The following is a 72,089-nucleotide window of genomic DNA, read 5'->3' as shown; positions in this document are numbered from 1 at the left end:
CCGTAGGCTGGAAGCCCTGATACTTCACTGGTGTGGATGGCAGGAGGTTATCCCTGTAGTTTTGGGCTCTCACCGCCAGTGATCCTCAGCTCCCCTTTGCTGTGGGTCCTGCAATCGTTCTGGGTCTCTGAATGATCGTTGGCTCAGGCCAAGGTATCCACAACCTTTTGGGTCCCCTGCCAAGTCCAGCCAGGGATACTGGGCTCGAGCCACGCGTCGAGCTCAGCTAGTTTCTCAGGGCCTGAACCGTCTGCCACAGCAGGAGAACTGCGACTGCAGTGAGCAAGCACCTGGTGGAAGTGAGCGCTCTGCCCAGCTTGCGTCACAGCAGGAAAACCAAGGCTGTGCTGAGCAAGCACCCAGGGTATAACTGAGCACTCCGCCCAGCCTGCGTCACAGCAGGAAAACTGCGGCAGCGCTGAGCAAGCACCTAGGGTAGAAGTGAGCGCTTCGCCAGGCTTGTGTCACAGCAGGGAAACTGAGACCGCGCTGAGCAAGCACCCAGGGTAGAAGCGAGCGCTCCGCCCAACTTGCGTCGCAGCAGGAAAACCAAGGCTGTGCTGGGCAAGCACCCAGAGTATAACTGAGCACTCCGCCCCGCTCGCATCACAGCAGGAAAACTGCGTCTGCGCTGAGCCGGAGCCCAGAGTGGAAGCGGGCACTCCGCCCTGCCTGCATCACAGCAGGGGAGCTGCGCCTCAGGCAGAATTGCCCGCCCAGCCAAGCCAGCCTCTCCACAGCACAGCTCACTGAACAAACCCAGGACTCCGGGCCGAACCGTCCGCTGAGTCCAGCCTGGGTCTCAAGGTACCACGCGACCCAAATCCTGTCCAGAGTCCCCTCTCCCGCAGCAACTCCCACCGTCCACCACACTAATCGCCTCCACTGGAAGGCTCTGAGCTGCAAACCTCAGCCACTGCCGCTGGCACCACTGGAGCCGCTGGTGCTGCCGGAGCCGCTGATGGCACTGCTGTCCCTACCGCCGCCGCTCTGATCCGAGAAAGTCCTCGCTCCTCCCGTGTGCAGGGGCAGGCAGGTCCTCCTCCCCCTGGTCCCTCCGAACCGTGGAGCACTTCTGCTGCCGTGGTGTGGGGACCTTGGTGTTCCTGGCTCAGAAATCTGTGCAATTCCCTGAATTGTTCGCTGGAGCTTTCAAACACGGTCCACACTGCTCGCCGCCATCTTGGATCCTCCCAATTTAGTTTTAAAAGAGCCTTGCCTGCTTCACACTAACATTTCCCAAGATGCCCTGTGGTTGTTGAGATCCTCTGCTCAGAGAGGTTGTTTTCATAGCTCACTGCACTGAGAGCCTGCACATCTGTGCCTTGAACCATTTGCCTTCCAGAACAAACCCTGACTTAGCTGCACATCACTATCATGTTTTCCAGTTATGAGGAAGGGCATCCTGAAGCCTGTGTTCTAAAAGGGTTAGGATTTCCCAGATGACACTCCAAGTGCTCTTAGAGAAAGATGATCATATTGGCTACATTTAGGTTCTGGGAGTTAGAGTTAGACCACTGTATTATTGCTCTCTCCATATTTATGAAAATCTTAGTATTTTTGTTTCACAGTGCTGTTATTGCCACCTGGTTCTGTTCTGACCTCCCACTCTCATGTTTAAAATCTTATTATTTATTTATTTATTTATTTATTCACTTTACATCCCAGTCATAGCCCCCTCTCTCCTCTTCTCCCAGTCCCACCCTCAGCCTCTCTTCTCCCTACCCCTCTTCTATCCCCTTCCCCATCAACACACCCAATCTCATCAAGTTGCATAAAGATTGTGCTCATTCTTGTCCCCTGTGGCCTGGCAAGGCAGACCCACAAGGGTGAAGTGATCAAATAGCAGGCAAAGGTGTCCATGTCAGAGACAGCCTCTCTGTTCCCCTTACTTAGGGACCCACATGAAGCCTGAGCTGCCCATCTGCTACATCTATGTAGGGGGACTAGGTGAAGTCCCTTCATTGTCCTAGGTTGGTGTTTCAGTCTCATATTTATTTTGAAATCACTCAAGGATGGGACATTCTTGAAAGCTGTCAGTGCCTCTGTTGTTTTGGTAAGGCTCAAAGATGCCTGAAATGCCTCCTCTTCCACACTTTCCTGTGGGAGGGTTTTAGTGCACACATACTCTACATACTCTCTCTGGGTATTCTTGGCTTATATTTGATTCTAGCAGCAGTGTCTGGGTTTTAGGAATTGTTGTCTGGTACAAGCATCGCTCTCATCGTCTATTTTAACATACTCTCTAAGAAGTAGATCTATCTGTTCTGAGTGTCAGAACCCTCATTTTCATGGGGATAAATAGCATAGGGCTTGGGTAGAGATTTAAGTTGATAATTCCCCACATTTGTTAATTGCATTATTTTGAACTCTTGGAACTGCAATTTAGAGATGAGAGAATACAAAGAGAGAGTGAGTACTGATGCAACCTGTGTTTGCCAGAATGTCTGCTTACTTATCAGAGTCCAGGCGTGACAGCATGACCCTGATGGATCCCACACCGCTAACTACTTGAGGACACTGTAAAAATCACAAGGACTAGACACATCTAGCTTTCCAAGTACAACAGCCGATTGCACTCACACCCCTCACTCCCACATATCACTAAATTCAGTAAGAAAGTATCCAAGCCTTCTAGCTTATGTCAGATAGGGTCTCTTTCTGTGGCCCTATCATCTCAGAAAAGAACCAAAGCTAAAAACTCAAAACAAACACAGCACAGAGAACACATTCATCTTACATCTAGGGGACTGTTCCTTTTTGGCTTTAACTTTATAATCAGTTATTTTATCTTAACTACAAGAGGAGTACTTCTTAACATGCTTTGCCCTGTAGACAAAATGTGGTGTAATCTCAGAACTTGGCCACAAGAGAGCATAATTGTATCACCAATTTGAAAGACTTCTAAGACCATGTTGAATAAGAGCAGAGCAAGTGGGAACCCTTGTCCCCTTCCTGACTGTAATGGGAATGCAAAGAGTTCTCCCCCTCAATGTAATCTGGCCTGTAGATTTATAGGCTGTAGCTTTTTTACTATACTGGGACAGTTTTCTTCTATTCCTATTTTCTTCAGGGCATTTACCAAGAAGGACTGCTGGAAATTGTCAAAAGCTTGTCTGTATACATTGAGATAATAATGTGAATTCTGTCTTTGATTAAGTGATCTTAACAATTAGCTCAGTACTCCCAGTTTCACATTATTTGTTTAAAAATGCAATGAAGCTGGGCTTGGTAGCACATACCTTTAATCTCAGCACTCCAGGAGGCTGGGGCAGGCAGATCTTTGTGAGTTCAAGGCCAGCCTTGTCTACACAGAGTCCAGGACTGACAAGGATACATAGAGAAACCCTGTCTTGAAAAAGACTAAAGAGATGGCTCAGTGGTTAATAGCACTGTCTGCTCGTCTAAGGGACCTGGATTCAATTCCCAGCATCCACATAGCCGCTTACAACTGCCTGTAACTCCAGTTCCAGGTGATCTGACACCCTTATACAAATGCATATAAAATTAAATAAATTATTTTTAAAAACACAGCCAACAAAAATAAAACAAAAAAGCAAGGAAGAAAGATGGGTTATTATAAGAATAAAACTATCACATATAGTACCTGGCATCAAGACTCCTCACGTAAAGAAATTTTGCTGGGCTCTGTGCTAGGATCCAAAATGATGAAATAACCTCCTTGAGATCATCACAACAAACCTTTGAAAGAAGACTTTCATATGAGCATGCATGGTGTCAGAACAAACCCACTGGAAAGGAACCAAGAAGTCTCAAAGAATAAAAATTTTAAAAATGAGTTTATATTTTCTGATTATTTACCAACAGATAAGGAAATGACTGTTTGGTATCTGGTACAGGAGCATGGCATGACATAGAGCTAAGAACTCACAGCAGTGGTGAGTGCATAGAGAGAGAGAGATGAGTAGGTAAAATGTAGCCAAGATCTCTAATTGCAAGATAAAGTAAATGAATTAATGACTGACTAATTAGAATTGTCTTCTTTTTTAAAAAATTTGGTTCTTTAAAAACAGGGTTTCTCTGTGTAGCCTTGACTGTGCTGAACAGTCATCTGCCTATCTCTGCCTCCTTGAGTGCTGGGATTAAAGGCTTGTGCCATCATGCCTGACTTAATTTGAACACTTTCAATGGGCTCTGGGCCTACTTGCTATGAGGTGTCCTTAGTCAGCTAGTACTTGGCTGTATAGAGACCAAACCAATGCCAATTTGTGCTCAGGGTCTGAGAACTTGACCATCCTGGAGTTTCCAGGGAGATCCACAAATGTACTGCTAACAACCTTACCTAAGAGCTTGTACCCTGGCCAACCAATCAGAGCTACAGGTCACAGTGACCAGAATAAAAAAAATTCCTCCGTGGAGTCTGGCCCTGGTCCCCCAGGCAATCAGCTTAAAGGACAACTTTCCTGTACCCTTCTAACCTATCACGTGACAGTAAAGCTTAAAAATGGCTTTAAATCTCCTCCTTGCAATTATTTTTTCTTCTATGATTTGCTTGAAGACATTTTCTGGTCTTCAGGACTTTGTATCTTCCTTTTCATCTACTCCTATAATCCGGAGGTTACACCTTTTCATGGTGTCCTTGATTTCTTGGATGTTTTGTCACCAATTTTTCTGTTTTAATGTTTTCTTTGAGAGATGTATAAATTTCTTCTATTGTATCTTCCGCACCTGGGATTCTCTCTTCCATGTGCTGGATTCTGTTGGTTATACTTGTCTGTTGGATTCCTGATTCCTTTTTGAATTGTTCCATTTAATGATTTTTCTTAATTTGTGATTTTTAATAATGTCTAATTCTGTTTTCATGTCTTGAACTGTTTTATTTAATTCCTTCAGCTGTTTGTTTGTGATTTCTTGTTTCTTCTGGATGCCTTCTATTCATTTGTTTGTATTTTCCTCGAATTCTTGGAAGAATCTATTCATTTTCTCTTCATAGTTCTCAAATGACTGTATAAGCATGGTTTTGAGGTCACTCTCCTGTGATTCCACTGTAATGGGGTATCTGTTGGTACAGGAAAGTTGTCCTTTAAGCTGATTGGCTGGGGGACCAGGGCCAGACTCCATGGAGGAATTTTTATTTATTCTGGTCACTGTGACCTGTAGCTCTGATTGGTTGGCCAGGGTACAAGCTCTTAGGAAGGGTTGTTAGCTGTACGTTTGTGTATCTCCTTCAGAAGCCACTGCTGCTGCTGCAGATGCAGCTGCTACCTCTGTGTTGGTCTGCTCCTCAGGGGTCTGTGCTCTTCCCATGTTCAGGGGTGCACAGGTTTTCCATAGTTTGTTACTATCAAAATGTGGAGCTCTTTCATTGTCATGGGGTGGGGAGCTTGGTGTTCTTGGTTAAGAGATCAGTTCAATTCCCTGACTGGATTACTCTGGCTTATAGACAAGCTCCATACCACTTGCTGCCATCTTGGAATCCCCCCCTAGAATGTTTTCGACCTGTGAGACTTACTGTTAAATAAGCCCACACTTTATAGTTCTTTGTGAACTCTGATTGGCTGGTTCAACTCAGCTGTTCTGGTCTTCAAGATGACTGATCTATCTGACTTCTCATAGTTGCTCTAAATATAATTCTAGCAATCTGTTCTGATTTCTTTTTGGCTCCTCATTCTTTGGTTCATTCTGCCTTCTGCTGTGTCTTGTTCTCTCTCTCTCTCTCTCTCTCTCTCTCTCTCTCTCTCTCTCTCTCTCTCTCTCTCTCTCTCTCCTTCTCTCTCCTGTTCCTTTTTCTTGTCTCTTCTGCTGTGAATTGGGCATATCCCTATTCTGACTCATTCTGTCAAATCTTTATCTGGTTCATGTCTTTGTCAGACTCTCATTTAGATGCCATTTTCAAACATGGTCATGGGTTCTCTCACTCTCATTACCCTGGAGACAGCTCTCCTGCTTGCCATAGATGGTGAGAGATAAGGAAGGGAAGAAGGGCATCTCTTCCTTGTCTGTGCTTACTAACCACCCAACACACAGGAGTCAGGGACAGCTCTCCCATACTAACTCTCTGGGGCAGTTCACCTGTGCCTCTGCCATTAGTTTCAGCTATACTGTACTACCCAGGTAAGGTGAAGGGCCCACTCTCCTGCAGCTGGTGAGGGGCAAGGATAGCTCTCCTGTTCTCATGATCCCAGGCCCAGGTCTCCTGCCTGCAGTAGATGGTGAGGTGAGGAGAGCATATCTTTCCCATGCCACTGCATTCCAGGAGATATGTTACTGCTCAGATCAGATTTCCCACTTGTAGCCTCTCAGGCTGGTTCACTAGCAACTCTCTCAACATGCTGCAGTACTCTCCCAAGTACTGCAGCTGGCTAGTGGTGAGATCAGGTGCCCTGATATCAAGCCCCCATGGACAACTTTCCCAAGAAGCCCAGGTAAGGAATAGGGCCAGTTCTGTACAGCCCTCAGACATCAACATGTCTCCAGGCAGTAGACCAGACTGGGAACATCTGCCTGGCCTTTGGTGTTAACAGACCCTTGTTACTGCAGAACCATGGACCCAAGTGTGGCTCTAGTAACAGCACAGACCAGGACCCTGGCAAGTCCCAGGTGGCATCACAGGCTACTCACATCAGGTTTTTGCTCACTACCCTCAAGTCTCCAGTTCTGTCTTTCTTTATTGTGCCCACTTCTTCTGCTTCTCTTTCTCTTCTATTTCACCACCATTTGCCTCTTCATCTTAGTAGCACCTGGGGTCTCTAAATGTCTGGGGTTGTATCAGGAGAGGTCTGTTGAGTATATCTTTATGCATCTATCAACTACCAAAATTTAAATATCCATGACAAAATTAGAACTAGAAAAACCAATTGCTTCAGATCCTCCTTCTTAAATTATGTCTATTACATGCATATACTTCCTCATTCCCTAATATTTAGTATTTTCTTCTCTTTTTACATGTTATTCTGTACCCATGTATATATTTGTTTACATATGTTCATATATTATTCTGTAGGCTCTATATGCAAGGGAAAATATGTACATTTTTTAGCTTTCTGAGATTGTTTGACCTCACTTAATATTGCACATCTCTAACCTACCCATTTTCCTACAAATTTTGTAACTTCATTTTACTTTAGAGCTTAACAATACTTATATTTCATTCATATATATATCATATTTCTATTACCGATTCATCTCTTGATCAGCAACTAGGCTGATTTCAATTATTTACTATCATAAATAAAGCAATCATAAATGCAAAGAGCAAATATCTCTATGGTGGGGTATGGAGTTCCCTGTGTGTATGTCTAGGAATGGGTCATATAATAGTATCATAGGGTTTCTATGGCTGTGATGAAAAACCATGACCAGAATGCAACTTGGGGATGAAAAGGTTTATCTGGCTTACACTTCCATATCATTGTTCATCTTTCCAGGAAGTCAGGGCAGAAACTCAAACAGAGCAGGAACCTGGAGGCAGGAGCTAATGCAGAGGCCATGGAAGGGTGCTGCTTACTGGCTGGCTGCACATGGCTTGCTTTGTCTGTTTCCTTATAAAACCAACAGCCCAAGGATGGCACCACCCACAATAGGCTGAGCTTTCTCCCACTAATCACTAATTAAGGAAATGTTCCCAAGCATGTCTACCACTAGATCTAATGGAGGCATTTTTCTGTGTAGCCTTGGTTGTCCTGGACTCACTTTGTAGACGATGCTTGACTTGAATTCATAGAGATTGCCTGCCTATGCCTCTGATTGCTGGGATTAAAGGTGTGAGCCATGCCCAGCCACAATTAATTTTCTTAATAGTAGTTTATAGGATATATATGTATGTATATCCACTCACCTAGAAGTATAATTTTTCAGGTACAAAACAAACAAGCCAGACTCCAATCACTTTCCCTGGGGGAGAGCTCTATCAGTCAAGACACTCAAAGTCTTTTTCCCTTGTCTTCAATCACTGTAGCTGTAATATGCAAGTTGTGAAACCCCCAAAGACCTGCATCAGCAGGATGCAAATCACATACGGTCATGTTTATTAGTTAAGCACAGAGACTGGACCATCAGCCCCTTCATGAGGAGGGAAGATGGTGTGTGTGTGTGTGTGTGTGTGTGTGTGTGTGTGTGTGTGTGTGTGTTCAGGATCCATTCACTCTATTCACTTCCTGGCAGAGAATATTTACACATTTGCTGTAGTATAATCAAGAGGACAATATCACACACTGGACAACAATATTCAAGACAATCCCCTGAGGTTTTTTATGTGCTCCTACCTAGAAATGTTTGTTGGTCATGTCCGCACCACAGTAATTAAGTACAGGCTTTTGACTACTCTGCCCAGAAACCACACAGCCGGTTGTTTGTTGTGTAGAGAAGAACCCTGCAGTGTCTCAGCCCTGATGATGTAATGGCCAACATGTGCTTTGCAGACTGTCATCCTATAAAGATAGTTCTTTTGTTTGTTTTTCCCACCCATATCAATCATGAAACCGGCTGTTGAGAGGCTTAGAACTCCCAGTACATTGTAAAAAGACTGCAAGCCCAGTTCTGTGTGGAGGACGACCCACAGCTCAAAACCCCCCTTGTGACTACGCTGATCTTCACACTTAGAGCTCAGCTTTCACAGACTTTTGTAGCAACATTTTTGAGAATGCTGGAATTTTGGTTTCTTTAAGAAACACACAGGTGCCCATGTAAGACAGAGGGTGTTGGCTTCTCCTGGAACAGGAGTTACAGGTAGGTGTTAGCTTCCTAATATGAGTCCTGAGAACCAAACCTGGGTCAACTCCAAGAACAGCACATGCATCCTACTGCAAAGAGAAGCTCCTTTGATGTGTGTATAAGGATAGAAATTGAGAACTCAGGTAGGAATTACACTGGTTTAAGAAACTGGTTGTTTTAGCTGAACCCCTGGGCCCAAATCTGCCTATCATAATGTTCTAATTGTAGGACAATACAGGCGGTAAACTTTAAACCCCTACCCAGATCTAGCCAATGGTCAGAACATTCTCCACAGTTGAGTGGAGAGTGGGCTATGACTTTCACACGTACTCTGGTGCCTCATATTTGACCATGTCCCCTGGAAGGGGAGACCTGGTGGCACTCAGAGGAAGGATAGCAGGCTACCAAGAAGAGACTTGATACCCTATGAACATATACAGGTGGAGGTAATCCCCCTCAGGAACAGTCATAGGGGAGGGGAATAAGGGGGAAATGGGAGGGAGGGAAGAATGGGAGGATACAAGGGATGGGATAACCATTGAGATGTAACAAGAATAAATTAATAAAAAAATTTTAAAAAAGAAAAAAAAAAGAAACACAGAAATATTATAAGAATGCTCTTTCTTTTTAATCTCAGGTATAGGGCTGTGGGGCTGCTTCAGAGTGTCTGCAGCAGCTGACTATGTTTTGCCTTGTGCTCTAGCAGAAGCATGGTTTTGCCAGCTTCAGATAGTTTCTGCAACTGTGTGATGTTTGGAATTCTGGGAACTTTTCAGAGGGTACATAAGTGCTGAGCTCTGGCACCCATTGAAGCACTGGGGGAGAATTGTTGGTTCTTAGGGAGGTTGGTTTGATTTGCTAGTAGCAATGGGTCAAATAAGAAAAAGGAAAGAAATTAGATTTAGGGATTTTTTTTTCTAATTCCTCTCTCCCCTCTATCACTTTTTCTCTCCTATCTAGTGTTATGGGTAAAACTGGGTGTGTAGGGGATAAAAAGTGTGAAAAAGAAGAAGCCATAAAGTAGCAAAGACCAGCTATAGACTTTCCCCAAAAATCCTAGAACCAGGCAACAAGGATTAAGTTCATATACACACGCACACACACACATGTACATGCATACATACATACACATGTATACACACATGCCCACATACACTCAAACATACTATATCACACATATAGAAACATACATACATGTACATACATATGTATACACACATATGCACACACTCACATGTGTCTATATCATCTAGTTCTCATCTGTCTATGTGTCATTGGTCTGTCTATGTTTGCTTCAGTAAGGTTACTTCTTGGTGCATACAGAAAGCTCACGTGCATCTGTCTGCAGCAGCTGATGGAAACACCAGGGACTGATCTTACCAAACAGGGCAGCGATACTTCAGCCAAACCCAGACTGCAATTCCTTCTTAACTTGCAATTTACTTGCATCCTGATAAAACCATAGGGAATAAAGAACACACTCAGCATATTTAACCCTCAGAAGCTTCACTATGAGCCTAGCCTGCTCCATACATGTCTACAGTATGTCTATTAGTCTAAGTTGCGTGATATCAGCTTGCGCTGTGCCTGTTTTATTATGGAGTGTTATGTTTGTATATTATATACAACAAGCAGTGTTGGCATGCACAGTCAGTCCCAGCACTTGGGAGTCAGAGGTAGGCGCATCTCTGTGAGTTCGAGGCCAGCCTGGTCTACAAAGTGAGTCCAGGATTGCCAAGGCTACATAGAAAAACCCTGTCATAAAAAGAAAAAAACAAACAAACAAGCAAGCAAGCAAATAAACAAAAACAAAAACCTCTTATAAATATAATTTATACTCTTCATTATATATATATATATATATATATATATATATATATACACACACACACACACACACACACACACACACACACACACACACACACACACACACACATTCTGAGTTATGTAATTTAAAAAAAAGAAAAGAAAAGAATGGCTTGATGCGAATGCTTTGGTACTATCATAAGATTGTTAAATGAGCAAGTCAAATAATTTTATATGGGCCATGTCTAAAAAGAAAATAAGTAGCCTAAATTTCTTAACAAACTTTACTATTAACTACAAAATAAAATGAAAAATTTAGCTTTCTCATATGTCTGTATGCTTCGGAATATTGAAATAAGACTGTGAAATGGTACCTATTTCATGAACTGTCATGGCAAATAAATAGGATATTGCCTGTAAATTTTATTATGACAAACACCATCTTAAACTTAGTAAATGGCTACTGCTGCTGGTACTGGGACTGCCATGTTAAATTTGGGGTCAGTATCCTGCCTTTTTTCTTCTTGTGGGTATAGTCTTTTTCTATTGTAAATTTAATTTACACACATCTCCTGAAACCTTTTAGCCTAATTTTTCCTAAAGGCTCAAGATATTAGTGATGGAATTGACTGTGTCAGATACAAAGCAATTGTGAGTACCTCTCATTCAGTCTTTTCAGTGTAGAGCCCCTGCCTCTCCTTCTAGGTGCCCTGTTTCCTACCCAGTCTTGAATCCTCTCCAGCAATGATTAACTAAATTCTCAGCAGGAAGAGAAGGAAGCATTCCAATTGTGAAATACAAATGCTTATGGAAAGAAAGGAATTTATGTGACATCTAGGCGACAATGAATTCAATAGCTAAAGATTACAATGTATAACTAGGGGCAAAGATCAGCTACCAGGTTGCTACATTTTAAATAAGGAAACATAGGAGGGGCAGTGAGCAAGTACAGCTTGCTGGGTAAATGGAAGTAACTGCAAACAGTTGTGGGACCTTTGTGGCCCGATCACTTCTGAATTCTTGTACTACCCTGCCCCCTCCGCACCTTGTTCTTTCTCACATCCTTAGTGCACAGTGTGTGTTTCCAAGCTCTACCTGGCTTTGCTCTACTATGAGCATTTCCAAAGGAGGCCCTGACATCACTTCACCTGTACTATATAAAATTAATCTCTTTAGTCTCGTTGTCAATTGTCCTTTTCCTGAAGGTTCCTTCTTTCCTTGAAAGCATCATCCTTACCTGCTGGTATCACCTTTGCCCTTCAGGCCTTGCAAGGACGTTATGCACCCAACCATTGCTTTCCAAATATACATTTTGTCTACACCCTACCTCTTCCTTTTCTATCCCTCTGCCCTACTCCACGATGATCCCTGCAAGGCAGTTAGGGTATGTGGTATGTGACAGCTGGGGTTCTAATGGCCCAGGGAGACGGAGGACCTTAGTGTATGTCCTGCTCCTGCTAATCATTGTCCCATCTCTTTCTCTCCAAGCTCTCCTTTGTGCAATGACCACGTTACCAACCCAGAATGAACCAATTTCCCAGATATTGACCAGTTATGTTCTTCCTGGCAATTCCCTAGTTCAGGCCACTACTAATTGACCTACATTTTCCCATTTAAAGTGCATGTTTTGCTTCAAAATAGCTTTAAGTTTACAGAAAAATTAAAAAAAATACACACTCGGGAGGAATTGATGGTGGATATGGTGTGAGCCTCTGTGAGTTCTCTGATGGACAGCAACCTGGGATTTTCAGCTGAACAAAACCTTTCCTTCCTAAGTTTCTTGTTGTCAGGATATTTTGTCACAACAATAGAAATGAAACTAGGATACCTACCAACACACATATTCTCTACGGTGCCATAAATAAGGCCAGGGTTTTACTAGGCTCCAGCTTCTCTAACTCTATGTACTGGTTAAATTCTCACCTCATATCTTCTTATGAAATTTAAAGATGGCTTGCCTGCCCCTACCTTAGGATGTGTCCCTCTCATTGATGAAGTGCCTTTCTTCCCCAACCCACTACTATTCCCATCTCCCCTCCTCTTTTGCCCAGTTGTTTATGCCCAACTTTTTAGCTGCACTGTTATTCTATGCCAGCTATACTATTACTTACTTTCCTTACATTGTATGCCATAAATTAAGCAAACGCTGCACGTCTAGCACTTTGTGCCTGTATCCAACTTAACTTACTCTTGTCAGCAAGTCAGTAAAGTAGAATTAATTACAGGTGATAAAAACGGTCATCTAGAGAGGCCAATAAGTTACAGAATGTCAGATAGGAATGGATTTTGAGTTTAGTTCCAGTGTTGTAAAATTCACTTTCATCACCTGCTATTGGGTTCCCTCTGCATATTCCTCTCTGTATGTCATGACAGAAATTCATATTTATATTCCCCAACTGAGTTTTAAAAGAGCTTTCCTGTGCTTCAAACTAACATTTCTCAAGATCTCATGTTACCATTGAGATCCTCTGCTCAGAGAGGTTGTTTTCAAAGCTCACTTCACCAAGAGCCTGCACATCTGTGCCTTGAACCAGTGCCTTCCAGGACAAGCCCTGACTTATCTGCACATCACTATCATGTTTTCCTGTTATGAGGAAGGGCATCCTGAAGCCTGTATTCCAAAATGGCTAGGCTTTCCCAGATGACACTCCAAGCCCTCTTAGAGAAAGATGATCACATTGGCTGCATTTAAGTTCTGGGAGTAAGAGTTAGACCAGCTTATCATCGCTTTCTCTGTTACTATGGCAATTTTAGCCATTTTTGTTTCACAATGCTGGCATTGCCACCCGGTTTTGTTGTGTCCCATTCTGAGATTTAGAATTTTATTATTTATTTAGTTAGTTACTTTAATCCTAGTTATAGCCCCCTCTCTCTTCTTCTCCCAGTCCCACCTTCAGGCCCCCTTCTCCGTACCCTTTCTAGATCCCTTTCCCCCACCATCACTCCCCATACCTTCAATTTGCATGAAAATTGTGCTCATTCTCTTACCCTATGACCTGGCAAGACAGACCCACAAGGGTGAAGTGATCAAATAGCAGGCACATGTTTCCATGTCAGAGACAGCATCCCTGTTCCCCTTCCTAGAGGACCCACATGATGTCTGAGCTGCCCATCTGTTACATCTGTGTTGGGGGCCTAGGTTTAGTCCATGCATTGTCCTTGGCTGGTGCTTCAGTCTCATTTTGATTTTTAAATCTCTTCAAGATGGGACAGTTTTCAAGCTATCTATGCCTCCATTGTGTTGGGAAGGGTCAGATTGCCTGAAATGCCTTCCCGTCCACACTTTGCTGTGAGGGATTTTAGCACACACATACTCTGCATGGGTGCTCAGAGCTTAAACTTGACTCTAGCAGCAATGTCTGGGTTTTAGGAATCATTGTCTTGGTGTCTGTGAGAGGCATCACTTTCATCATCTATTTTAACACAACTTCTAAGTAAATCCCTCATTTCTACAGGGATAAATAACACAGAGCTGGGTTAGAGATTTAAGGAAAAAATTCTGGGAACTGTTTAGAAGTAGATCTACTAAATTGAACAGTCAGTGAGCTAGTCTTTACCATTTTTATTAGTTTTTTAAAATTACTGTTACATATCATACAATTGAACTATACTAACTATTCAAAACAGGGTTTTTGGTTTTTTAAATTTCATAGTGCTCATAAAGAATATGAGTTCAGTGAGAGGATACACACAACCAAGACCAGCTGAAGGAAGTGCCAGGCTGTCTGAAGTCCTAACTTTGGAACACTCACTGCCAGATGACAGGTGGTGGCCGCATTTGTTCACAGGAAAGTGAATGTGACCTGTGTCGTTCTCTCACTACTGCTACTTTCTAAATTCCTGTCCAAGACTTATATAGAGCTGCGTTCTTTCAGAATATTCCCCATAATTATTAATTGCAGTATCTTGAGGTCTTGGAACTGCAATTTAGAGATGAGAGAATCCAAAGAGAGACTGAGTACTGTTCCAGCCTGTGTTCGCCAGAATGTCTGCTTACTTACCAGGGTTCTGACGTGACAGAATGACCCTATGGACCCCACACTGCTAACTACTTGAAGACACTGTAAAAATCACAAGGGCTTGAAAGATCTAGCTTTCTAGGTACAATAGCTGGTTGCACACACACCCCTCACTCATACATATCACTAAATTCATAAAGAAAGCATCCAAGCTTTCTAATTTAAGTCAGATAGGGTCTCTTTCTGTGGGTATATCATCTCAGAAATAGAGCAAAATCTAAAAACCCAAACCAAACACAGCACAGAGAATGCATCCGTCTTACATCTAGAACTGTTCCTTTTTCGCTTTAACGTTTATAATCAGTTATTTTCTGTGAACTACAAGAGGAACTTTTTTTTATTGTTTTGTAAATTTACTTTATATCTCTGCGGAAGCTGTAGATACAGAAATAACACTGTGGAAGCCACTTTTCTATGACCACTTCAAAAATAAGGCACCTATTGACCATTTCTGATCCTACCTTCTAATCTCTCTCTCTCTCTCTCTCTCTCTCTCTCTCTCTCTCTCTCTCGTTCTTTCTTTTGTTTTTGTTGTTTTTTGTTTTTTGTTTTTTGTTTTTTTGAGACAAGGTTTCTCTATGTAACCTTGGCTGGCTGTCTTGGCCTTGCTTTGTATACCAAGCTGTCTTCAAACTTATAGGAACACTTCTGATCTTTGTTTGTTTGTCTTAATTTGTTCACTTTACATCTTGATTGTAGCCACCTCCCTTGTCACCTCCTGATCCCACCCCTCCTCTCTCATGTCCTCTTCCACCCTCCCCTAGTCCTCAGAGAGGGGCGCCCTTCTACCCTAACATCTGTCCGCAGCCTATCAAGTGTCATCTGGACTGCCTGTAGCCTCTTCCTCTGTGGCCTGTCAAGGCCGCCCCATCAGGGAGAAGTGATCACCATGGGGGTGCCAGAGTCCATTTCAGAAGTAGTTCCTACTCCCCATGTTATAGGACCCACAACAAGACTACGCTGCCTATTTACTACATCTAAGCAGAGGGTCTATGTCCTCACCACGCATGGTCCTTGGTTGGTGCATCAGTCTCTGCAGTATCCCCATCCTCTACCCAAATTTTTTGGCTCTATTGGTCTACTTGTGGAGCTCCTGACCCTTTCAGGTCCCTCTATTCCCCCACTCTTCCATAAGAATCCCTGCACTACACACTGGAATTTGGCTGTGTGTCTCAGCATCTGCTTGGATCTCCTGCTGGGTCAAGCCTTTCAGAGGACCTCTATGGTAGGCTTCCTTCTGTTCTTTCTCTTCAACTGCTTTCAGAATTTATTGTATTTGTCCTTCTGAATAAAACTTAAGAACTATCTTTAGGATCCTCCTTGTTATTTAGTTTCTTTAGGTCTGTGTATTGTAGTGTGCTTATTCTGTATTTAGCTAATATCCACTTCTAAGTGAGTATATACCATTAGTGTCTTTTCTGGGTCTGGGTTACCTCACTCAGGATGACCATTTCCACTTCCATCCATTTGACTGAAAATTTCAAGATTTCTTTGTTTTTTTTTGTTTTTTGTTTTTGTTTGTTTTTTTAAAGCTGAGTAATATTCCATTGTGTAAGTGTACCACAATTTCTTTATCCATTCTTTGGTTGAGGGGCATCTAGGTTGTTTCCAGATTATTGCTAGTGAGCTCATTGGCACAGGAGACAACTTCCTGAACAGAATGCCAATAGCTCAGGCTCTAAGACCAACAATTAATAAATGGGACCTCACGAAACTGGAAAGCTTCTGTAAGGCAAAAGACACTGTCAACAGAACAAAAGAACAGCCTACAGGCTGGGAGAAGATCTTCACCAGCCCTACATCTGACAAAGGGCAAACATCCCAAATATATAAAGAACTCAAGAAATTAAGCCCCACCAAAACAAATAATCCAATTTAAAAATGGGATACAGAACTAAAAAGAGAATTCCCAACAGAGGGATATCAAATGGCTGAGAAAGACTTAAAGAAATGTGTCCAATGTGTCTAGTCATCAAGGAAATGCAAAGCAAAATGGCTCTGAGAATATAAACATGAAATCTCTTTCTGCCACTTGCTACCAGGCATAGACCAGTGTTATTTACAGATCATGCACTTAGAAACTTTTAGTTTTGAACTTGACCTTTCTGATGCTTGTGCTAATATTCATTATGATTCGTTACCTAAGCCTATTTCAATAGAGCATTGTTACTTATGACCTTGTTATTTCAAACAATGAAGATCCAAAATAGACCATGCGTCTTTTAGTTGTTACAGCTGAGATGTAAGATTCTTAGTATGTACCTCTGCCACCAACAGAACCAGCTTTGGGCAGAAAGTTATACAAGAACAATGTGCTCATCTGTACAGTCAATGTAATTATATGTTAATATAGACTCAGACTTTCCCCCTCTATTCCTTTTTCTCTGGAGATCAAACACAGGCCAGTGTGCATGATAGGCTAGTTTCCTACCACTAAGCCACAAGCTCAACTCAGTTTACACAGACTGAGTGAGAGACTCATCAAAAAAGCTCTCTAGTGATTTGGGTATTCAAGTAAAGATAAGGTAGATGTGTTGCCTTAGCCAGGGCTCTCTAGAGACACCAAATAATATAATAGCTAGATATAATTATTACTTTTTAGTGAAAAACTTATTATATCAGTTAACTTCAAAATAGTAACAGCTGAACCACACCGAAAGGCTGAGAACCAAGTAGTTACTCAGTCTGTGGGGCTGGGTGACTCAGCAGCCTCAGTCTGGTACAGAACCAGTGGGTTCCTGAGGATCTTCCGGGCCTCAGTTAATGGAAAATATCTGGAGACACTAATTCTTATCCCAGAAGAGAGTCAGCAGCAGCAGCAGCAGCAGCAGCAGCAACACAGTAGATGAACTTGGTGACAAAGGAAGGCAGAATGAAGAAGGGATGACGCAACTTCCTCCTGCTATAAGTGTTTCATTCGGGATGCTACCACAACGTGCTTTCCACATTGGGGTGCGAGTTTCTTCTTCCCACATCAATTAGGATAAGCAGGATAATTCCTCTATAGAAGCTCCCTATTGAGGTGGCATGAAGCAAGTTAACACTGAATGCAATCATAACACTTATATAATAGACTTCTTCTTCCCTCCCAAGGGTAATTCCCCTCTCTACCTTTCTCTTGCTCTCTGTTTCATACACACACATACTAAGCATGCACATGCGCATGTGCGGGCACACATCCACATACACCCACATGGGAGGGGGTGGAGAGAAATAATACTCTGACATAGTTTAGTCTTTGTCCACACTAATTTTTCCCCTAAAGTCTTTATTGGGTACATATTTTCCTTGCCAAAATGAAAAGCCTTTGCCTTTAGCAGGAAAAACAATTTCATTCTGTTCCTCCAACTTTCCTTTCCATGCTCATTATATGATCATTAAACTATCACAAAGGACATATTAAAATCTTCTAAAGAGATTGTGGGAAAACCCCTCGAGTTCTTCTGCTATGCCTGAATGAGGAAACAGTGATGGCTTTAAAAACCATTAACTCTTGTTCAGTGACACGGTCATTCTAGAAAGGATTCTGGAAGAATTTAAGGAGAAGACTACATGTATTTCCTGGAATCTAGCCATTCCATGCCTGAGTCAACATCCTGGGGAACAAGGGCTTGGGACTCTGACATTGTTATCATATGTTCAGGTGCTTTTTTCCTGGGAAAGAAAGGTGGAAGGAAATGGAAGAATCTGCCAATAAGGGGAGGATGAGTAAGATGTGATACAGGAGGGAATTATGGGATACTCTGTAGCAATTAGAGTATGAGTGTGTGTCAGAAATACTAAAACAAACTCAAAACTTAGCTCATCCTATAAATTCAAAAAACACAAAAATATGCATCCCATGTGCTTAAATGGTTTTCATATAGAGAAGGACACAAATGAAAAATGTGATTCCTACAAAAAAATCCCTATGATTTCTATTTTTGTTTGGACATTTTATTTTTTACTCTCTGACAAATTTTGGAAATAATAAGTAAAACAAAAAAGAAAAATTTGAAATGAGTTAGCAGTAGAGCAGGGGAAAAACACAAGTTTTCATTGGAGAAAAACTCAAACCAGACACAGAAATCCACCTTTAGGAAAGCAAGACAATTAATTCAGCTGTCTTCCCTGGACACCAGCAGCTGTACAGCATGGCAGCGAGCTCTGGCAAACCTTTCGATGTATCCCAGTCTGCCTTAAAACAAATTTACTCCCTCACAGGTAACGCATTCATAAATGAGAGAAAAACTGCTGCCTTTAGTTGAGGGCCCCTCAGTTAGGATGAAGGAGGAGATAGGAAATGCTAATGGGATTTCTGACATGTATGTTTAGAAAAATTCCTGTGATGAGTTGCTTTTGCGACATGAAGACTTGCTTATACCATTTAAATGAATAATAGGGAATAAAAATGTAACTATAGGTAGAGACTATAGATTTTATCTTGTTTTATTAATCTATGATTTTTAAAACTTGAATATACTGTGTCTTGTCCTGGGTGTAAACATGTGTTTGTTTTGATTCTAATTGTGGGATGTGAAACAGATTTGTGAGAGGGCATGTGATGTTTGTCACCTGAAAACAGACTTGAGAGAGGAAAAGTACTGTTTTTCTTCTAGAAGGGGAGCTATCTCATGCGGGGGCATGACTTCTGCCAACTGACAAACATCCTGGTACAGACTCTAAGAGGAGACATATATATGAGTCCCAAACCAGAGGTTTGCCTTTTGCCTTTTGTATCACTTCCAAATGCTCCAGAGAACACTTCGAGGTTCTGGGTTCTGGCAGCTGCAATTACAATCTCTTTTCCTGAATTTCTGGTTTGCTGTTTAAAGAATCTTCTGGAATCCTGACAATGAAAACTAGAATTGGCCCAAGAACATGAGTCTATACAGATACGCTCACTGTCCGTATTAAGCTCTTTTCTCCGCTGTCTAGGGAAGGTGGATTGCAAGGAAAGTAGAGTCACTAAAGAAACATGAATAGAGTAAGTTTTAAAGAAAAAGAAAAAGACTCCACGGTTTCATCTTAAACCTATCAGAGGAGTACTTCTTTTTTTTAATTTATTTATTTATTTATTTATTTATTTATTTTTTTTAATACATTTTTATTAATTTATACATATTACATCTCAGTTGTTAGCCCATCCCATGTATCCTCCCATCCCTCCCTTCCTCTCACTTCCCCCCCCTACTCCCCTCCCCTATGTCTGTGTCTGAGGGGGATCTCCTCCCCCTGAATATGCTCATACGGTATCAAGTCTCTCCTTGGTGACCTATTATCTTTCCTCTGAGTGCCACCAGGCATCTCCATCCAAGGGATATGATCAAATATGGGGCACCAGAGTTTGTGTGAGAGTTAGATCTTCTTCTCCACTCAACAGTGGAGAATGTCCATCGGCTAGTCCGGGTAGGGGTTCAAGGTTTTTACTGCCTATTTTTTCCTTGGCTGTTGCCACAGTTTGCGGAGGACCCCAGGGCCCAGACTCGCCTGTAGTTTTCCAGGACCCACTGGATCCTTCCATTTCCTCTTTCTCCCAGGCTTCTCACACCTAAAGATTCAATAGGATGTCCTCCCCTCTTACCCATTATTCTGGTAGGTACAGTTTTTCATGGGGACGTACACCTTGGGCTAGTGTCTCGATATAAGTGAGTATATACCATTTAGCTCTTTTTGCTTCTGTGTGAACTCACTCATTATGACAATTTCTAGTTCTTGTTATTTATTTATTTTTATATTTCATTCATTTATTAATATTACATCTTAATGGTTATCCCATCCCTTGTCTCCTCCCATTCCTCCCTCCCTCCCATTTTCCCCTTACTCCCCTCCCCTATGACTGTGATGGAGGGGGACTTCCTCCCCCTGTATATGCTCATAGGGTATCAAGTCTCTTCTTGTTAGGCTGTTTATTTTTTTTTTATTTTTATTTTTTGAAAAATAAAATCATTCATATTACATTTCAATTGCTATCCCATCCTGCGCATCCTTCCATTCCTCCCTCCCTCCCACTTTCACCCCATTCCCCTCCCCTATGACTGTGACTGATGGGGACCTCCTCCCCTTGAATATGATGCTAGGGTATCAAGTTTCTTCTTGGTAGTCTGCTATCCTTCCTTTGAGTAGACGAAATGAGGTGTAATTTCTAACGTGGCCACAAGAGAAGATTTTGTACTAATGATTTGAAAGTGAATCTTGTTTAGTAGCACATTTCACAAATCCTCATGATTTTTCATGATTTGGACTTCTACTTCTGCCTCCATTCCCACTCTAAACAGAACAAAATAAAAACGAAGGTCTCATGTAGCCCAGGCTAACCTAAAACTCAGTCTGTAGCTTCAGGTGACCTTGAATGCTTATCTTCTTGCCTCTGTCTCCTCGGTGCTAAGAATACAGATACACACCACAAACCCTGCATTGTGTGCATTGAGGACCACTGTCCTTGGTAATTAAGAACAAAGAACAGGGAGTATAAGGAATAAAAAAAATCTCCCTCAACACTTGGCAGGCCTCAAAAAATTGGAGGATAGCTGGACGTGGTGTTGCACGCCTGTAATCTCAGCACTAGGGAGGCAGAGGCAGGTGGATCACTGTGAGTTCAAGGCCATCCTGGTCTACAAAGCGAGTCCAGGACTGCCCAGGCTACATGAAGAAACCCTGTCTGGAAAAACAAAACAAAACAAAAAAGAAAGAAAAAAGAACCTGGAGAAGTATGATGCAAACCCCAGGCTTGCCAGGAGCCCCTGCTATTCCCTGGTGCTTTGTCTTGGTCATCAAAACCACAGCGAGCGAAGCATTTAGGAAGAAGGAAATAATTTCTAGCCAAGACACTGATACCAGCCCTGTACTTCAGCAATGTGCAGTCTGAACTCTTAAATTTCAGTAAGTATGCTCACATTCAGTTTGACACCTATCCGGAGGGAATGCGGTTCCCATATACAAAACCCGACAGAGGGGAGCCTGACAGCAAAGGCAGCAGTCACTGTTAGAATTTGCTACGTTATGTTTTAGAATGCAAAAATACAAGCCTCTGGTGTACGGCATTGCCCCAGTTCGTCTAATTTATGGGTGTAGGAAGTCTAGTGTCTTCTATTTGTTTTTATTGTTTTATCATTTTCATTGGAGAAATCATTTCTTCCTTGGTTAGCCTTATTCTTAGGTAGTTAAGACTGTTTGGAACCATTGTGAATGTAATTGATTTTGTGATCTTTACTGACATGTTTGTTATTGGTGCATAGAAAAGCTACAGATACTTCTATGTTGAATTTGTATTCTATTATTTCATTGAAAGTGTTTATTAGTAGAACATTCTGGTAGACTCTTGATAGGTCTCATAGGTACAGGATTCCATCATTTGCAAATAAGGGTAGCTAGCCTTCTTCCTTTCCCCTTTGTATGGCTTCTAGTTCTCTTGTCTTATTTCTCTGAGACTTCTAAGACCATGTTGAATAAGAGCAGAGCAAGTGGAAAGCCTTGTCCCCTTCTTGATTGTAATGGAAATGCAGTGAGTTCTCCCCCTCAGTGTAATGTGGCCTGTAGATTTATAGGCTGTAGATTTTTACTGTGCTGGGACAGTTTTCTTCTGTTCCTATTTCCTTCAGGGCTTTTACCAAGAAGGACTGCTGGAATTTGTCAAAAGCTTTTTTGTATATATTGAGATAATAATGTGAATTCTGTCTTTGATTAAGTGATCTTAACAATTAGCTCAGTACTCCCAACTCACATTGTTGAAAAAAATGCAATGAAGGCAGGTGTGGTAGTTTACACCTCTAATCCCAGCACTCAAGGGAGACAGAGGCAGGTGGATCTCTGAGTTCAAGGAGGTGAGTCCAGGACAGCCAAGGCCACATAGAAAAACCCTGTTTTGAAAAACAAAACTACAAACAAACAAACAACAAAAAAGCAAGGAAGACACATGGTTTATTATAAAAATAAAACTATCACACATGAGACCTGGCACTGAGACTCCTCACATAAACAAACTTTGCTGGGTTTATATTAGGATCAAAATGAGGAAATAATCTCTCAAGATCCTCACAACTAAACCTTAGAAAGAAGACTTTAATATGAGCCTGTATGGTGTCAGAACAAACACACAGGAAAGGAATTGAGAAATCTCAAAGAACAAATTAAAAAACAAAAGGCTTCTATTTTATAATTATTCTTGTCAACAGATAAAGAGATGATTGTCAGTGTAAATAGATGTGGTGAGTGCCTGAGAGATGGGTAGGTAAAATGTGGCCAAGAGTTCTTATTGATGTTTCCAAGGGAGGAAATGATAAGCAAGGTAGAGTGAGTGAATTAAAGACTGACTAATTTGAACAATTTCAGTAGGCTCTGAGCCTACTGAGCTGTTCTTAGTCAGCTAGAACATGGTCGCAGTGATGAGCAGAGGGGAAACAGAGTAAGTGTCTTCACTGACAGAGCTCTCATTCATGAGCTAGAGGGGAGGAGAAAGTACAGTGACAGAGAGAGAGAGAGAGAGAGAGAGAGAGAGAGAGAGAGAGACAGAGAGAGAGACAGAGACAGAGACAGAGACAGAGACAGACAGAGAGAGAGACAGACAGAGAGAGAGACAGACAGACAGACACAGAGACTGAGACAGAGACAGAGAGACACAGACAGAGATAGACACACAGAGAGACAGAGACACAGAGAGACACAGAGAGACATCAAGGGAGGAAAGGGTAAGACAAAGATTTTTAAATCAAAGTACTCCATGGCAGCTCCAATAAAGACAGTGGAGGGTGAGTGTGACAAAAGAAACAATGTAATAAAGTTTATGGGAGGCAGGTTTACAGGGCTAGTGTAGACATATCATGTACCAATATAGTTGTTAATATGACTGAGAAACAGAAACAGTATATAGCAGAGAAAGTAGCATTGACTTAGCAGTACTCTGTAGTCTTTTCATTTAGTTTATCAAGTAGCTGAAATTAATGACAGTAGAGGGATAGAATTTAGCAAGGTATAGAAATTAATAACATATGACCTATGTATTAATTTTTATTTTTATACACACACACATATCTATTTGCACAATGTATTAAGTCTTCGTGACATTACCTTACTTTCAGAAAGAGGGCAAGTTTGACCTTCCATGTTAAGGGAGTGATAACATACTTTGTCTTCTTAACATTTTCTGGTATTGGGAATACATAATAAAATATGACCAATGGCTTCTGAGCTCATTTCGGGAACCACATGGACTGTCTCCTGTTTCTTAGATTAAAAGTTTTCTTGTATTTCACTTTACGTTCAATGCTCACTCAGTGCCTCCAATGAACCACAATAAATGTTGCTTATAAATGTTGTCATTCTGGTCTCCTATGACTGAGCCCTGGGTCCCGGAGGGCAGCCTTAAAAATGAATTACTTCTCAGAGTGTAGATTGATACAGATCATGCTAGGGACGACACAGACATAGACATAGATGGTAATAGATAAACACACCCTCAATTCTTCCTGGATTACTGGAGGACATTAGGAAGGATAACAGGGATCTGGTGACCTTTTCATAGTCAATATGTGAATATCGATCAGTGGGTAAATTCAAGAGACACATTAAGACACAGTGTCATTAAGCTAAATCTCCAAAGTTCATCAGGTAATGCAATTCTGTAAACTTTAAATAAAAACACACAAACTGGAGAAAGATATTCCTCTAAGTCCTGACATAAAGCCTTTACTTCTTTAGTGTTCTTCCAGGAGAAGAACGCCCCCGCCCCCTGCCTGCCCCCATCTGTCATCATTTTTACGCAAGGGCATGGGAAAGAACTACTTGAGACTACTTATGTGAGTGGCATTGTTTCTCATGAGGATGTGATGAAAAGTAGAAAACCCTCCAGTGTGTTTAGTTAGCAAGCATGCCCTTCATTCTCTTTTTTGCTGGGGTGAGTCCAAAGGCAGTGGTTGAAATTCAGGTCTTTAGTGCATATATTAGTATATGTGAGGAAAAGCAGCCATCCCTGTGAGAGCAAGCAGCACTATTGACTCTGTGAACCTGTTGGGCTTTCTGACTCCATTCCAAAGTCCAAGAAAACATCAAGGCACCAGCCATGAAGCTGGTACCCATCCTTCTGCTGGTGACCATCGGTATTTGTGGCTGTTCTGGTAAGTCACTCTCTGGAGGATCGATAGTTCTCTACTTCTCTGTTTCTATCATAACAACACAACTAATTTTGGCATATGAGCACTAGAGTGTGGTTCAAAGGAGTTTCAGAGTCATAGAAAAAGATGCTATCTGTTGGAAGACAATGGAGATCCTCTATCAGTCATGATCTAACCCAACATGAGTACTACTCCAAAGTGCACAGTAAAGTGGTGAGGTTGCCAGGTTGATTCTACTGAAGTAGTTACATTTGTCAGCTATAAATGCCATTGCAATGGTACTTATAGTTGGGCATCAGATGAGAGTTCTACAGAAATTACTGCACTGCTCCCTCCAGTGAGGTGTACAGGCAGAGTTATGTGGTTGTACTCGGGGAGGGGGGTGAAGTACTTCATCTTCAGATAAGGTACAGGAGCTGACCTCTTGGAAGGCTGGGCCTCTCCTTTTTTAGGGAGTCACTGTACCTTTCAGCATGAGATGTTTGGGTCCTTGAAAAAAAATCCTTGATAGTAGCCATTGCTCACCAAAGTAAAGGGTTTGGAGCATGTTCCCTGGAAAGATATAGAAACTCCCAGTATGAAGAATAGCCATGAGATACCAACTGTTATCTGCACTTAGAATCCTGACCTGAAATTGCTGTTTTTATTGGACTTTCTTTGTTGAGAAAATTGGCAAGTTTGGAATATTTCATTGTCCCTTAGTGTGCACAGACATGTTTTCCATGCAAAGTGGAAGCAGAAAGGAGCACGGATCAAAATAGTGACCAGTCTACTACGAGAAAGTTTCAAAGGGAAAATTGGTGATAGAAGACAAAGGCAGGGTGTGGGTCAAGCTCACATTTCTACTTTGAATCAGGAAACAGGTTTTTTTTTTCAAAGAAAAAAAATGAACCATGGAAGGTCTTAGCTGGTAAGATCGAGATTTCTTTGTGAGTGCTTGTATGCACACATGTACTTATATATCTGCACAAGTTTTTCAAAATATATATCACATACATTTTCTATTCTGTTTATCTTTTTTTCTGAGACAGGGTCTCTCTGTGTTAGCTTTGACTGTCCTGGACTCACTTTGTAGACCAGGCTGGCCTTGAACTCACAGTGATCTGCCTGCCTCTGTGTCCCTAGTGCTGGGATTAAAGGAGTGGGCCACCACTGCCTGGCCTATTCTGTTTCTTTTATGCAAAGTTATTTTTATTTTTAGCTGGAATATGAAAAATATCTTAAATTGTAATTATTAACTTGTCCAGTGTACAAAACAATAGGCTTTACTGTGATCTATGCATACATTCACATACCTTGAACTAGCCATGCATAGCTTCCTCTCTTCTTTCTACCTCTACTTCTATAAGTACCTTTTTCTCAGCCTCCACATGTCTCCTCTGATTTGTTCCTCTCCCTCATGACCCACGCCCCTTCCTATTGCTAGAGACCAGCAATCCTTAAATCAAATATATAAAGTGTAGTTTCTCCATGCAAAAACCTTGATTACTCCCTACTGTCTTCAGGAAAAAGTTTTGTAATTATGGGTATGGCATTGGAGGCTTTCAAAAATCTCACTTCACTGAACTTTTTTCTATTCAGCACTGCCCTATCATCTGCCTACTGTCCACACCCACTGGAATTGTGCACTTTGCCATCACTGTCTAGAGAGATGGTTTGCATAAAGTGTGTGTGTGTGTGTGTGTGTGTGTGTGTGTGTGTACACGTTCATTTTAACATCACAATGATTTATTGTTCCTGTGTCTAAGTGTTTTTCCTCTTCTTAGGTCCAGGAATGTTCCGATTCTAACTGGTGCCAATTAAGACATAACACTGAACTGAATTGATTTCATGCACCAGGATCTAGTTCATTCATGCTTGGCCCTGAATGGGAAAACTTTATGGACCCTCTCCTTTGGCTTAAGGGCTGTGACTGTGGACAACCTATATGCAAAGTGCCTTCTTATTAAATTATCCATTAGTATCTACTGAATAAGTTTTTTTTTTTTTTAGTATATGTCACAGTCAGTTCTGTGCATCACATACAACAACAAAGACTCCTTACTCTCATGGGACCTCTATTCCAATGAGAGGATGAGGCTAGTAAATTAACACATACACAATATCATATGTGCTATCAAATATGGTAGAAAATGCAATAGAAAAAATATGAGAAAAGAGTAACAGATGATGCTGTTTAAATATAGTGGTGGCTACAGGCTTCTCTAATGGGTAACATTTAAAAAAAAAACAGACGACAGAAGGAAAACATGACTATAGTTATTTGGAAAGAGAACATTCTAGGGAGATGGACTGCCACATGCAATGTCCCAAAGGCATAAAGATGTATGGGAAATCTAAATGAGTGCATATAGGTTGGAGATGTTGATGGGCAGAGAGGAAGGGGATGGGTCTTAGACAGGGATGGGTGCACCATGTTTTACCGTCTGTTCTCTTTTCCTCTACAGTCACTGCCTTCCTCATCAAGGCTCCCGTTGCCGATATGTTACCTTTACCGTTGGACAACCTTCTTCCCTTATTTGATCCTTTGAAGATGCTTCTGAAAACCCTGGGCATTTCTGTAGAACATCTGGTGGCAGGGCTGAAGAAGTGTGTGGATGAGCTGGGGCCAGAGGCTTCAGAGTCTGTCAAGAAGCTTCTGGTAATCACAGCTTGGAGAGGGGATGCCTTATTGCCATGGGAGAAGGCTTTGCTACCTGAATGCTCCCCCATCACTTATAAGCGTGTTCTTTCTTTTTTTTTTTTGAGTTATACTCATGATATGTGTATATTCCAGTAGACTCCAAAATTGAAATATCTGCATGTGTAGAGAGAACTTTGAACAGTTTAAGCTGTGACTTTACCTAATTGCACAGCTTTGGGATCCTTGATAAGACACTCTGAGCCTTTGCTTCAGTGTCACCAAAAGGTTGTCAAATAGAATGAAAGTAAATATTTTTGAAATATGCTAATTACAGGTAAGAAAGGCTTATGTTTATCTTTGTGCTTCTGTTTTCTAGGAGGCCTTATCACACCTGGTGTAAAGTCTGCATAAATGGAGTTGAGGTGCGAGTGGAAAGAGATGGATATGCCCACCCTGCCTGGCAGATTCTCCTTCTACCATTTGCAGACTGACTGTCCTGAAGTCTAGTGTGTCTAGAAAAGAACAAATAAAGCACTAAAAAGATCCGTAACTCAGCGTGTGTTCACTTTAGACTATAACTGGACAGCCTCCCTCTTGGGTCACAGACTCTAGAGACTCTGTTATTGGACAAACAGTCTAAAATATGAAGCAGGATATATTCATTCCTTTCTCTTATCTGTCAGTCAAATAAATCCATCCCCTACTATTCTTTATCTACTGACAATTCCAGATTCCCCATCTTCTTACTCTGTTAAAAATCACATTTAAAATAATGAAAAAAAAAATAAATGATGTTCAATAAGACAAAGACAATGCTAATGTCATTTCAACCCTAAGATAGCAATTTATATTAAGTTTGTAGTTACATTGGAGCCATTCAATAGTTTTAATATGCTTTCTCTAAAGTCAAGCCTTTAATACATATTTTTAGGCAAAGCACTTATCTATATCTTTTGTCAAATCTGGGATCTTCAACAATATTGCATTAATCTTTCCAAGACATAACTTTTGCTTATCTTATGAGCACATACAGAATAGATTTCATGCTTCTCGCCTTGGCTCATATTTCCAATTTTGAAAGTATCATTTTTATGCGTATGCTCCAGTCCCAACCACATAAAACATATCAATGAACCCTTTCCTATTAACAGATCTTCATGGAAAACCAAGAGTGTCCGTTACTATTTTCTGCATACATGGACCTGTTACAGTCTTGGAACCATTTGCTGTCAGACACATTTCTTTACTCTGGTCTCTATTGAAAAAGAGCACAAATAGCATGTTGACTGCCAGATTGAGTTTCTGTTTCACAGGTTAGAGAACCTTAGGAGGTCCAGGCAGTAGCCAGTTGGAGAAAGGAGAACCTAATGTTGGAGTGGTTCCCCTTGCTTTTCTTTGGGGGAAGTCTCTGGACGTGAGAGCCCCGTGTACATGATTCTAGATCCTACTGGCTAGGACTGCAGTGGACCCAGATTTTACCAGGAGATTCCAGTCTGGGCTCTGATTATCTGAATGCATGTATATTTCCTTTCTCAAGCAAGACTGATTATGACTTTTCCTTTTTCAGTTTGTAGGTTGTCTTCCTAGTAGTGATGTCACCTGAAGCTCTTCTATTACCAGTTCAGTTAATTCTAACATCTGAATCAGCTTCATGCGCTATATTTTGTACAGTTTAAGCATGTAAGAGGACTTTTAGTTCCTGGTTGGATGTTGACTAATACAATAATAGTAAATTATCTTGATTTCCTGCAGCTTCTTGGCAACTTTTTTTTTTCCTACTTAAAATGCAGATTATGGATGGGGGTAGTGGCACATGCCTTTAATCCCAGCACTCCAGAGGCAGAAGCAGAGGCAGGCAGATCACTGTGAGTTCAAAGCCAGCCTGGTCTACAAAGTGAGTCCAGGACAGCCAAGGCTACACAGAAAAACCCTGTCTCAGAAAAAAAATGCAGATTATAGAGCTGGAAAGATGGCTTAGAAATTAAGAGCACTGACTGCTCTTTGAGAGGCCCCAAATTCAACTCCCAGAAACTACCTGGTAGCTTGCAACCATCTATGCTGTGATCTAATGCCCTCTTCTGGCATGCAGGTGTACATGCAGGCAGAGCACTGTATACATAATAAATAAATCTTCAAAAAACTAAAAAAAAAAAAAAAAGCAATTATTTCTGGACTCAGTATGTGTTTATATCACAATAAATCCACTGTAATAACAAAGAACCTAAATATTTCCTGCCTGCTGAACATTGTAGCTCAGCCTCACAGGAGACTGCAGAATGCTAATGGATACCTTTGCGACTGGTGGCTATCTGAAAGCTAAGTTTTGACACCATCGTCCAGGGTGATCGGAGATAATATTATCATTAATATTGACCGCTCCAAAAATAAAAGTTTAAAACTTGAAATGCATTTCTTCAGAATGTTTTCATAACACCATAAAGTAGAAAAATCATGAAGTCAGGACTACATGTAGTTGCTCTTTCTGAAATTTTTTTCTCGTTTTCTCATCTTAGCCAAATATGTAATAATAGATTAGATTTTCAGCTGTAAGAGTAAGCAGCCTCAAATCCCCGTGTTGTGTGCACGTAGCATTTGACTCATAGTCTGTGACTAAGTCTACCATACATTGTCTTGTCTTTCTTCAGCATTTTAGACCATGAGGGTGGCAAGTAAAGACAAGCTGGTGAAACTATGGTATGACTCTTAAAGTTCTACTTGAGGGAAAAGATTATGAATTTCAGAGGGAGCGAGGTTGGGGAAGGGTTGGAGGGAGAAGGGAAGATGATTTAAATACAGTACACATATTTGAAAATGTAAAAGTACATTTAATTTTTAAAAACTTCTACCAGAGGTAATATGTATAACTTCTAATTATTATTTTTATTGTCCAAAGTCAGTCAACACTGATCACCACCGATACATTATCTGATCACCACTATATATTATATAGTTCTGCAATAAGAAATAAGTGTATCTTACATATATGGCTCAATATAACATATTTCATCACATTTTAAGGTAAATGTTACTTAAAAGACTTCTGCACTACTTAAAGGTCTGTGCCCTATTTATTTTATATTTTCGTTCCTATTTACTTTACTTCTATTTGATTATTAATTTTCAATTTCTTTAAATGGCCCTTATTTTCTGACAGTCCCAAAAATTCGATGCTTCCTAGGATTCCAGACTCAAGTCTGCTCAGTACACTTATAACATGGTCTTTTTTGTTTGCTTGTTTTTGTTTTTCAAGACAGGGTTTCTTTGTGTATCCCTGGCTGTCCTGGCCTTGCTTTATAGACCAGGATGTCCTAGAACTTACAGAGATCTGCTTGCCTCTGCCTCTGCCTCCAGAGTGATGCGATTAAAGGCATGGGCCACCATGCCTGGCTCTACATAGTCTTAATAGACTATAGACTTTCCTTGTTTTACGACTCTAAAATCTGTAGTTGGTTTTTATCTCTTTTTTGAGAAGATATTTAATGACTTGTCTGACAATAACTAATTCCAAGAAATGCCACTTCTAACGTGCACTATAGTAGGCTTGTATTTAAACTCTTTCAAAAATACAGAGCTGGCACTCCTAGGAGCTCTCAGAAACTGTGACAGTTCTCATGAGACCTGCACACACTGAAACCAGAAGGATCCTAAGACAGAGAGGGTGAAGTGAACATGAAGTGCAATCCTATAGAGTCAGTGTGTAATTTATGCATGCTGAGAAAGGAAAAACCATTTTTCTCCAGTGGAGTGTTGGCGAGCATACCAATCAGACTCCAACACAGACTTCATGCCCAGGACCCCAGGATGACAGAAAGATGGTGTCCATGTCACTGGGTTTTTCTGTCTGTTTGATTGCCTTTTTGTTGTTGTTTTGGTGTGCGTGTTTGTGTGTGTTATTTTCTTTTGCTTTGTTTAATTATTATTTTTGTCTTATTGGGTTTTTGTTTGTTTTAGTTGCTTGTTTTCAAATTTGTTTTTATGTTTTGGGGAGTTTTTGAAAGAGGAAGAAGGAACATGAATTTGGGTACATAGAGAGGTGAGGAGGATTTGGGAGCTGTTGAGAGATGGAAAAATATGATCAAATACATTGTATGTAAAAAATGTTTAATAAAAAATTTAAAACCACACACATACATCATTTAGAGGCTTTACTTTGTTCATTTGCTTCTGGAGTTCGTTTTGACTTTTCTGTAAATTCTATTTCTTCTTTTATAAATAAAAATAGAAAACAACTCTCTCTTATAATTTCCTGTCTTAGTTTATAACACAATAATTCTCATGGTTTTCCAAGACAGGAGGTTTGGAACTATCCCAAATATTTCCTTTTAATCAACCTCCCCTTCTCAATAGCAAGTAAACTATGTTGATAATAATTTTTCCTAAACATCCTATATATTTTTCATTGTTTAAACCTCACTATACTAACTAAATTAGTGTCACCAGGCTGCTGTACTAATCTCCCAAATTCTCTGTTTTCTCCAAAATTCCAATCTATAAGCTATAAAACAAGAAAGACTATTTTTCTACAGAACAAGAGCTCAAATGTTAAATTCTTCAAGTCTTTTTCAGGCAGTATTTTAAAGCTCATTCACAACACAGACATAGACACTCCTTAGTTTCATACTCCAAAGCTCATTCTTTGCAGTGCCCCAGCCAGCTGTGTAGCTCAATCAAGTGTAAACTTGTCGATTGAGTAGCTAAAAAGTAATAAGTTTTAGTCATTTGTTATTTTATGTATGTGTTTTATTCAATAAGTGGCCATTAATCATTGATTGCAGTATTTTTAATTGATAATTGTTACATACTGTGACAAGTTAAACCAACATGATCTGCTCATCTCGAGATCTTACAGTGTGCCATATGAGCCAAAGAATACTCTAGACAGCTACCAGGGGAATGAATATGCCCATGATGCAGAGAACTTGACTTCCTCAAAGAGATGTGTGCTGGAAATCATTTGAGCAGATTCAGGGAACACGAGCTGAGTCTGTACAGACAGAAAAGTAGAAGTCCAGTGTTGGGTATCAGAATCATGGCCACTTTTTACTCTAACAAGCCAGGAATGCCTTGAGTGGTTTGGTGTCTAGTGCCCTCCATCTCCCTGAATGGCACCACCATGCACATTAAGACGTTAGTCAGCCACCGAGGAGTTGTTATCGATACTTCTCTCTCCCTGACAGATACTGCCTGACTCAGGTCCACATCTGCACAGACTCAGCTCCTGTTTTCTTGAAAACTCCCACATTACTCCTTCTGCACTGACATTATTTTGTCCTGGCCTATCTCTTACAAGAGCTCCTGAGCTGGCTTTTCACTTTCCTCTGGCCTCTATATCAATCTAGTGAAATTTTAAAAAGGTAAACCAGTATTCACATTCATTCTAATGCTTAAACATTTTGATTCTGATTTGGGAAGCACATTTTTAGGATAACATGTGAGAACAGGTGAGATTACTGTTCTCTTTTGACTTCAACTGATTCTTGTTTACAACTTAGCTGTTTGGGCTTTCTTCTACAAACAGATCACAGCACAATGACAAATGTCACTCAATCAACTTTAAATGCCTCTATTTAATTTTCTTTGGGATTTTTTCCCATTTAATCATTTTACCATGTTCTTTCTTTTACTTCCACATATCAACACACATATTACTTCTTTTGAAAAAAAATCTCCTTGATCACATGTGCTGGGAAGATACAATTGTAATAGGTTATGATAGATTTCTGACCACTTCCCTCTAAAAAGAGTTAAATATTCCTGAATGATTGATTGTGATTTGTCTCTCACTTTGGGGAAGTTCAAAACAAGCAGAGTATAGCATCGACTAGTGCCCATGGAACATGATAATATTCACCGTGCAATTTATGATTGAACGGGTAACATGATAAAACTCTTCGAATGACCCACACTTTAAAATTTCTGCCAGACATTTTATTTGAAGAAATTATAGGAGATGAATTGTTCTCATTTGTGTTTCTATTAATTTCTTTAGGTGCATTCTTTACCCATGTTACCAAGCAAATTGTACTGACAACAGGAAAAGCCAGATATGCGGCTTCCCCCTCACTTTCTCTGAGTCTGCACAAGCGTTAAGAACAGATTTGAATTTCCCAAGGTAGCGTAGCACCCATATAAGCCAACTAAGCCCAAGATGCTGTCAAGTGTTATCTTAGTGCCTGAGACAGAACTGCATGGACAGTACTCTAAAATCAACCTTTTGACTCCAGAAAGTTGAAGCCAATCTATAGTGAAAGCAACTGGGTTACAAATTGCAAGAGAAAACTTTTAAGTGCAATGGATATGTTTAGTATTTTACCTAGGAGACAGTTTGTGGGTGCGATTTGTTGAAACTTCTCCAATGCATACTTTGTTATAATACACTAATCATAATTCAATGAACTGATAAAATCACTTATATACCATGAGAGGCAGGTGTAATCTACTTTTTAACAGTAGTGTCAATTGGAATAAAAAAGGTAATGGCTATATTTCCGAGTCTTTCTCACAATATTCATTAGCCTTTGAAAATGAGTACTTTATCCATGAAATACCACTGATGTCCCTCATGAAAATCCCAGAAGGGTCTGTCAAAGTTGCACTGGAAATAATGCTATAATGAACTCTGGGATTTTTAAGATAATAGATGTAGACCCCTCATTAATGCAAGTGTGTGGCAACTGGCACAGCCTTTCTGATGAATAGGAATATGTTGGTTATAAACTGGCATTCTGACTCCACCATGGCTCCTCTCAGATCGCTCCACAAAGCACAGAAGATGCTGTTCCACATCTCACACTGCCATGACTGACCTCATGATTATACCATGTTGTATGTGACTGGTTGATTAGACACTCAGCCTTTGCATGGAGACTCTGAGCCATTTGAAGGCAACACTGAACTTGAAGAGATGTTCACTTTGCACTCATAATGCATTCCCCTTAAGTAAGCTTTTCATGGTTTCTGTCTTTTCCTTAATTGTGTAAATATTAATTCTTTAATATTTACTGAAGAACTATTTGCTATGGGAGTCTGCTTTTATTTCTCACAACTGGCTGGGCAAGGACCTTTGAACAAAGGAGTCACAATTATTGTGGGATTAAATTTCTATTTTTAAATATTTTTATGGTTTATTTTATTTCTTTCTTTTAAAACTTTTTCTTTTGCTGGATGATGGTTGTTCATGCCGTTCTTTAATCTCAGCACTTGGGAGGCAGAGGCTGGCACATATCTGTCACTTTGAGGCCAGCCTGGTCTACAGAGTGAGGACAGCCATGTGGGATCCCTCTGGAAGATGGAAGCCTGGTGTTTCCAGATAGTCCCTGAGCTTGGTACAAAAATGACAGACTTCCTTTTTCAGTAGGATCTCCTATTTGCCTGATCGGAGGAGCCCTAGATTCCCTAAGGAGCATCACATAACCCTCAGGGATGATCACAGGCCTGACTCTTTCCTGATAAGAAACCTGTTCAGCAAGCACCTGAGGATTCCTGGAGATACCCACCCTATGGTAGTAAGATGTTTCAGTGCCTTGGCTTTCAACCAATGACGTTTTAACTATATCTGGAGATTCTTTTCCACCCATAGGATAATTAAGTGCTGCTTTTCCTTCTTATGCTAGCCCCAGTGAATCGAACCAAACACATTCACTCTTGAAATTCCTCCCACTGCCTCAAGGTTCATAATGTCCCTGAGTCACAAACCCGGAGTCCCCTTCACTCCAACCATTTGTGACACATTTATTGTGAGGAAGAGTCGCCACCGGATACCTGGAGCTTGACTTCCTGTCAGACAGTGATGGTGAAGCTGCCTTGGCAGTAGCTGAAGCCTGCTCCACCACTATGAGATCAGTGCTGACCGCTGGCAAAGCACCCACAAGGCCTGAGTCCCACTGGACCTGCCTTCTGGCCAGTTTCAGGTGTCCACCCGCATCATCTGCCATGCTTAACATGGAAGCTGAAAGTGTCATCACAGGCTTCTGGAACATCAGAGTTTCCACTGTCATTGAACACCAGCAATTTCATTTAAAAAGAGCTGACTGTAACACCCACTGGAAAACTCATTTTCACCATCCCCAAGGAGACTGGGAACCTTGCCTAGCCTCACCCTGAGTGCTCTAAGCTGCTATGGAGAAAGAAAAGGGAGCTTTGATCTTAAGATTCCCCCCTCTTCCAGCCTGAAGCAAACAGCACCTGGCCTGACCTGCCTGACGTGGAACCCAGGCCAACACTTGGCAAAGAACTACAAGCAAGGACTACAAATATTTTCTTTTATTTTTTTTGAGATTATATTGTATTTATATCATTTTCTCCATCCCTTTCCTGTATCCAAACCCTCTCATATGCTTTCTTGTTAATTCATGTTCTATTTTTATGAATTATTGTTACATTCCTATATATGTATACATACATATATATTCATAATTATATAAACACTGAATTCTAATGAATAAGTGAAATAAATCAAGCTTAAATATCATATTAAGAGATGGACTTGGTGGACTAAGATGAGACATCCAAAATGGTATTAGGAAACACTACCAAGGAGATGTGATTTTAGTCATTAGGACCTATGATGATCTTTCTGAGAAGGTAAAATTTAAAAAAAAAAAAGAAGATGTAATGAAGGCAAAGCTATATGGCTATTTTGTCCAGGAATATGTCAAATAAGGGTAAAAGCACATTGAAAGTCTAAAAAGAACATTCTAGAAATAGTTGAAGGTTGCCTTCACTTACCTGGAGAGAAGGAACAAAAGGATGAGCTACAGGAGAAGGCATGTGAGGTGGGCAGCTTTGATGGGATTAACCATTGTGAGGTAACTAAAACATCCTGCTCTCAGAAAAAAATAAGACACTGAGTGGTAGAAGGAATTGAAAATTGGGACTAGATCTACCACAAGACCTAGCTATACCACTCTCTGGCATATACCCAAAAGATGCTCCATCATACCACAGGACACTTTCTCAACTGTGTTAATAGCAGCTTTATTCATAATAGTCAGAAACTGCAAATGACCTACATGTCCCTCAATAAGGAATGGAAATAAAACAGACATCTGAAGTAGATGGAGGGAGGGAACTGGGTGAGAGAGAAGGTGAAGAGGGTAACGGGTGTGGGGATCAGGTGTGTGGAGAGTCCAGAAAGGGGAGGACTGGGAGAGAGAACAGTGCGAGGGCATCTTTGGGACAAAGGAGGCTCCCAGGAGTATATAGGGGTGAACCTATTTGAGACTACAGCAGTGGTGGCCAAGGAGCCTGAAGTAGCAAACTTCCTCTAGCCAGGTAAGACTCCCAGTGCAGGAAGGGGTCACTAACCCACCCATAGAATGTGTCTTGTCTGAAAGAAGTGTAGGGGAGCCAGGCATGGGGGCGCACGCCTTTAATCCCAGCACTCGGGAGGCAGTGGCAGGTGGATCTTTGTGAGTTCGAGGCCAGCCTGGTCTACAAAGTGAGTCCAGGATAGCCAAGGCTACACAGAGAAACCCTGTCTCAAAAAACAAAACAAAAAAAAGTGTAGGGGTAAAGATGAAGCAAAGATAGAGGGACTGGCAAATCAATGACTAGCCCAACTTGAGACCTACCCCATGGGAGGGAGCCAACCCCTGTCACTACTAATGATACTCTGCTATGCTTGCAGACAGGAGCCTAGCATAACTGTCTTCTGAGAGGCTTCATCCAGCAAATGCTGGAAACAGATACAAACACTCACAGGCAAAGTATAGGCCAACCTGGTGGAGTGCTGTAGAAGAGTGGGAGGAAGGATAAAGGACACAGGAGGTCAAAGACATCACAGAAAGATCTACAGAGTCAACTAATCTGGGTCCATGATGGCTCATAGAGACTGAACCACCAACCAAAGAACATGTATGGATTAGGCCTATATCCCCTAAACAAAAATAGCAGATGTGAAGCTTGGTCAATATGTGGGTCCCCCAACAATGGGAGTAGGTGCTGTCTCTGACTCTGTTATATGCCAACGGGTTCCTTTCTCCTAGCCAGGCTGTCTTGTCTGGCCTCAGTGGGAGAGAATGTGCTTAGTCCTGGTGCAACCTGAGGTATTAGAGAGGGTTGGTACCCCCTGGGGGCCTCTCCTTCTCTGAGAAGAAAGAGAGGGTAGAATGGGAGGAGGAAGGAGTGAGGGTGGGAGAAGAGGAAGGAGGGGGCTAGGATCTAGTTGTAAAGTGATTAAATAAATTAATTAATTAATGGAAAAATTTAAAACAATGGGTATTGCATTGATTCATTGTAATGAAATTACAAATTAGTGAGTTAAATTAGTGAGTTAAAGTCTAAAAGGCTTAAGATATACCTCAGTGGTTAAAAGTACATGGTGTGCAATGGTAAGGACACAAGTTTAGATCCCAGCACCCAAGTAACAAGCTGAGTGTGTTCTTGCCCAGGCCTGCAAATCCAGCTTCATAAAGGGCAGAGACAAGAGGCTCACTTGGGCTTGTTGGCTGCTGAATAGCCAAAACACTCGAGTTCTAGGTTCGAGGAGACACTCTGTCTCAAAGAAATAAAGCAGAGAGTGCTAGAAATAGAGGAGGCTGATGGATGCTGTCTTCTGTTCTCCATGTGATGGATGGATCCTGGTGCTGCAACGGTTCATGTGCTCCTCCCCGCCAGACACACACACACACACACACACACACACACACACAAAGAGACAGAGACAGAAAGACAGACAGACACACAGAGACAGAGACAGAGAGATACAGAGACACACAGAGATACAGAGACATATATATATATATACATATATATATATACACACATACATATATGTACATGTATATACATACATACACCTCACACACACACTACTAGGTTCAATATTCGATCTTGGTTTGTCTATACCACTAAAGGATCCTTGAGCTGTATGCAAACTTATATCATGGGTAAATAAAAAGCATGGTAGACAAGCAATAGTTATTGAAATTACAATGGCTGCACTCAGGGTGGGGTAGCAAATAGGAGGAGCACTTGAGAAGGACAGGACCAAACTGGTGAACCCAATAGTGGAAACAGAATGAATTGGCGTTCTAGAATCCAGTGCTGCCATGGTCATCTCGCTCCATGACTTCTGTCTTGTCCTCCTGAGCACATTAGGTAACTCTGGGAGAATGTGTCTTACAAGTGCGTTGCCATGGCTTCTGAGGACTCAGCTGTGACCACTGAGGTGGTAGTGTGAAAGGGTTGTGCTCAGCAATCCGAGCACTCTTCCCATCCCAACACTCTGATAGACCAGAAGAAGAATAGCCAAGAAAGAGAAACAGACATTTGAATGAAAAGAGGAAGCTTGGTGTTTAGTTCTCCAGCACGGGACTTGAGGCACAAGATAGTTTAAGTGGAAAACTTTTAAAATATGTGTAAAATATCGAAACTTCTTCATATATTTTTATAAGGTGAGAACTTAGTTTTTGGAGTAAGAATTGAACCCTCAGCCGGGTGTGGTGGCACATGCCTTCAATCCCAGCACTCGGGAGGCAGAGGCAGGCAGATCCACTGTGAGTTTGAGGCCAGCCTGGCCTACAAAACGAGTCCAAGACACCCAAGGCTACATAGAGAAACCCTGTCTCAAAAAAACAAAACAAAAATACAAAACAAACAAACAAAAGAATTGAACCCTCTTTCTACTACACACTGTCTTTTTATTTTTAATGTGTTATTTTACCTTTTAGAATCTGTTAACTTAAGTTACAATGTAAGTTGTATATATAAAGAAGCCTTGAGTTAGCTTATGCACATTTTTATATGTAACATATGATCTCATTTTTTTGTCTCATTACAAAATTAAACAAATCAAGAAAGATTGCCAGGAACAGAAACCCATGTGAAGCCAAGTATGTGATTCTAAGTTGGATTCTAAGACTCTAAGAAGGTACTTTTGTTGTTGTTGTTGTTCTGACTCTGTAGAAAGAGGAGTGCAAACTCAAGGAGCTCAAATGAATTATATTTGGCTGAAACTGGGACTCAGTTCCCAGTGACTTGCTGGGAGCTGCCTTAAGGTCTTTGGCTCTGGATGACTTGTGAAACAGAACTGGATGTTCAGGATCTGGCTGTCCTTGCTTTGTCCAGCTGCCAGACGGGTGAGCCCTTCGAAACACAAGCAGAGAGAGATCAATTGACATTCTGACTTAACAAACATAGTGCAGAGTTTCTGCCTGTTCTTTAAAATGTTAATTCCTCTGCACTTTAAAGCATGAAAGGAGTTACAATAAAATCAACTGTCAAGTGGGTTTGAGGAAGTAATTAAACAAAATAACATAAATAAATAATAAAATCCGGGTCCATAAGCAAAGACCCAGCAACACTGGCGAGGACGGAATGCATGAAGAACTAACTTATGGCTGAACACAGAGTTCGCTTTTGTTGTGATCTAGCACTTGGCAGATGGAAAACACACAGCAGTCACGTACGTCTTGATTGGAGGAGAGCAAGCTGCCCTCAGGAGACGCAATAGTGTCCCCAACTTTAATTCTTATAGTCAGTTGCATCAGAACCTTCTATTTAATTTACTTATTTTTTTTTAGGTATGACGTAGATATTTTCTTAACCCAAATAATGTGCATAGAAATTAAAACTTAATAAAGGACATTCTCACCCATTACTTCTGAAGATCTTAATTATCTGATGAGGTTTAACCTTTTTTTATTTTTTTATTTCTGGTTTGGGGAGAAAAGGTAGTTTATAAGCAAATATGCTAAATGATATAAGATACAAAAAGGAACAAATTGCATCTAAGTGTTCTCAAGTAATGAAGGGCAATGCCCGTTAAAAGTTTTTGGAACCCCTAAACCTATTGGAAGTCACATAGGTGTGGAGGGGCTGAGGTTGAGGGGATCTCAGATTCACTGGGTGTTTGATTACTAGAGCATCATTATTTTCTGACTTCTTATTGGCATCTCTCTATTCCCTTAGACTGTGTCTAGACTTAGTACAGCTTACGTTCTTTGTAAAGCCTTCATCATGCTCGCCCCTCCCCTGGGGGCTTCATGTTGCCCTTTCCCAGGGCATCCCCCAGGCCCTCCCCTAGGTTCCTACCACTTACCTGCGTGTCCTCAGGGACACTGAGCTCAGTGATAGCCCAGATAATGAGCTTCCCAATGGCAGCACCAACAAAGTTTAACACAAAATTGGCAGAGATTCAATGCTCATTAAAGGAGCATGTAAATAATGGTGATAAATGGTGCTAAACACATTGCTAAGAGAAACATAGGACATCTGTTGATTATCTCTCATTTATGTCTATCTTTTCAAAATATTGATTTTTATCACTTACTTATATGCATATGTGTGTCTCTCTGTGTGTGCATGTATGTGCTCAGGGTGGCTAGAGTCTTACCTGCCCTGGAGCTGCAATCAGGCACTTGTGAGAGTTCTCACATGGGAGCTGGGAACCATACACAGGTGTTTGGAAGCTCAGTAAGCACTCTTAAATCACGGAGATGTCTGCCTAGCCCCTTTAATCTATCTATCTTAATTTAAGGAATAAATAGAACCTGGGTCCAACTTTCTGAGCTAGAAAAACAGGCATTGCTGTGAATCACTTAATTGTAAAGTACTGACTTGCTTTTTGATTAGACAAGACAATCACCATAAAACCAAAACTTTTCAACTACTCATTAAGTGCTACCTACGAATACATGACCATTTGTGGTTATTTAATGAGATGCTCTTTGTTTTAAAAAAAAAAACCTCTTTTATAGTTTTATTTTAACAGCTCCATATAGAACAATCTGTCATGGATCATTTTGCATCTAGAGTTCATTCAGAAATCTCTCTGTTCAAGACTTCTGTTCAGTGTATAGTTAGAAAATAAACCCGACCACTGTGCTCTGGTACCAATACATTCTTCTGGTGTTTCAAATACAAAAGGAGGGAAGTGAGCTGGCTCAGAGAGGTGGAGCCAGCCAGCCATGGAGAGACAGACAGCAGGTGTCCACTCTACAGGTTGAACTTGTACTGCCATGATGCTAACTGGTCTTTTACTCCTCCACGTTGACTCATCTACTTTATTCCTCCTTCACCGAAGCCCAGGTTGCCCAGCAACATGGGATCCGGGGGATCTGCGCACAAGTGATTACAAGTGCATAGAAACAGCCTGAATGAAGACAAAGCATTAGGGAAAAGCACTTCCGTGGGGTGAAGAGGGAAACATGAACACACAAGTCAGTGTTTTGAGAAGCTTATTTAGCTTTGGGCGAGAGTCAGGATTATGTGTGTTGGGCATATCTTGATTACAATGCCTTATTTCCTCCTTGAGAGCTCATGAAAAAGCAGGCTATGTTCTGGGGGTAATGTAATACTGACTTTCTGAGCTCACCTTGGCCGCACCCAAATTATGACATGGAACCAGTGGAGAAAGGAACTTTCCCAGCCTAGATAGCAACAGAAATTGGGAAAGGCCATGATTTCTGGAGGTATATATAATGGAAATCAACTATCAAGAGGCAAGTGTTTTATTTTAGTGTGCATTAAGGCTTAATCCTTACTCTCAGCTGCTTCCTCCTATGCCACTCTCTGCCTTCTTGTAGTGATATAGGGATTAGCAATAAGACACAAATCTTGGCATGGGGTTCAAGATCTAGCCTTTTCCTCCTTCCTTACTAATATGGCCATATCAACAGTCATTCCCTGGACTTCATTTCCTCACTTGTGAAATTTAAGAAGACGATGCTTGGCTTTCACAGAGACCATAAATTAATTATACATCCAGCAATTAAAATGGAGCAGGAACTCATTTCAAGTCAGGAACTGGTACTACTTTTCCAACTCTAAAATGTTTGTTTTTATATTTCAGCATAAGTTCTCAGGTGATGATTAAGTAAAAAGAATGGGTGTTCTGGGCACCTAAACCAGATGGTTTGCACACCAATGAGGTGTGTGCAACAGTGGAATTGTTAGTGCTTTCTCCATGGGTTAAGCTCAGCGAATTCTACTCTTGCTATGACTGACTAGCTGTCTTTTTTGTTTTAAGTGTGCACTGCCCTCTTATTTCACAGTGGACTTGCACAAAGCAGGCTAGAGTTCGGATGTGGAATGATCCCCAAAAGGCCTAGGTGTAAAAGACTTGGTCCCTAGCTTAGTGATAATTGGCAAGTTCAACATTTAAAGGGTGGGAACAGGTGGCAAGTCTTCAGCCTTCAGAGTGTGACTGGGAAGGTGAGAATGGTACCCTGGTTTGTTCCTCTTTCTCTTCTTGGACATGAGCTAAGGTGCTCACAGGCCCCTGCTATGGTTCACAGCTTTGTTACTGGCCCAACACAACAACATCAGTGCATTGGAGATTGAAACCATGAAAACTGAGAGACAAAACCAAGATATATTTTTTGAGACAGGGTTTCTCTGAGTAGCCTTGGCTGTCTTGATCTTGCTTCATAGACCAGGCTGGCCTCAAATTCATAGAGATCCACCTGCCTCTGCCTCTCTGACTGCTGGGATTATAGGTGTGCACCAATGCACCTGGCTAAATGATTCTTTGTATAACCTGATTATGTCAGGTATGTGAAAGGGGACAGAAATCTAACAGCAGGTTCCTAGAACTGTATACAGCAGGGACCAGACTGACTCATCCCCACTGTGCATTGTTTCATGGCACACTTGGCTGCCTTCCTTAAGAACCTCCCAGTATGTTGGCAAGTAAGACGAAAACAATGTGCTAACCTGCACCTGCACTTCAGGATATCAATTTTATTCCTTCTCAAGTCTCTGATAGGGTTGAAGACCAAATAGTTGAGTTTCACAATTAAGCCTAGTTGTTTAGGGATTAAGATGTCCTTAGGTCTAGATAGATGTTTTAAGTTGATAGAGATGAGATATGATAGATATTGAGTTACATTCAGAATTTTAGACTTACCAAAATATGGAAATGTTTTCTTCAAGGTTGCCAAATACAAACAGCCAAAACATAATGAATATAACATGAATGTAATTCCTGAATGTTCTGTGATTCTTTTTCTGTATGCAGTTTATTTTATATAGGTGTAATAATGTAAATGTATATGTAAAATATTAAAAATCAAAAAGTGAACCTTCCAGTATGTTGGCAAGTAAGATGAAAACAATGTGAATAGTTCAATGTAATTTTAGAAACAAACTACAATGAGAACAAAGGAACCCAAACCCCATCTTTCTGGTTATAATTATGCTTGAGTTCCTCGAATCAATAAATACAACTATCCAAACCCATTTCCTCTTTCTAATACACTATTATTTTACTTGCAAAATATGTCAAAATCACCTTAGGAGGTCACTTTTGAAGGTGGCTGTTCAGGATTCTCTTCAAGTCCAAAAAAACTTCTTGAAAAAGAGAAGAGAGAAAACAAGAGTTATGTAGACTTATGGGGATATTAGCATGATTACATTGCCACATGGTCTCATTTTTCCTTTTCTTTCTTATTTTTTAAAAATTCATTTTTTTAAAATTATGTATAGTTGTCACTCAACATGGTTCAAGAATAAACTATCCCTTATACCCTTTAAGATGAGAGCTGTTGTTTTGCATCAACAGTACAAAATATTATGAATTCCAAGTCTCAAATCAAGGCAAAAAACCCTGAGTTTTGTAATTTTAAAATCTGTGACTTCTTCCCATAGCTTGTTTTTGAATTGGGCTTTGGAAATTAATTAGGTTTGGTGAATAAAGAGAAGTGTAGTTTTAGACTCAACAATGTTTGTAAGAGGAAGGAAAACCTCATTCAAAAACACTGAGGGTTCATACAAATGTCATCTGTGGTGTCTGGTGAGAGGGATAGTGGAGGTCAGAGGGCATATAAGCACATCAAGGACGAATCTTAGCCATCAGTCCTAGGCATATGCTCTGCTGCGTAGGCAGTAGAAATTCATGGAAGGGTTTCAGGGATGGTAATGAATGAGCAAATATGGGGGGGGGTTGGTGATAGCATGAGCGAATTTGTATATATATGTATATTATATACACACACAAATATATAAACATAATATATAAAAGTTATATACATATATATACACAAATACACACACACACATATATTAGGTTGAGGTGCTTGTATTTGAGTGTATAGGTTTTCAGAATACTGGGGAATTGAAGTCAGTGTAGTTTCCATTGCTTTAATAAATCTGAAGACAAATAGAGAAACTGAGGCAGTTCCTCCAGGGTATATATGTAGAATGTGTTATGTGCCTGACACCCCACTTAAGCATCAGATATACTGGGATGAAGCAAATTTACCCCACTGAACATTCCCCAAACGTTCTTTCATTCAAATCTTACTCTGTCTTTCAAAACCTAAATTATAGTTCACCTTTGACACAAACACTTTCCTATGGCACAGACCCCCATTGCCTACTCTAGAAGTAGTTTTTAATAGTCACATAAAATTTATCTTGCTGGTGATTTGTAATCTTCATTGCAACAGTTGTGTTATTTACCCTTAAAAACTGAATATTTGTTGGGAGGGAATTTACACTCTAGATATGGTCCTTAACAATTTTCATCCCAACTTTTTGTATATTAAGACCCTAGCAGTGTTTTTTGGAAGCCTCTTCTCATGCCTCATCTTCACAACACCCATGGCTTTCCTTTATAAAGGGACTCTGGAATATGTTTTATCTATTGGCTCCACCCTCATCTAGATTTATTTTCTTGAATAAGGAATATTTTGCCATCGAACAACATGGGCTTTAGGTATACACTTTAAGATCTTTTTTCTTAATGATTTCATCAAACAAATAATTACTTACTGATAGACACCATGGGAAAGATGCTGTGACATTACATTGGGTTAGACATACCTATCTGCTTTCTTTTTTCATTAAGCTATATGGTTAAAAACATGGTTAATGACTTTATTATGTTGTAAATAATATTATACCATCTCAAAACATAGTGACAAAGAAAAGTGAGCAGGGAAAAGTAGAATAGTAAGAAAAAGATTTTAGATTTATTTTCCAAGAAGGAGCTTGAAGAAGAGCTACAGGATCAAGAGGTGGCCATGAGAAATAGAACATTTCCTTATGGGCAGAAGGGAGGACTAAGGCAATGTGACCAACCGCATCAAAAGCTCTAGTAGCACAAAGTAGTAATACTCTCCGAATACGATGAGGAGTATAAACAACAAGGTAACAATTCTGGGCTTAGAATTTACAAGACTTAAATGGAATAGTAAGCTTTTGGGGTAATCCAATGGTATATTTGACATTTTCCATAAGGGAGCTTTTCTAGTGAAGGACAACAAAGGAGTAATTATTCTGCCTCTTTGCTTTGCTATGCTTTCTATGTGACATTATTAAATATTTTTATTTTGCATACATTGAATGTTTTACTTATTAATTTTTTAAATTACTTTCCTTCTTGTTTCTATTAATAATCTTGAGCCAACAGACAAATACAAATAAAGCTTTCACAAAAGGAAATTAAACAATAAAATAAAATAATCTTAGAGATTTAGCAATGTGTGTAGAAGAAACTTATGCAGAACGCTACACAATCCAATATACTGATTTAGGCATGTCAAGATTACAGGAGGAGCCCCCAGCTAATCTTTTATAAAAATAGATCTTCATTTGTTGTTGGTTGAGTTTAAGAAGGCATAGATAACTTACCCCAGGAAAAGGTGAGAACTCATATTTAAATAAAATATGAACAGAATTTCAAGGCTTGGTAGGACTTTAGGGCCCAGCTCTATAGCTGGGCACCTGCTTAGGTGTGGCTTTCATATTAGAATTTCTGAGAAAGCTTGTTAAAAACTTCACTCTTAGCCTTGCCTTTGGGCAGATATACTATGGAATGTAGGAAGACTAATTCAAACAACCCTCCACTGTACATTGGAGCAGGTTGGCAATAAATCAGAGTTTAGTCAAACTCTGCTTGGGTGTCTATGTAAAAATGCAGTAAAGAGCAGCAGCTTTCATGCATGCAGAGTGAAAGAAGTATGAAGAATACTGCGAGGTCATGTCGAATCCAAGGAGTATTAGAAAGCAGGCGGAGAACTTTAGAAAGACTTTGGGCTTAGTCATCCTTCACGGTGGCCAACACACTGCTCCCGAGACTTCTGTGGATTATGTTTAGAGAGAAATTATCAGCTACTTCATCTAACCCTCCTGAACTATGCAAACTAGAAACCAAACACTGGACCCATCACAATTATCCTCAGGACCAAAGCTTGTCTTCCGTTGCTTGGCTCCGCTTCTGCATCCTTCTTCTTTCCTATCACGGCCCCGAGATTTTAAAATATAGTGTGAAGGATCTTGAAGGAAAACTCTCATACCAGAAGTTTTCATGGCAACTCACTAGGATCTAAGATGTAACTTAAGGTGGGGCAGTATTTTTTTCCCAATGAAAAATAATGAATGCATTTGTTCCATTTCACTGATTTTCAGGAGTATGATCATTATCTACAATGAAGCTGGGAAAAAACAAGGTTTTTCTGCAGTGCTTACGATCCCCTGGACATAGAGCGAAGGATGAAATCCACAGCATTCTCAATGATCTCCGAACCCAGGAGGCTTAAGAATTTGGGGAACTCTGGCTGTTTTTCACTGGAGTCATCTGGCTTTTCATCTGGCTTTTCATCATCCTTTGGTTTGTCATCTGTAAACAAAAAGTAAACAGAAACAATTCTAAGATATGATTCTTTTGTTGTTTTGAGACAAGATCTCACAGTATGTAGCCTTGGCTGTTTTGGACTTGCTTTGTAGACCAGGCTGGGCCTCGAAGTCACAGAGATCCACCTGCCTCTGCCTCTTCGAGTGCTGGGATTACAGTATGCCACCATGCACGCTTGAGATGGGATTCTTAGCCTCAAAAAGGGAAAGTCTATTTCTCATGTAGGAGCTGTTGAGCTCCTGAGTATCCACCTGGCATTAACTCATTAGTTACATCCACTGCTTGCCTGGTTGAAGTCTTTACATTATCTCCATTGTCTCATTATTACCAAACAGCAATGAGTAACAGACATAATTGTTTAATTTAGCACTTAATGAGTAGTTCAGTTTGTGTTTCCCAGCAAGTTCTGGGATTTGGGCTTGGTCTGGTGACTGGCCAGGGTGAGGTGTTAAAGAAAACTGAGTTCTCTCAGTAGCTATCCAATGGCAAGGGTTCCTCAACCAGTGAGGGTTTCATGTCGGCCTTCCCCCTTCTAGGCTGACATCTTACTTTTCTGCACTTGTAAACATTTTGTGCATGCTGTCACAATTGCTGTGAGTTTGTAGGTGTCTGTGCTCTGGTGTGTCTGGTCTGGAACACAACGTTTTCCAGTGGATGTTATCAACCACTTCTGGCTCTTAAAATTTTTCCATCTCCACTTCCATGATGGTCCCTGAACCTTGGGGAAGAATGCTGTGATATGAACGTCCAATTTTTGTGTTGAACACTCCACAGTCTTTTGTGTATATATAGATATATAACCGTAGTGTATGTACCACTTATCACAGAACCAGACCCAGGATAAGCTGATCTATGGCACTATTAGAAATATTATCAATAACAGCCACAGAGTGATAGTAACTCGATTTCCTCTAGCAGTTTATACAATTATGACACTTTAAAATGCTATTGGACTATCCAGAAATATCAATTCATCAAGGTCCATAATTAAATATTTTCTCTATTAAAATATAATAATGAGTAGCCTTTTTAACATTAAGTATTTCACTGAATTTCTTAATTTAATGTGATTATAAAATTTTGAACAAGCACAACATTTTTATTTATACAGATTTCTACATTTTACAAAGTGATTATAAAAGCATGCTCATTTTATCTGGTAACCTCAATAATTATGTAATTTTATAGGTGAGGAAATTAACACATAAAACTGGACTTGTTTAGCTAGTTTCAGAGCTTTTTAGAACAGAAAATTGTTTTTAGAAGGTAAATCTTAGCCTTCACACCACGGTGTTGATGACTTTAGAAGAGTCGACACAGGCATCCCTGAGTCTCCCTCTGCCATAATTATTTTTGCATTATTCATTTGAGTTTTGTATTGATGCTGTCATTATTGACCTGGGGCTGTGAGTTCTGCTAGCTTACACTCAAAGGAGCCTCTTGCTAAGTGGTTATACATTTTGCTCTCCGAATCACCCTGAACAGAGACAAGTAAAAGAATCACAGTCTTCTGCAGACAAAATGATGAATTCCTAAATGAGACTGCTGCATGCTGCTTGCAGTCACATGTGTGCTTGCATGGAATACAAAAGAATCACATGCTTACGTGGAAGGCGAAGAATCTCGAAGCTTAGATTTCACAACCAGAGACGCTTTCATTAGTGCCTATGCTAAAAACATTTTCCCTCTGTAAGTTTACTTTACTAATCTGCAGGAACCAAGGAAAATGAGACAATGGTATGTATATTTAGTAGGATTCTTATTAGAGTCTATTAAAATTATACATGAATACAGAATTGGAAAGAAAATCAGAAAGACTAAGTAAGTTGTAGAAGTCTGGGTAAATTATATAAGGTATGTAAAGGATAAGACTTAAAACACATGTGTATGCGTGCGAGCGCATACACACACACACACACACACACACACACACACACACACACACACAGGTCAAATTTGAATATGTTGATGTCAAACTTCTATTTCAATCAATGTAGTTCTCTTTTTAATCTGGTTTCTTGGTATTATTTAATAATACTATGTAAAAAGAACAAAAACATGTGTCTAATTAATATTTATATAAATGTTACATTTTTTGTTAAGTTTTAGCTAAACATTACATAGTAGCTAAAAATGCCAAACTGGAGTAACTGACTTTCTAAGTACTCAATGGCCCATCATAGAAGACTATAATAATATGGACAGAGGATTTTTTTCAAGAAAGAGTTTCTTTGTGTAGCCTTAGGTGTCCTGGACTCACTTTGTAGACCAGGCTGGCCTCAAACTCAAGAGATCTGTCTGTCTCTTCATCCCTGAGTGCTGGAATTACAGGTGTGTACCACCATGCCCTGCTTAGACAGAGGAATTTACAGCAACAATATTTTGCCCTCCAAAGTCAACTAGGTCCCAGAGGCATCTCTTGGACATGTCCTGTAGCTCGGCTGAGTCACCTGTCCTCTTGCTCAGGGAGGCCATGGAGACCACACTGAATGAGGCATAACCACTGTTTCTTCTACAAACAGGAGGATTAACATGGAGGAAAAGATTCCTTAGTGCTTTCAAGTGAAGCCCTGGTCAAGCAAGGCCTTTGACCTTTCTTCAGAAGATGGGAAGGAAACAAGGTTAAAGGAAGGCAAGAGGAGCCAAGAGTTCCTTTCTATCCCAAGAGACCACTGAGAATGAGAACTTCAACTGGCCTTGAGAATAACAACAACAACAACAACAACAGATTAGTTTTGGGAACCTGTGTGGTTTTAAACACCTCATGACAAAGTACAGCCAAAAGTTAAGATATGTATTCGTTAACTGTCCAAGGTATCGTACTCACAGACATTAAGCTTAAGTGCCTAGGCAGCCATTTCTCACTGATGCTTTTATTCCTGATAAAAATGATACCCTATGAGCATATACAGGGGGAAGAAATCCCTCTCAGGGACAGTCATAGGGGAGGGGAATAAGGGGAAAATGGGAGGGAGGGAAGAAGGGGAGGATATAAGGGATGGGATAACCATTGAGATGTAACAAGAATAAATTAATAAATAGTTTTAAAAAATTGCTCCCCAAGGTGAAGAACACCAGGATGTTGGCTCAGTCTAACATTGCACTGTATACTTGCAGCTAAGAGATATGGAGCTACTGTTGTTTTCAATCGAAGAATTGTATGATAACTAAGTTTCTTCTTTGTCTCTCCCACTCTAGAAGCCATCTGGAAGGGACCTTACACTGTGCTTCTAGCCACTCCAACAACTATGGAAGCAGCTGAAAGCATATCCTGAGCTCGTTGCTCTTGAGTCTGATCTGAAGGCCAAAAGAAAAAATTAAAACAAGACCAAGACCAATGAATGCTCTTGTGTGCTCATCAAGATATTAGAATGGACTTTTACTTTGATATTTTAAAATTACCCTGTATTTTGGCTTCTCCTGATTTCTTTGTCTGGGGCTTGCAATGCTAATAACTCCTGTCTTTACTCCTTTATCACATCTCTTTCAGGCAATAGTCAAGGACTTCCTTTCCTTTCTGAACATGGCTTTTTACAAAATTATCAATGCTTGTTTGAGGTATTTTTAGATAGACCCACTAAAGTGGTATCCCAACTGCCATGCCCAACAACCCCTTTGATCTACAAGAAGCCAGACTGGTCATTGCTATACTTCCATAAGGGCATTTAGAGTTACATTTTCTGAAGGGTGGATAATGAGAACAGGAGGTAAAAACTGGCTAAGCAGTTTAGGGTAAAAGAACGCAGACACATTCAGTTCTTTCAATGCTAAAAGCAGGAAATGTGTTTGGGTCTCTTAGCAACCTCGCCTTTGCCAGAGACCAAAGATGCCAGAAGTGTTTAGGGGGGTCTCTGATCCCTGATATGGTTCCTAAACTATTTTACCATCAATGGGGAGTGTTAGGGCAATAAAATAATAAAAGTCTAGGGTGTAAGACACCTTTTGGTGAAGAGAATAGCTATCTGGCAGGGAGGATCTCTAACGTACCCCTTGTGCCAGGTCAATCATCCAGCTAAGGGGAGCGCATCTTAAGCCGTGCCAAAGAGATGGGTGGAATAATTATCATTTCAATGAGACGCTGTACTTTTTTCTCTCAGAATTCCTACCCATAGCATAGCAGCTTATCAGATTTCAGCCAGGCACTCTGGTGAGTCTGCCAGGTTGTCCTTTCCCTGCCAGGTATCTGTCTGGCACCACGTTCTGATCTCCATACTGGTGACTCAAATACCATTACTTACCTTTCCTTGACAAAGCAGCTGCTGATATATACAGACTGCCTGGGGTGTTTTTCTTTTAAACTCTAATAAAATTGTCCTCAAGCTTAAATAATAATTATACATGCTTACATTAGCATTTAATATTTATTTACTGATTATTATCGACCAGGCACTACTGGAAACCATTTTCCTTTTTATTTAATTTTCATGATAAATTTGTGAGACTGTTAACAATTAATGTTAAAAAACATAATTTGTTTCAGATCTAGAGGTATTAAATATGCTTTAATTTGCATTTTTTCTTTAGTGATGCAAATGAGTATGGAGTTCTATTGAAAATTATGTCTTCATCACCATTTAATATTTTAGTTATAATCATCAAAAACACCCCATAGATATTTCTCAAGGAAGTTATAATATAATAGTGCCACTTTATCATTTAAGAATATAAGAAAGGACCCTTTTCAAACACCATGCATTTACTGAGGATGGAGAATAAAAAAATAATTAAGTTTAATAAAACTGCTTTTTGTATTAGATGTGTTTCCAATTTCCCAGTCCAGCGTTCTTTCTGTGATGCCCAAATGCCCCTCCCTTTTCTGTTCTGTATCAGCGCCAGCTTCCACCCACCACTGCTACCTATGGTAAAGTCTCTGGGCTGTGATCAGAAACACTTACCTGCCTGGCACATCAGGATTAGGGCACATAGTCCCAGGACAACCGTCAGTCGAAGAACTGAGACAGCCATTCCTGTTGTCCTGGGTATTGTGAGGGTAGGTTGCTTAGATGCACCTGCAGCTGTGCTCCATTTATAGGACAGTTGCGGTGACATCACCTGATGTGGAATTTAAACTGTTGCACAAGACGTCTGCTCAGCTTGCTCGGGGATCTCTACCAATGAGCTCTGCCCTGTCTTTCAAAATCAATTTCTTTCTTTTTAATTTTTGTTCATTAGGTTTCAAGGAATTGGGCTTCATTTGTTGTTTCTTTCTCCCACTTGTCTAGCCCCCCTATTCTCCCTTGTTCCACCCCTAATTAGCTCCTACTATTTTTCAAGTAACACGTGGCCTTGTGCCTTTACTCCCATTTTCTCATTACTTCTACTTCTTGTTTCCCTGTTAGGGCTGCCTATCTAATTTTGTAGTTTATACCACCTTCATATCTCCTCACTTACATTTATGTCAGCGCTCAAAGTAAGGATTTGCTTACGAGGCAGAACATATGATTATTGTCTTTCTGAGACTAGAGCACTTTATTAATATAATATTCTCCAGCTTTTTCCACATACCAGAAACTTTACAAGTTTATTTTTCTTAGCAGGTAAGAATTATGCATATATATGTATATATTCATGTATATATGTATATATTCATATATATATATATATATATATATATATATATATATGACACATTTTAATTACACAGGCTCCTGTTGATGGGCATCCATTTCCTAGATATAGTGAATAGTGCAGCAGTAAACATGAAGGGTTGACACCTCTGTGGTAGCACATACAGTCTTTTGAACATATGCTCAAGAATAGTACAGCTAAGCCTTATGGTATTTCTACTCATTTTTTTTGGAAGGACTCTCCCTATTGGCTGCATTAGTTTACACTCCACCAACAATGCATAAAGATTCCTCTTTCTCCACAATTTTATCAGTCATTGTCACTCATTGTCATGGTCATAGCCCAACTGATCGTGGTGAGATGGAATGTCAAAGTGGTCTTCATTTGTATTTGCCTTGTGGTTGAGGATGTTGAAGATTTAAAATAGACAATCATTGACTTCTGTTTTTTCATCTTTTCAGGGCTCTCTTTTCATCAGCCCATGTATTAGACAATAGTTTTGTGGTCTGTGTGTTTCATGTTTGCTATTCTTTATGTATTCTGGACATAAATGTCATCTCTGAGGTGCACCTGGTAAAATGTATCTGACATGGTGTGGACTGCCTGTGCTGATAGAAGTTTCCCTATTGTACAGAGACATTTTAATCTCATGTAGCCCTATTTGCTGACACTCGGGGATATTTCCTGTGCTCCTGAGGTCTGGTTCAGAAAGTTCTTGACTCTCTACCTATAAGCTCAAGTGCATTACCTATGTTTTCTGATGAAGGCATCAGCATTTTGGGTTTTCAATTTATGCACTTGTATAAAGTGAGAGATGTGGATCTAAGCTTGTAGATACCTGGTTTTGTCAGCACCAGATACAATGCAACTTCATTCACAGCCGTAAGGATTTTCCTCACAGAACTAGAAAAAATACAAAAAAAATATTCAGAAACAGAAGACTATGCATAGACAAAACACTTCACTATATTGCTTATTTTAAATAATAGTTTTTTTGTTCTTTAAGCATTTCATATGCTATATTTTAATCATATTATTTTCTCTGACCCCAATGTCTTCCATATCCTGCTGCACCTCCCTACCCATGCAGTGTTAGGTTCCTTTCTCTTTCTTGAATAGATAGAAAGAAGAATTCTGACTGCTCCTGGGCAAGGGGGCTTGCCCTGGAGTGTGGTTGAAATACCTTCTGTCACGGCACCAAAGAAAACTGACTGACTTTCCCATTCCCACCAGCTATCAATTATAAGTAGCTTCTCTTAAGCAGAATAAATATTGTAGAAGTATCACAATATCTGATTTCAAGTTATGCTGTGGAGCTGATAAACTCGGCCCCCTGCTGGCACAAAAATGTACATATGGTAAAAGACACAGAAATTAACGCAAACGTCTATGGCTACCTAAGTTTTTTTTTTTTTAATTTTTTACAAATTCACTCAGGATACACACACACACACACACACACACACACACACACACACACACACACACACACAAAGATTTTCAGATAGGGAAAAGAAAATATTTGGGTTTTTTTTCCCGTAACATGTATCTATCCACAGCTCTGAAGTGCATCCTTGAGGTCAAGTTTCAATGCAAGTGTCAATCAGCAGGTATTAGGTAGAATTACTACTCACAGGAAAGGAACAAGCAAACCATCGTATTAACAACGTGTTCTACTCACCCACCTGTGCACTGCATTCTGTCTCCATGCTTGGAGCTGACTTCCCATTCACAAGTGGGCATTCCCTCTCATATCACGTTTCTTTTTCACTACTCATACTCCTTCTTACTGCTGGGATAACTTCCCCACCGTCTCTCCCTGTGACATTGCAATTTACTCCTCAGGCTTTGGTCCAAAGACTCACATTCTGTGTAACTGTTATGATACACATTGTACCTTACATCACCTGGCCTTTTGTCCTTCATTAACTGTCCTTAGAACCCTTAACTTATTGTGCAAGAGTAAATAACTTTAATTGATCTCTTTCTTTGTCCTGTGAATATATCATCTATCTATCTATCTATCTATCTATCTATCTATCTACCATCTACCTATCATCTATATTCTGCCTTTTTATAATTATCCATTTACAAAATAAAATTATCAATAAAATACATATTGTCAAGGTCTTTCAATCCATTACTCTCACAAAGACTTGGCATTGACTATCCTTAAAGGGTGGTGTGCAGACAGTTTCTCCCATCAGGAAGCCTCTTATGTCATCTGGTACACTGCTTATAATGGAGCACTGTGCTGATATTGTGGGTCAGTGGGGAAAGACATTCCAGTGATCTCTATGATTTGTCATGGATTTGGCATATGGCTAGGTTTTCTGGGAAAAAATAAGACGAGAGACCATCCCAGAAGGGCATGTTTTTCTAACCCACAATAGGCAAGTCAATGCTATGAACAGTATAATTTATGACAGCTGGATTCTTGGGAGATCAAATGAGATGCAGCAGGCAAAACTCTGAGAGAACTGCCTTCTTCGGTTGGGTAGAAAGAAAATGGCACTGTTGTAGGTATTATATTCCTAGAACCATGTGTGCATATAGAAGATAACTAATGAATATTTAATAAATAAATAAAGGAATGAATATTGTTGAGAGGAGAAAGCTAATCTGGATGTCTCAGGTAGCTCTGTCAGCCAATATCTGGATAAAAATGACTATATAACTCTGAACTTCAGCTGCTTTATCTGTGAAATCAGGGCATGTTTTCTGGCCTATGTCTCCATAGTGTATTAAATAGCAATGATGAAGTGCCTGATAAGCTGTAAGGAACCTTTTATGCATGCCAGGCTAATCGCAGTTAGTCAGTTGTGCCTTGTCATCTATGGGCATAAGCAAAGGAACTTGACTTAGATAAGAAAAAAAATGAAGGAGGGTTTTACCCAAGCTGGCAAAAGGAAGCAGAGAATATTTTTCTAGAACATGTCTCTTACTTGGTTAGGAAGTATGCAAATGGAAGAAGTAGGCTTGGAGCTCCTACGAACATTGAAATATTCCACAATTTCTCTGTGCTTTGGGTTCAGTGTTAGAAAAAATAAAAATAATTATACTTTGGGGTCTGCCTATAGACAATGCCTTGTACACAGTAAGGGAAAATAAACATAAAGCTTATTCTTGTCTTCCCTTCCTTCCCTTCTGCTTCCTTCCCCTCCTTTTACCTTCCCTCTCAATCTTTCTTTCTTCTCTTCCATTGTCCCTTCCCTTTTATTATAATTCATATAATATAACCCTACTCTTCCCATCCTGTGAACTCGGGTTGACCCAGGAAAGAAATGACAACTAATCATGCAAAAAAATGGAGACTAAGGCTGTGGTTACTGATAGAATACCCTGGCCACGTGATAAATTAGATAAAACACATTGGAAGCCTCCATTATTATCTTCATTTTATACAATGAAGTACAAGTTTAGAAAAATTAGGTAGTTTGTCCAAAATTATAAGTCCTATCTGAGACAGAACAGATTAGCCGACCCAAACAATCTGCTAATAACTATGATATTGTTTTGTACCGGCACCCACTGAGCTGTTCTGGTAAGGTGCCTGGATCAAGTGATGCTAGCTGTGGTCCCCAGAATACATTACTAGTTCATATGCATCTGCTCTGCTCCTTGCATTAACCTCTTCACTTCTTATTGACTTCTGAAGGAAGTGTGGGCAATTCTGTTCCCATGTTTGCTTGATCTCATTTTAGTGCGTAGGATGTGCAGTGCCCATACTGCATTCTTAGTTCTTGGCAGAAGGTGAACAGGAAATAAAGCTCCAGGATCAAACACATTATAGCGAATCACTCTCAAAAGTCAAATGAACAATTGGAAGTGTATCTCAGACATTTCATATAATACAGCTATATAAAACTACTTATTGCTTGAGCTAAGATGGATTTTATTCTTCTATCCAACGCTTTAATAGGGAGATCCTATACTACTTAATTTGTTGAATCTAGTAACTAAGCTTCCTTGTGCTCTCCTAAATGGGTTCATACATAAAAATTCATATCATGGAGTTACATAGAAGACCAAAAAGAGTCAAGTACACAATACAAGAATAGTATATAAAAAATTAATAGTGTAGGAGCAGCTCGAATCCTGCACAGTACTCATAATTCTCAACCTATGGGTCATTCAACGCCTTGACCCTTTCACTGGGATTGCCTAAGACCACTGGAAAACAAGAATATTTACAGTAAAATTCAAAACACTACCAAAATGGCAGTTACGAAGTTAGCAACCAAACTAATTTTATGGTTGGGCATCACCACACCACGAGGAACTGTACTAAAGGGCCACAGCATTAAAAGGTTGAGAACCACATGCTCTTTAATGGGAGAACTAGGGTGTGGTTTTCTCTAAGTATTCCCAAAGAGAATCCTACCTGGAATGTATTTGCCTCCGAATTCCTCCTCACACGTCATAAAGACCCCCTTGCATTACAGCTCCATCTCAGCTGAGGTTTCAGAGCTGCCCTGGAAGGAATGTTTATAGTTTAGGTGGGGCTCCATTCTCAGCTGCGGAGGAGAGGCAGTACTCTGTCACTTTAAGACCTTGCCGTCTAAGGTTTGTCACTCAGCCAATTATAACGACATAGATTTATTTGTTAGTTATTTATTCAGTGTTAATTTTTGAGCTTGTACAATTTGCCATGTATTCTACTTGGCACTGGAAAAAATACATAACCTGAATCCTATCTTGTTCAAGGATGCAAACTTGTAACTAAGTAGTTCCAGTAGCTATAGGAGAATTAGATGCCAATGGAGCTGTGCAGGTTCCTACAGGATGGCAGCAAGGTGCCAAGGGTCATGGAGGGTCATTTGGCTCTTGAAAGGTAATTATATGGGTGTTAGCTATGCAAGCAATGTATAGAGATGGCACTTTAGGCAAGGGGAATAAAGCACCCATAGGCAGAGGCTCTTGGGAGAGCAGAGCCTGATTCTAGGAGTTAACTCTCAACATCTCACATGATCATGCTGGAAATGACAATTAAAGCAAGCTGACTGGATTCTAGAATTTGTTTCTCTTACTGTGCATGTTAGGAAGAGATAATGGTGTGAAAGAAAAGTGGGGCGTGGGAAAGGGGATGGGAAGCGGAGGGAGAAAAGGGGGGCAGCTTCTACAGAGGGAATAAAAGTCCACTAAATGTTAAAACTCCAGCTAGTACTAACCAGTCATCAGTACTCTGCCATGCTTTCTAGACAGAATTTTTAAAAGCCCACTGTTATCCATCCTACCCTACTCTGAAATGCAACTTTTCTTTAGCTCTTCATTACCAAAGAACCAATTTTCTCAACAAAGTTCTGTGGATTCTCTTTTTAAGTATCATTAGAATGTGCTTCTCTTACCTGCACTGAAATTATTATGCCCGGGACTTTGGTGCACGGAGAGAGCAACCTAAGCTCTGTTTTGTGATGGTCCCCATTCCAGGTTGCCCTCCACATGGGTTCCACCATAAAACAATAATGATGTTAAACCCTCTGTCATCTTCCTCACCTAATGCTTTCTGTGGCTCCTTACTTCAAACAGATAAGATTTCCCATGTTTCATCCACATTTGCTGCTTGATGCTTCCTCTCAGGAAGATAGTGGGAAAATTCTTAAGGCACAGGTCAGATGGCCGCCGATCAATTTGTGACTTTGTCACAGGGAGACTTTGCCTGGCATGTATTGGGTTGCACACACTGTTTGTTTACATCCAGTTCAAGGGCTTGGGGTGGTGTCTGTACCCTACTTACTAAATAAATCACTTAGCATTCTCTGAATTCCTGAGATTTTATTTGGCAAATTGCTTATGTTCTCTTGCCTCGTGTCTCCAATCATGGTGTGAAGGTAATTAGGATGTCATCTTCATACAAATTTTACAGATATAACTGAGATTATGCTACGAAGACCTTGGCATCCTGTGTTTCTCATAGATACTATAGCCCTTCACTGCTTTCCGTTCATGCAGCATAACTCTTCGGCCATTTCTATCCACGTCACTCCCTCTGTTATCTTACAGAAGCAACCTCCCCAAAGGGGCTTTGCACACTCATCATTCTGTATCTTCTACTTAGAATAACCAGCTCCCACCAACCCACTGTTTGAATATTGCATCCTTCATAAAGGAACCATGATCACAGCACTGATCTAATCCATGACAAATCAATCCTTTCTTCTGCCAGCTCACCTTGAGCACACCTTCCTGATAGCATGCATTGGACTGAATCATACGTTATTGTTTATATAGCAGCCACACCAATGAAACTACAGGTGCCACAAGAATGAGCTGTGATTTGTTTATTTAACCTTGAATATCCTTTTTGCCTTAAATGCTTAGCACTGACTGGCAAGTTAAGGGTGTTTAATAAATATGTTGAGTGTCCAGCGGGGGCCCTGTTAAATGTAGGAATAAAAACAACTGAATCCGAAGCTGGTTTCAGACATTCATTGGGAATGAGATTCAAGGCTTGAGCCAAAGGGTTGAGTGTAAACAGATTCGGTGGTTAGGTTCTCAGTGGTGTTTGCCTTGCAACGATCTAAGACACAGCTGAGGGAAGAGGTGACATTCCAGAAGATGCACTTTGTCATGCCTTACTTGATGTAGAGCAAGAGAGAAGTGGGTGTACATGCATTTATATCTTCCATCTTTCTAAGAATTGAACTCAGGACATCAGGCACAGTAAATAATTCTATCAGAAAGGTACCTCCTTAGTCTCCTCTCCACATGCCCTCTCACTATCTCTGTCTGTCTCTGTCTCTCTATCTCTATCTCTCTCTTTCTCATCCTCTCTGTTTCTTTCTTTACTCTTTCCACATATATGTACAAATATATATGTATATATATATACATATTTGCCCAGATTAATTACATAAAATAGCTATTTACTTAAATATATAAAACAAGTACATCCAATTACCATTATAAAAATGTTGAATATAAATAATATAAAAGTAGACAAGAAGAATGTGAAAACATATTAATAATTACACTAAGTAGAAATAAGAAAGTCAATAAGATGTTTAAGTAGGTAAGGGAACTTAGTACCAAAAATAATGACCTAAGTTCAATCCCCAGTATCCACATCATGGAACAATAGGATAACTCCCATATGATAACTTTAGACCTCCATATGGCCTATGCCAAGAACACACACACACACACATACCTCCAATATGTAAATGGTTAACAATTTTTTTAAGACTACAAAAAGATGTAACATCAAACACTAATCAAAAAGAGTCTGTATCATGTATGTTAATATCAAGACACATGGTAGTCAGAACAAATAGTATTCTAAGATATGGAGGCATAACAAAACTACAAGGAGTTAATCAGCCAAGAAAACATTATGTGAAGAGTTTATCCAAATGACAACAGATTTACAAAACCTATGACAGATAATGACAACTCAGGTTTCCTAGTTATTCATAGAACAATGTAATGTCAAGAAGAATATTGAGGAGTTGATAGAACAGTCCTCTTTTTTCATGGTTTGCATGGCCCTCATGTATATCCAAAACTGCAGACAGTACCACATCCTATACATAATATTTTAATATACTTACATATCTGTGATAAAGTATAATTTACAAATCAGACACAGTAAGAGAGTCACACCAATAACTAATGATATAGACAAACTCCAACAACATACAGGATAATGTCAATGCAATATAATTATCTCAGCATACAGTTTCCTTATCAAGGCTTCACACTTAAAGATAGTTTCTCTGCAGCTCAGCTGGTGACAGTGTGATTCTCTTACCCTCTGGATCATTACTAAGTAAACAGAAGTGCTGTGACCAAGTGGTAGTTGATCTGATAATACAGATAGTTCTTAAGTGGTGGTACAAGTGTGTCTTTGACTTTCTGCCCTTCTTTTGGGACTCTTTTCCTCCTATTGGACTGTCTTGTCCAGCCTCTATCTATATGAAGACTTTTGCTCTTGTATCTTGTTTTGTTTGTTTGTTTGTTTGTTTTTTGTGCCTGTTTGTTTGTTTTTAGTTTTTTTGAGACAGAGTTTCTCTGTGTAGCCTTGGCTGTCCTGGGATTGCTTTGTAGACCAGGTTGGCCTCAAACTTACAGAGATCCATCTGATTCTGCCTCCTGAGTCCTGGGATTAAAGGCGTGAGCCACCATGCCCTGTTCTTTTGTATCTTGTTTATTCTGTTTGGATGTCATCTCTTGGGAGCTGCTCTTTTCTAAAAGGGAAATGGAAGGTGAATTTAACTAAAGGAGAGGGAAGTGTGGAGGGAGCTGGGAGGGTGGAGGAAGGGGAAATTGTGGTTGGGATGCATTGTATGAAAGAAGAATTTATTTTTGTTTTGGTTTGGTTTTTTGTTTGGTTTGGTTTTTTGAGATAGGGTTTCTCTGTGTAGCTTTGGCTGTCCTGGACTCTCTTTGTAGACCAGGCTGGCTTAAAAGTCACAGAGATCTGCCTGCCTCTGCCTCCTGAGTGCAGAGATTGAAGGCCTGAGCCACCATGTCCAGCTGAATATATTTTAAATAATTTTTAAAGTGTCAATTTCTGGAAATGTTTATTAATATTTTTAAATTGACTCTAGATAGATAAATGAAATTATGAAATGTGCAATTTTGGATAATGTAGGCAGCCATATCATAACTAACTACACTTAACTAATTAATATTTAAGGAGCTGGAGAGAAGGCTCAGAAGTTAAGCGTTATACAACCCTCTTCTAGAGGTCTTCTCAGCCTTATGTCAGATGGCTCATAATTTCAGGGGCACTTGCACTTCTGCACACACCTGATTAAAATTTAATAAAAATAAATCTTTTCTGGTGGCAATCAGAGGAAGGACAGCAAGTTACCAAGAAGAGACTTGATACCCTATGATCATATAGAGGGGGAGGTAATCCCCCTCAGGAACATTCATAGGGGAGGGGAATAAGGGGAAATTGGGAGGGAGGGAAGAATGGGAGGATACAAGGGATGGGATAACCATTGAGATGTAACAAGAATAAATTAATAAAGGAGGAAAAAAATTAAAAAAAAAATAAAAATCCAACATAGTGATATATATACCTTGATATGTGGAAAGGAAACACTAATTAAGACAGACTTCATTGAATCATGAAATGGACATGGTAAAAAATGTATCCTAGCTGATGTAATAAAAAGTGAATTTTCTTCCTATCATGGAATCAAAACAAACTAGAAATCAAATTATCACTTATATCAAAGGTCTCAAAATACTTGGAAATAAAATTTTAATGTTCTATATAACAAAGAAGTATCAATACACACTGAAAGACATTGTATATGGAATAGTGAAATGCCCAGCGAAAACCTCTGGATGGCAGTAAAACCAGTGCACAGAGATAAATTTATGGTATTAAATATTTCCTATATCAGTGTGCAAAATCAATGATCTTCTGTCTTAAGCAACTACAGGGAAAAGTGAATTAACCTGAAAATAAATAAAATAGTTAAAATAATAATGAAAAAGAACATAGGGACTGGGGAGTTGGATCTTCCTTTAAGAGGGTGTAGAGTTCATGTGGAGCACCCTAGTTCTGTTCCTAGCACCCAAGTTTGTTGGTTAACTGTCACCTGTGACTGAATAAGAAATCTATGTGAGAAAGAACATACATCCATTAAATTGAGACTAGAAAAACAGCCAGTCATGGCAGGCATGGTGGCGCACGCCTTTAATCCTAGCACTTGGGAGACAGAGGCAGGTGGATCAATGTGAGTTTGAGGCCAGGCTGGGCTACAAAGTGAGTCCAGGACAGCCAAGGCTACACAGAGAAACATTGTCTCAAAAAACCAAATCAAACAGAGGGGGTGGGTAGGGAAATTGAAGATGAGGAACTTAGGTACTAATAGCAGGACCTAACATAGATGAAACAGACATTGTCCTTGAAGCAAAAATAAGTAAGGATCATTGAAGAAGCAACAGACTGACCGGAAAAATAGCTTAGGGTGAGGATATCTTTGATCTTCCGAAACCACACAGATGGGCATGGTGGTAAAACTATAATTCCATCATAAGGGAGGAAGATCCTTGAGACGCATTAGCCCATCAGCCTAGAAATTTGGTGATCTCTAGGCCAATGACAAGGTGGACATGCCCTGATGATGATACCAGAGGTTGGCGTCTGAGTCCATACACATATGAGCCTACATACACATGCATACACATGCATGTAGTGAAGGTTTTATTTCTTTCATGTGTTTTTTGTTTTGATCCCAAATGTGGCATGTGGAAATGTCCTTAGTTCATCCTCAGTCAAAAACAAACCTGGGAAAGGGAACATGATGTTTCGCTGGAAGCTGTCTTGTGAGAGGGCATGTGATGTTTTACTGAAAACAGACACATGAGAAGGCTCATGATGTCTAGAAATAATATAAATGGAAGGACACAGAGAGTGAGACATGCTTTTGCATCACTATACCTTTCTAAGGTTTACTGTTCTTCACTGGACTTTGCTTCATAGTGAGAATTGTTCCAGAAAACTGCTCATAGTACTTCAGCTGAATATGTCTGCTTCTGCTGACTCGTGGCAATTCAGCAGAGCCTTGCTGTTTCCTCTGTATCATGCCACCTCTACTGATTTGTGTTGCTCTTTGGTGTTTGCGATTGGACTGGACAGCTGATATCCTGACAACACAGAATGGAACTGGCCCAAGGATCTATGTCTAAAATGGTCCACTTCCTCTCCCCCATTAACCTTCATTCTTTCCTACCTCTGGACAGTGGGCTGGAAGGGAGGTAGAAGTGTTTTAAGAACTCTAAATAAGTTAGGTTTCTGAAAAACTGTAGCCTACACATGTGATGTGTGTGAGTGCATGCGCATGCACACACACACACACACACACACACACACACAAAGAAGAAGAAGGAAAAGAAGAAGAAGAAGAAGAAGAAGAAGAAGAAGAAGAAGAAGAAGAAGAAGAAATAGAAGAAGAAAAAGAAGAAGAAAAAGAAAAGAAGGAGGAAAAAGAGGAGGAGGAAGAAAAATAAATAGAAAACAAGTAGTTCTCTGTCTGTTAAGAAATTAAACATTACTTGCAAACTTTATGAATGATGGTGCCTACCTATAATTACAACTCTTGAAAGGCTAAGTTAGGTGGTTGATGAATTTTAGGCCACCTTAGGCTGCCTGGCAAGTTCAAAGTCAGCCTGAGATGCTTAATGATACTCTATCTCAAAGAAGCAAAACAAAACAAAAACAAAAACAAAAACAAAAACAAAAAACAAAGAGAGAATAATGAAACTCTAAGAGCTGGGAATGGAGCACAATGGCGAGGCCCTTGACTAGCATGCAGGAGGACTTTCAGTGACAGAATGCCTAAACATTGAACCAGCAAATAATAACAAATTTACAACTCATTCAAAATATATAAGAAGATAGAATAATTCTGAACCACTTTTGAAGAGTTTTGATTTTATTTTATATTCTATAGACCACAAACATACCCATCTAAAGTGTCCACCTCACTATTTCAGAACATTAATAGACATCTTACACCAAGTTTTAGAAACTTTCCATCCACCACAAAAGAAACCCACCCATACTAGGAGGTAAAATGTTTCAACAAATGTAAAATGGTAAAGTTGCTTTGAAGACTTTGAATGTCTTCAGTTTTCATAGATATGTACACGGCAATAGGACATATCTATGCCATGATCATCCCATGACTCACTTTAAACTTAAAAAGATTTTGAAACAACTCTTTAAAACAACTGCACCATTTTACATTCGTAGAAACACTTTATGAGAGCTACAGTTTTCTCTGTTATAACACAATCTGCTATCATTCCTTTTTGTTCTGGTTTTTCTTTATGTTGTGAAGTGCTATGTAAGCTTGATTTTGATTTGCAACCTGGTAGTCAGTGATATTGAATGTATTTAATTGTGTGTTTTAGCGATATTGTCTTGTTTGTTTGCTTGTTTTTTTAAGGTCAACATTATCTTGATACCAAAATAAAGAGAAATGGCAAGAAAGAAAATTACAAGTCAATAGCTATAATATAGGCATATTTAAAAGGAAAAAGAGACCCTTGTAATTATTGTAATAGTGACAAAAATCACTTGACAGTTTAACATTCATCATGTGCATTTCTAGGTAAAAAAATACACTACTGTGTGTGTTTGTATGTGTATGTGTGTATATGTGTGTTTATATGTATGTATGTTTGTGTATATGTGTGATTGTGTTAGTGTGTGCGTTTCTGTGTGTATGTTGTGTGTGTGTTTGTGCATGTGTCTCTGTGTATGCTTCTGTATGTGTGTCTTGCCAGTAAACAAGGAGCAGGATGGAAATTTACCCACATGATAAGGAAAAACACCCTTGCTGTCATGCTTAGTCATGATGAGAGCCTCTCCCCTAAAATCACAAACTAGGTTACTCTTTCCCACTGCTCTGTTCTGTGATGCATTGGAAGTCTTTCCTACAGCAATAAGGTGAGCAGAGGTGTTTATCAGTTAGCTATCACTAAGGCCAACTCTATTCACAGAATACACCAAATTTGCAGGTAGCCTGAAAGACTCGACAAAGTACTACTAATACATAACTAATGTGCAGTTGACAAAGTGGCAAGAGGAAGATTTCGCACAGGAAAATCAATCAAATTTCTAAGTATAGACTATATAGAAATTTAATTTAATTGTACCATTCCCACTAACATTAAACAAAATATAATTAAATATATCTAAGAAAACAAGTGTGTTGTATATGCATAAATCTAGACTATTCTGTTGAAATAAATAAAAAAAATAAGTAGATAAAGTTAATGTGTTCATGTTATCAAAATTAGTCTTCCCAAAATGACCTATAAATTAAATATAACTCTCTAAGAGGGTGTTGTACAGAAACATGTAAGGTGGAATTACCAGGTCATCTAACTTGCTATTTGAATAGAAAAGTAAGTAACCAGTATAACTAGAATGTATGTGTGTGTTTGTTTTTGTGTGTATGTGTTTGTTTGCATGTGTATATGTGTGTATTTTTGTGTGTATGTGTATATATGTGTGTGTGTGTTTTGTGTGTGTATGCATGTGTATGCATGCTGTACATATAAAATGAAGGGAAGAAGGCTATGCTTATTTATGGGATATAATAGGATTCAGGAAGATGTTAACATTTTTGTGGCCAACTGATTTATAGTGAAAATACACAGGTAGAAAGAACTCACTTTCCTAGCATATGTTAAATATGTGGATATTCTCAGGCAAAAAGGAAAAATAATTTGAGGCTATATTCTGTGGTATGCATAAATTAATTCAAACTAGGTCACTTGCCTAAATATAAAAACTTTAAACTTTCAGGAATAAAATTACACTGGAAAAATCTTTCAGTTATGGGCCTAGAATAAAAGTTTCTTAAATGTAATCATAAATACAAAATAAACACACATACACATTGGCACTGTTTAGAAAAGGAAAATACATCATAACTATAAAAACCCACATTTCGGGCTGGGCGTGGTAGTGTATGCTTTTAATCCCAGCACTTGGGAGGCAGAGGCAGGGACATCGATGTGAATTTGAGGCCAGCCTGGTCTACACAGCATGTCCAGGAAAGCTAAGGCTACACAAAGAAACCCTGTCTCAAAACAAAAACAAAAACAAAAACAAAAACAAAAACAAAAACAAAAACCAACCAACCAACCAACCAACAAAAACCCCATATTTCTTTTTAAAAAGTATAAACTGACTATATAAATTATTTTCAAAATGAAATAATTAAAAATTTCCAAATTTTAAAATATAGACAAAAGATCTGAGCTTATGTCTCATGAAGTGCACATAAGGAAATAAAAATATATATGAAGCGAGACCCTGATTCCTTTGTCCCAGAAAAATAAAACTAAATTCAACAGTGTCTATTTCCACTCTATCCACCAAAATGTCTAAAATTAAAAATAAATCAAATAAAAACAGCAGGAAATAGAGAAAGAGAAACTTATATGTTAAGGTATCTTTTATTTGCCTGATTTAACTGTCATCTCCAAGGTTTACTACCTCCATCTGCAAACTAGGCCTAGTCCTAGAAGTTTTCAGTCTCCACACAATCTAATCTAGGTCAAGAATGTTTTCAGCCTCTGAGACTTACTGCTGAATAACCTCCCCCTTTCTGGTTCTTTCTGAACTCTGGCTGGCTGGTTCAACTCAGCTGTTCTGGTTCAAACTTCTCTCCAACCTGATGAGTTCAATCTGGGTTCTCTCTCAACCACTGGCTGAATTGCTCTGCTTGGCCTCAGACTAACTCTGGTAATCTGTTCTAGTCCTCTGACTTCTCCTTCTCTGGTTCACTCTGTCTTCTTCTGTGTCTAGCTTGCTCTCTCTTCAACTTGTTTCTGTAAACCTCTCCCAGTAAAACTGCTTCTGAATTCCACAAACTGAACTTCCCTGCCTCTCAACTCACTGAATCAACCAAACTGCATGAAGAGCATTCAGAGATCTGCCTGCCTCTGTCTCCTGAGTGCTGGGATTAAAGGCCTGTGCCACAACACCTAGATTTAAGCTTTTCTTTACCTGAAACTTGCTCCATATCAGGCTGGCCTTGAACTCAGAGATCTGCTTGCCTTTATCTCCTGGGATAAAAGGCGTGTCTGTGTTCCAGCCAGATCACACGGATCTAGAAGGTCTTTGGATGTGATCTCTTGACGAAGCAGCCATGTTCTGAATTCAAGTTACCCTACACTCACACGCATTGTTGGTAGAATGTAAAATAGAAATACATTCTCCTGTGTCCTATTTCTGGCACACATACATGTGTGTGTGTGTGTGTGTGTGTGTGTGTGTGTGTGTGTGTATTTGTGTGTCTGTGTGAGCATGAAATGATTTTTCTGAGATGTGATATGTCATGAGTAGGAAAACAGCTACAAAGTTTGCTGAATTTGGAAAACTCCATTTGTGTTTATATAACAGTTTTAAACTGCATGTAAAATATGCATAAATATCTTATTTCATTATTTTGTAAAATTATACTGTAACAAAATGAAAGAAAAATTATTTTGTAACAATTTTTTGGTGATGTGGTGGCAGTGCTTAGGACAATAGTGCACTGGTGGTGCTCTAATTATGCAATTAACTTGCTGGGTGAACTTAAAATTCTTTCTTTCTTTCTTTCTTTTTTTCTTTTTTCTTTTTTTAGTTCTTGGATCCAAAAGTCTAAACTTTTCCAATGAGGAGGACATCGAGAATAATGACTGGCATTCCCTGTTGTTTTGGGATCCTGTGATGGCTAATGAAGTAATTTCTTAGGTTGTCTTTATTTCCCCCAGGATTTGAGAACTGATATTTTTGCTGGTGTCTGGGCTGGATTTATGTCTTGGCACATTACCATACATTACAAGCAGATATATCTTATAGAAGACTGGAATAGGTTTTATATGATCGTCTGCCTTTAGTCTTTCGCAAGCTGTCTATGACTGGGCTCTAAACACGCATTGTCATCAACAATCCAGAGCCTGGGAACAAATTTAAAAATAACAACAACAACAACAAGAAATAAATCTCCAGCAATTAGCAATTATCCTGTCCATGAGGTGTTCTGTTTTCTCTGCTTCTCTTGATCGAATAGCTCAAATAATTTAGTAAGAATAATTTCCATTCTTTAGACCCACTCCCATAGGGAACTTATTCATTCCTCACAATTACCCTACCCTGAAATGTAGGTCAGGATGTGTGTAATTATCCTCATTTTGTAATTACTATGAAAAAAATCTAACAATAACGATGGCAAAATATATTGAGGTGTGGACATGTTAATGCCCAAGTCAGCCTCACTGCTGCTAAAAGGCAAAGGTAGAACATACACTTGTTGCTGCATGTTGATGAAACCAGTAAAGAGAGGTCAGATAACTGGCCTCTAACTTAGATTATAGAAACCTGGGGTCTTAAGGTTTCTGTTGCCATGAGAAGATGCCATGACCATGGAAATTCTTATGAAAGAAAACATTTGGGGTTGGCTTACAGGTTCAGAGATTTAGTCTCTTATTGCCATGGCAGGAAGCGTTGTAGCACTGCAGGCAGACACAATGCTGGAGAGGTACTTGAGAGTTCTAAATCTGGATTCGCAGGCAGCAGGAAGAGACAGTGACACTGGACCTGGCTTGAGCATCTGAAACCTGAAATCCTATGCCTAGTGACGTACTTCCTTCAACAAGGTCACTCCCTATATACCTGTAGGGGCTATTTTCATTCGGACCACTCACTACACCTGTCAGTATTTTATAGTTCTATCTATCTATCTATCTATCTATCTATCTATCTGTCTGTCTGTCTGTCTGTCTGTCTTTCTGTCTGTCTGTCTGTCTTTCTGTCTGTCTATCTATCTATCTATCTATCTATCTATCATCATCATCTTTCTTTTTTCTTTTCTTTCTTTCTTTTTTGTTTGTTTTTTTGTTTTGTCTTGTTTGTTTTTTGTTTTTTTGAGACAGGATTTCTCTGTATAATTCTAGCTATCCTGGAACTTAGTCTTTAGACCAGGCTGGCCTCTAACTCACAGATATCTGCCTGCCTCTGCCTCCCAAGTGCTGGAATTAAAGGCATGCTCCGACACTGCCAGGCTTAGACTTATGTCTTCATTTGTTTGTTTGTTTTCAGATATTATCCTGTAAGGTTCCAAAAGCCACACCATACTCAAAAATACAGTAATGGCCCAACCAAACACAATCCCAGTTATCACAGAACCTGCTCATGATATACACAAACATATCAGGGAATTCTAACTCAGCAAGACCATTGCTCAATACACATGACCAGGAAACATTCCAAGGGGCAGGGGTGTCAACTGTGCTGAACCATGGATGCTAGGATAGTGGCAGGTCAAAATATACAGGCAGAAGAAGAAAAGTAGACAACAGATCCAAAGGGCTCAGGAGAGTGTGATAGGTGGTGTGTAGAATGGAAAATATTCAGGGATCCACTCATCCAGCATTCTGTAAGCTAGTTTATACAGCCAGGATTTATGTTTAGGACAATGTGAAAGGAAGTTAAGTAGAGAAGTGCTGTGACCATATTGCATTTGTCACATTACCCTTCTGTAGCAGGAGCCAACAGTGAGCCAAGTCTCAATGCAAATGGATTGCTCTTAACTGTAATAATCACACAATCACCATAATAGTGCTGAGGACAGTGGTGATGTGAAGTAGAACAAGAACAGTTTGTTTGTTTGGTTGGTTCATTTGTTATTTGGTTGGTTGGCTGGTTTTTTTTTTTTTGTTTTGTTTTTTTTGTTTTGTTTTGTTTTGTTTTTGGATGGTTTTAGTTGTTGTCTGAGACAGGATTCCATGTAGCCTAGCCTCAAACTAAGGATATATAGAGTGACCTTAAATTTCTAATCCTACTGCCTATTTCTCAAGTTATATAGTGGTAGAGTAACAGGTACATTGCCCTGAGCCTGGCCTATATTCTTGTGTGTGTGTGTGTGTGTGTGTGTGTGTCTGAGACACAGAAGCTAAAATTAGTAGATTATACATTGTAATATATGTGATCTTTTCTGGGGGAGAGGGGAGGTGGGGGAAGCTGTGGGGGTTGGGGGAATAAGAGGCTGTGGTCCCATGTATTTTATTAAAGAAGAATAGAAGAGATTATAAAAAGAAAAGAATTGATAAGTCATATAGTGTCATCCAAGGGCACTCTCTAAGGGATTGTCATTTTCACTGAGAGCCACGAGAGAAGAATGACATAAGGCAGAGTCCCTGGAAATTCTCTGTGCTGTTTCAATTTGTTCTTGTGTGAGGCCAAGAAGGAGGTAAAATCTAAAGTATTTTTTCTTTCCATTGTAGGTGACAAAAGAATTGTGAACGTCATATCCAAAATAAACAGAGTCTTCCCCAGGCTAAAGCATGTGGCTTGAGTGTTATATATGTTGAATTTAAAATAGTTTTGAGGCACTGACACTGAAAAGGACTATTAATTATATATTTCATAGCACTTAATATGAATGTAAAGCCCAGAAGGCAGGACTTCACTTGAGACATGGGTTTGCAGTCATTACTGGACATACAGAAGAAGACACAGCCTTGGTGCAGATAAGACTTTACAGTGTAGTGTGTAGAATTAGAAGTGAAGAATTGTTAGGTAGGTGTTGAGGACCACACAACATCAGTAGGCCCTAAAAAAGAAATGTAACAAAGGCTACCTAAAAAGAGTAACTGAACTGGGCATATTTGAATGCCATGGAAAACAAGGGAAAAAAGAACCAATGAAAGAAAGAAAGGTTCTACTATATTGTGTGCCATTAACAGATGGAGGGATGAGGACTGAGGTATTTTACTGGACTAGTATCCGGCCAATCTCTGCTTCCCCATGAGAATGTCAGGTGATGGTGTGACGATCCTCTTGTCATCAGAGTAGTGGGAAGTGTTTGTGGGAAATAAGGAAACAGGCTAGGCTTCATCAGGGTTAGCTCTTTTTTTTTTCCTGAAGTCTTGTTTTCAAGTTTGTGAAACACAGATGCTAGCAGTCACTTTCTGTTTCTGAGGTGTATGGGAGGAGGACTTAATGCTGGGCTGAGTATGATGAACTTTAATCTTGACATACAGAAGAGAACAGGGGAACTTTGCTTTTTGGTAATTCTGCTGTTTCCACACTAAATAGCCCACTGACTGCCTCTCTGTATATTCACAGCCCACTGAAACTGTCAGCTCCCATGTAACTGGGAAAGCTAACATGCTGAGATAGTAATTCTTAGTTATCTGTGCAGAGCCCTTTCCTTGGCTCCCAAAAGAATACCTGCAGGCTTAGCTCTTACATTCCACAAACATGTGGTTCCCTGGAGGACCCCCTGGGAGCATATGGCACAGACGTTCAGATCAGAAAGGATGAGGTTTGGATGCTGCTTCACTCAAACATTAGCCAAGACATCTTTGGCAGGTTATTGAAGCTCTCTAAGCTTTAATTTTTTTGGTCTATAAAATAGGGACTAAAACACCTGCCTGTCAGACTTTCTAAGAGACTGATTTGGTAATACATGTAAAACAAACAACATCAGCTTTGGCACGGAGATCATGTTGTAAAGGGTAGTTTTTTGTTTTAATTTTCTGGTAGAATATTCCTTGATTATTGTAGTTTTAAGAGTTCTCCTTCTATCTCCCCAAACCTGGGCAGAGCTGATGCTCTTGGTTCTGAGCAATGAATACAATGCTCCCCAAAGCTCTTCTTCTTATGGTTAAGTCTTCTCATTTCAACGCCCACAGCAATCCTCAAAGATTGAGCAGTAAAGTCCACTTACAACACTCCTGCCCTTTTCAAATGTGCTCCAAGGCATCCCTATCCATTCAGAGTGGAGAGAGTGCAGATGATCTGATTGCTAAAGGCTGGCTAACGTTGCTCTGATGTGATCAGTGATGTTGAAGAGACAAGGTAAGCAAAGATGAGGCTCTGGGATTTGAAGTGTTTAAAATTCCACGAGAAGACCATTTTTAGACTTCTTTGAGGAGCTAGCTTTACTTGTTTGACAATGGAAATTCCTCAGCGTTCCTCAAGTGAATGATCTCAAACATTTTTGCACATTATTATAGACATTCAGCAGATGTAGACATAAAGGAAAATAGAGGGGAAAGGGGCAATTGTCTATGTGCATAAAATGAAATCTAATACAAGTAGTGTGACTTGGCAGAGAGGGGCCAGTGGAAAGCATTGCCAAGATTGACCATAACTTTCTTGTTCTGAGAATACTTGAAATATTTATACTTTCTTATAATTATCTGCTTATTAATACTTTTATAAAATTTTATAAGTAACAGGAAATTACCAATAAATC

The 72,089-nt window shown here is 39.8% G+C and overlaps 2 protein-coding genes across 2 annotated transcripts; one reads left to right on the top strand and one right to left on the bottom strand.

The window, feature by feature from the left end:
• The first annotated feature begins 24,398 nt into the window (after nucleotides 1-24,398).
• SCGB3A2 (secretoglobin family 3A member 2) lies at nucleotides 24,399-27,755 on the top strand. Its single transcript, XM_084779244.1, has 3 exons — nucleotides 24,399-24,592; nucleotides 27,037-27,230; nucleotides 27,589-27,755. Exons 1-3 carry the CDS (start codon nucleotides 24,538-24,540, stop codon nucleotides 27,610-27,612), a joined length of 273 nt encoding a protein of 90 aa, XP_084635370.1. The 5' UTR covers nucleotides 24,399-24,537; the 3' UTR covers nucleotides 27,613-27,755.
• Nucleotides 27,756-38,833: 11,078 nt separating this feature from the next.
• LOC311596395 (uncharacterized protein C5orf46 homolog) lies at nucleotides 38,834-51,837 on the bottom strand. Its single transcript, XM_084779749.1, has 4 exons — nucleotides 51,687-51,837; nucleotides 46,626-46,776; nucleotides 43,447-43,505; nucleotides 38,834-39,299 (listed from the first exon to the last, which is right to left on the bottom strand). The coding sequence occupies exons 1-3, from the start codon at nucleotides 51,754-51,756 to the stop codon at nucleotides 43,448-43,450; spliced, it is 279 nt and encodes a 92-aa protein (XP_084635875.1). The 5' UTR covers nucleotides 51,757-51,837; the 3' UTR covers nucleotides 38,834-39,299; nucleotide 43,447.
• Nucleotides 51,838-72,089: the final 20,252 nt, after the last annotated feature.

The sequence above is a fragment of the Acomys minous genome, assembly GCF_964271855.1.
Source record: "Acomys minous genome assembly, chromosome: 4".
In the NCBI taxonomy this organism is placed as follows: Eukaryota; Metazoa; Chordata; class Mammalia; order Rodentia; family Muridae; genus Acomys; species Acomys minous.
The sequence above is the reverse complement of the archived record's forward strand: the minus strand, read 5'-3'. Positions and strand labels throughout refer to the sequence as shown.

Excerpts from the sequence above, each read along its gene's own strand:
- LOC311596395 (XM_084779749.1), bottom strand. The coding sequence starts at position 51,756 with ATGGCTGTCTCAGTTCTTCGACTGACGGTTGTCCTGGGACTATGTGCC. Across the intron at positions 46,777-51,686 it reads AATCCTGATGTGCCAGGCAG|ATGACAAACCAAAGGATGAT; the intron begins GTAAGTGTTTCT and ends TTTTGTTTACAG. Across the intron at positions 43,506-46,625 it reads CGCTCTATGTCCAGGGGATC|AAGTTTTTTTGGACTTGAAG; the intron begins GTAAGCACTGCA and ends CTCTTTTTCAAG.
- SCGB3A2 (XM_084779244.1), top strand. The coding sequence starts at position 24,538 with ATGAAGCTGGTACCCATCCTTCTGCTGGTGACCATCGGTATTTGTGGC. Across the intron at positions 24,593-27,036 it reads CGGTATTTGTGGCTGTTCTG|TCACTGCCTTCCTCATCAAG; the intron begins GTAAGTCACTCT and ends TTTCCTCTACAG. Across the intron at positions 27,231-27,588 it reads AGTCTGTCAAGAAGCTTCTG|GAGGCCTTATCACACCTGGT; the intron begins GTAATCACAGCT and ends TCTGTTTTCTAG.